The 72,089-nt window shown below is 35.4% G+C and overlaps 2 protein-coding genes and 1 non-coding gene across 44 annotated transcripts; 2 read left to right on the top strand and 1 right to left on the bottom strand.

Moving 5' to 3' along the window:
• The first annotated feature begins 13,576 nt into the window (after nt 1-13,576).
• LOC112721782 (uncharacterized) lies at nt 13,577-20,097 on the top strand. Its single transcript, XM_025772812.2, has 7 exons — nt 13,577-14,225; nt 14,331-14,437; nt 14,627-14,773; nt 14,941-15,028; nt 18,738-19,456; nt 19,645-19,791; nt 20,002-20,097. Exons 1-7 carry the CDS (start codon nt 13,577-13,579, stop codon nt 20,095-20,097), a joined length of 1,953 nt encoding a protein of 650 aa, XP_025628597.2.
• Nucleotides 20,098-32,111: 12,014 nt separating this feature from the next.
• LOC112722579 (nucleobase-ascorbate transporter 2) lies at nt 32,112-37,896 on the top strand. 42 transcript variants are annotated; one of them, XR_011867730.1, is made up of 15 exons: nt 32,112-32,471; nt 32,546-33,077; nt 33,218-33,302; nt 34,713-34,742; nt 34,853-34,909; nt 35,385-35,444; nt 35,748-35,813; nt 35,918-35,973; nt 36,114-36,213; nt 36,325-36,400; nt 36,515-36,568; nt 36,684-36,767; nt 37,082-37,148; nt 37,539-37,565; nt 37,646-37,896. XR_011867730.1 is itself a non-coding variant. In XM_025773656.3 (14 exons), the coding sequence occupies exons 6-12, from the start codon at nt 35,413-35,415 to the stop codon at nt 36,759-36,761; spliced, it is 462 nt and encodes a 153-aa protein (XP_025629441.1). In that variant the 5' UTR covers nt 32,112-32,471; nt 32,546-33,077; nt 33,218-33,302; nt 34,713-34,742; nt 34,853-34,909; nt 35,385-35,412; the 3' UTR covers nt 36,762-36,767; nt 37,539-37,561; nt 37,646-37,896. The 42 variants fall into 42 exon arrangements, 30 of the variants coding, with proteins under 30 accessions (XP_025629441.1, XP_025629442.1, XP_072063371.1 ...); XR_011867736.1 differs by having other exon boundaries at nt 36,666-36,767; XR_011867729.1 differs by having other exon boundaries at nt 37,539-37,561; nt 37,646-37,698.
• A 32,966-nt stretch (nt 37,897-70,862) lies between these two features.
• On the bottom strand, nt 70,863-70,966 carry LOC112724955 (small nucleolar RNA R71). The gene has a single exon (XR_003164092.1). It is a non-coding gene; the product is annotated as a small nucleolar RNA R71 (small nucleolar RNA).
• Nucleotides 70,967-72,089: the final 1,123 nt, after the last annotated feature.

Below are 72,089 nucleotides of genomic sequence, written 5' to 3'. Positions count from 1 at the left end.
CTCTTCATCTGAAGAAGACGCCTGCAGAAGCTCAGAAACTCATTGAAATGGTTGCAAATAACTAATTCATGTACACTTCTGAAAGGAATCCTGCAAATAATGGGACAAATCAGAAGAAAGGAGTTCTTGAGATTGATACTCTGAATGCCATATTGGCTCAGAACAAAATATTGACTCAAAAAGTCAATATGATTTCTCAGAGTCTGTCTGGAATGCAAACAGCAACAGGCAATACCAAAGAAGCTTCATCTGAAGAAGAAGCTTATGATCCTGAGAACCCAGCAATGGAAGAGGTGAATTACATGGGAGAACCCTATAGAAGCACCTATAATTCTTCATGGAGAAATCATCCAAACCTCTCATGGAAGGATCAACAGAGGCCTCAACAACAATAATGGTGGAAGAAATAGGTTTAGCAATAGCAAGCCTTTTCCATCATCTTCTCAGCAACAGACAGAGAATTCTAAGCAGAGCCACTCTGACTTAGCAACTGTAGTCTCTGATCTAATTAAAACCACTCAAAGTTTTATGACTGAAACAAGGTCCTCCATTAGAAATTTGGAGGCACAAGTGGGTCAGCTGAGTAAGAAAGTTACTGAACTCCCTCCTAGTACTCTTCCAAGCAATACAGAAGAGAATCCAAAAGGAGAGTGCAAGGCCATCAACATGACCCACATGGCCGAACCTGGAGAGGAGGAAGAGGCAGTGATCTCCACTGAGGAAGACCTCAATGGATGTCCACTAGCCTCCAAGGAGTTTCCTAATGAGGAACCATGGGAATTTGAGGCTCCCACTGAGACCATAGAGATTCCATTGAATTTACTTTTGCCGTTCATAAGCTCTAATGAGTATTCTTCCTCTGAAGAGGATGAAGATGTTACTGAAGAACAAGTTGTTAAGTACCTTGGAGCAATCATGAAGCTAAATGCCAAGTTATTTGGTGATGATACTTGGGAGGATGAACCCCCCTTGCTCACCAAAGAACTGGATGACTTGACTAGGCAGAGATTACCTCAAAAGAGACAGGATCCTGGAAAGTTCTCAATACCTTGTACCATAGGCACCATGACCTTTGAGAAGGCTCTATGTGACCAAGGGTCAAGCATAAACCTCATGCCTCTCTCTGTAATGGAGAAGCCAGGAATCCTTGAGGTACAAGCTACAAGAATCTCACTAGAGATGGCAGACAATTCAAGAAAATAGGCTTATGGACTTGTAGAGGATGTCCTGGTAAAGGTTGAAGGCCACTACATCCCTGCTGATTTCATAATCCTAGACACTGGGAAGTGTATGGATGAATCCATCATCCTTGGCAGACCCTTCCTAGCCACAGCAAGAGCTGTGATTGATGTTGACAGAGGAGAATTGGTCCTTCAAGTGAATGAGGACTCCCTTGTATTTAAAGCTCAAGGATCTCCCTTTGTAACCATGGAGAGGAAGCATGAAAAGCTTCTCTCAATACAGAGTCAAACAAAATCCCCACATTCAAACTCTAAGTTTGGTGTTGGGAGGCCACAACCAAACTCTAAGTTTGGTGTTGAGAGGCCATCATCATGCTCTGAGTATCTGTGAGGCTCCATGAGAGCCCACTGTCAAGCTATTGACATTAAAGAAGCGCTTGTTGGGAGGCAACCCAATTTTACTTATCTATGTTAAATTTCTATTTTCCATTGTTATTTTATGTTTTCTATAGGTTGATGATCATGTGAAGTCACAAAAACAATTGAAAAAGCAAAAACAAACTGAAAAACAGAATGAAAAATAGCACACCCTGGAGGAGAAGCCTACTGGCGTTTAAACGCCAGTAAGGGCAGCAGAATGGGCGATAAACGCCCAGTCTGGCACCATTCTGGGTGTTTAATGCCAGAAATGGGCACCAGACTGGCGTTTAACGCCAGAAAGGGGCAAGAAGCTGACGTTAAACGCCAGAAATGGGTAGCAACCTGGCGTTTAACGCCAGGATTAGCAGCAGAGGGCATTTTGCACGCCTAATTGGTGCAGGGATGAGAAATCGTTGACACCTCAGGATCTGTGGACCCCACAGGATCCCCACCAACCTCAACTCACTCTCTCTCTTCTTCACACCTTTTCATAATACTCTTCCCCAAATACCCTTCACCAATCACCTCAATACCTCTTCCCCAAAAACCCCTCACCTATCAAATCCTACCCTCTTCTCCATAATCCCTTCACCAATCCACATCCATCCATCATAAACCCCACCTACCTCACACTTCAAATTCAAACCACTTTCCCTCCCAAACCCACCCATATAGGGGTGGCAACGGGGTGGGTAGGGGCGGGTTTTTGCTCTACCCGACCCCACCCCGCTTGACAAAAAACCCGCACAAAACCTGCCCCGCCCTCCGCGGGTAGTAAAATATTAAACCCTAGCCCGCCCCGCCCCTACCCGCCCCTATAATTATTAAATCCAACAAATAAAATAAAATTTTAAAAATTATATAACCACCGTTTACATACATAACATAAATTAAAGTAAAAATTTATATATGATATAATATTATTAATCATTTTATTAATTATTTTATATATGTTACATATATTATATATTAAAAATATATATATTTATATATATATTATATATACCGGGGCGGGTAGGGGCGGGTTTAACCTAAACCCGACCCCGCCCCGCCCCGCCCAAGAACCCGCCCCGTTAAAACCCGCCCCCGTGCGGGGGCGGGTAATTACCCGCCCCGAGCGGGTAGGGGCGGGGTGGGTACCCGCGGGTTCGGGTAGTGTTGCCACCCCTACACCCATACATGGCCGAACTCTACCCTCTCTCCACTCCTATATAAACCCATCTTCACTCCTTCATTTTTACACATCTTAAATACTACTTCACCCCCTTGGCCGAATACTACCCCCTCCATCTCCTCTATTTCTTCTTCTTCTACTCTCTTCTTTCTTCTTTTGCTCGAGGACGAGCAAAGCTTCTAAGTTTGGTGTGGTAAAAGCATTGCTTTTTATTTTTCCATAACCATTTATGGCACCAAAGGCCGGAGAAACCTCTAGAAAGAGGAAAGGGAAGGCAAAAGCTTCCACCTCCGAGTTATAGGAGATGGAGAGATTCATCTCAAGGGTGCATTAAGACCACTTCTATGAAGTTGTGGCCAAGAAAAAAGTAATTCCCGAGGTCCCTTTCAAGCTCAAAAAGGGTGAATATCCGGAGATCCGACATGAGATTCGAAGAAGAGGTTGGGAAGTTCTCACCAACCCCATTCAACAAGTCAGAATCTTAATGGTTCAAGAGTTCTATGCCAATGCATGGATCACCAAGAACCATGATCAAAGTGTGAACCCGGACCCAAAGAACTGGCTTACAATGGTTTGGGGGAAATACTTAGATTTCAGTCCGGAAAATGTAAGGTTGGCATTCAACTTGCCAATGATGCAAGGAGATGCACACCCCTACACTAGAAGGGTCAACTTTGATCAAAGGTTGGACCAAGTCCTCATAGACATTTGTGAAGAGGGCGCTCAATGGAAAAGAGATTCAAGAGGGAAGCCGGTCCAACTAAGAAGGCATGACCTCAAGCCCGTGGCTAGGGGATGGTTGGAGTTCATCCAACGCTCAATCATTCCCACTAGCAACCGGTCTGAAGTTACTATAGACCGGGCTATCATGATCCATAGCATCATGATTGGAGAGGAAGTAGAAGTTCATGAGGTTATATCCCTAGAACTCTACAAGGTGGCGGACAAGTCTTCTACTTTGGCAAGGTTAGCCTTCCCTCATCTCATTTGTCATCTCTGCAAATCAGATGGAATTGACATAGAGGAAGACATCCTCATTAATGAGGACAAGCCCATTACTAAGAAAAGGATGGAGCAAACAAGAGATCTCACTCATGGACAAGAACATGAGGAAATTCCTCATCATGAAATCCCTGAGATGCCTCAAGGGATGCATTTTCCTCCACAAAACTATTGGGAGCAAATTAACACCTCCCTAGGAGAATTAAGTTCTAATATGGGACAACTAAGGGTGGAGCACCAAGAGCATTCCATCCTCCTTCATGAAATGAGAGAAGATCAAAGAGTCATGAAAGAGGAGCAACAAAGGCAAGGAAGAGACATTGAGGAGCTCAAGCACTCCATAAGATCTTCAAGAGGAAGAACTAGCCGCCATCACTAAGGTGGACCCGTTCTTTAATTTCCTTGTTCTTTATTTTCTGTTTTTCGAATTTTTATGCTTTATGTTTATCTATGTATGTGTTTTTATTACATGATCATTAGTGTCTTAGAGTCTATGTCTAAAAGTTATGAATGTCTTATGAATCCATCACCTTTCTTAAATAAAAAGTGTTTTTAATTGCAAAAAGAAAAAGAAGTACATGAATTTTGAATTTTAAAATAGTTTAATTATTTTGATGTGGTGGCAATACTTTTTGTTCTTCTGAATGAATGCTTGAACAACGCATATTTTTGAATTTGTTGTTTATGAATGTTAAAATTGTTGGCTCTTGAAAGAATGATGGAAAAAGGAGAAATGTTATTGATGATCTGAAAAATCATAAAAATGATTCTTGAAGCAAGAAAAAACAGTGAATAAAAAAAAGAGAAAAAAAAAGAGAAGAAAAGCAAGCAGAAAAAGCCAATAGCCCTTTAAACCAAAAGGCAAGGGTAAAATAAAAAGGATCCAAGGCTTTGAGCATCAGTGGATAGGAGGGCCCACAGGAATAAAATCCTGCCCTAAGCGGCTAAACCAAGTTGTCCCTAACCATGTGCTTGTGGCGTGAAGGTGTCAAGTGAAAACTTGAGACTAAGCGGTTAAAGTCGTGGTCCAAAGCAAAAAGAGTATGCTTAAGAGCTCTGGACACCTCTAATGGGGACTCTAGCAAAGCTGAGTCACAATCTGAAAAGGTTCACCCAGTTATGTATCTGTGGCATTTATGTATCCGGTGGTAATACTGGAAAATAAAATGCTTAGGGTCACGGCCAAGACTTATAAAGTAGCTGTGTTCAAGAATCAACATACTAAATTAGGAGAATCAATAACACTATCTGAATTCTGAGTTCCTATAGATGCTAATCATTCTGAACTTCAAAGGATAAAGTAAGATGCCAAAACTGTTCAGAAGCAAAAAGCTAATAGCCCCGCTCATCTAATTAAGACTGATCTTCATAGATGTTTTCGAAATTCATTGTATATTCTATTCTTTTTATCCTACTTGATTTTTAGTTGCTTGGGGACAAGCAACAATTTAAGTTTGGTGTTGTGATGAGCGGATAATTTATACGCTTTTTGGCATTGTTTTTAGTATGTTTTTAGTATGTTTTAGTTAGTTTTTATTATGTTTTTATTAGTTTTTAAATAAAAATCACATTTCTGGACTTTACTATGAGTTTGTGTGTTTTTCTGTGATTTCAGGTATTTTCTGGCTGAAATTGAGGGACCTGAGCAAAAATCTTATTCAGAGGCTGAAAAAGGACTGCAGATGCTGTTGGATTCTGACCTCCTTACACTCGAAGTGGATTTTATGGAGCTACAGAAGCCCAATTGGCGCGCTCTCAATTGAGTTGGAAAGTAGACATCCTAGGCTTTTCATCAATATATAATAGTTCATACTTTGCCCGAGATTTGATGGCCCAAACCGGCATTCCAAGTCAGCATAGAAATTCTGGCGTCAAAACGCCAGAACTGGCATAAAAGCTGGAGTTAAACGCCCAAACTGGCACAAAAGCTGGCGTTTAACTCCAAGAAAAGTCTCTACATGTGAAAGCTTCAATGCTTAGCCCAAGCACACACCAAGTGGGCCCGGAAGAAGATTTATGCATTAATTACTTATTTCTGTAAACCCTAGGCTACTAGTTCTCTATAAATAGGACCTTTTGCTATTGTATTTTCATCTTGGTTCTTCTGGTTCCCTCTCTGAGGCCAAAGCCAATGATCACCATTATCACTTTTGTATTTTCAACGGTGAAGTTTCTACACACCATAGATTAAGGTGTGGAGCTCTGCTGTTCCTCATGAATTAATGCAATGGATCATATTCCAACATGATCGAGAACCAACAGCTGATTAGCCGTGCGGTGACAGCGCATTTGAACTATTTTCACTGAGAGGATGGGAGGTAGCCATTGACAACGGTGAAACCCAACATAAGCTTGCCATGGAAGGGAGTATGAATGATTGGAAGAAGGCACTAGGAAAGCAGAGGTTCAGAAGGAACAAAGCATCTTCATACGCTTATCTAAAATTCCTACCAATGAACTACATAAGTATCTCTATCTTATTTTATGTTTTATTCATCTTTTAATTATCAATTCTCCATAACCATTTGAATCTGCCTAACTGAGATTTACAAGATGACCATAGCTTGCTTCAAGCCGACAATCTCCGTGGGATCGACCCTTACTCGCGTAAGGTTTATTACTTGGACGACCCAGTGCACTTTCTGGTTAGTTGTGCGGAGTTGTAACAAGGAGTTGAGATTACAATTGTGTGTACCAAGCTGTTGGCGCCATTGATGATCACAATTTCGTGCACCAACAGCATTAGCTACGATCTTAACATCATGGAGAACATGAACGATGAGCTCATTTCCAATAGATGCAATGGTGACGTCGGCACCAGAGTGCCGTAGCACATCGATAGTGATGACGGCCTCCATAGGCTCGGTGCCATTGACAATCGAAACTAAGACCTAGCAATTTCAAGTTTAAATAGCACATGAGTAAGTAAATGGAGTAAGTATAAGGCTTTATTTGGATTGTTATAATTATTTTGTTAGCTTTTGAGAGGTTGAAGCCATTATAGGGAAAGCTAAGAGTGAGAAGCAAACGTAATTTTTGGGATGGATTGAAGAGAGTTTAAGAGTAAAGTTAGTGAGGGGGTGAGGGAGCAATCATAAGTGATGCAAGATCGAGGAATGAGAGGTACAAAACATCGTTGGAGGGAATGAGAGTGGTGGTAGGTGCTATGGTAGTAGAAGTGGAGGAAGAGGGGAGGAGATCGGAGGGGATAATATGGTGCAGCAAGATGTAGTGGAGGGTGAGAAGAAGAAGGAGAGGGAGAGGTGGTGGAGGGTGGGGGAAGAAGAGGGAGAGAGGGATGAGAAAGAGGATGATGATGATGTGGGGTGAGTGATGATGCCACATGGCAGTGGTGGTGCCACATCAGCAATCCGGCTGTTGTATCATAAGTAATCAAACACCAATCCCTTGATAACTCAATTTTTCTTAACTTAATAAACCATCAATTCCTTGATTAATTAATTATGAAAAGAGGTGAAGTATGTTCACTGATTTAAAAACCACACAATTCATAAGAATTAAACCTAGTTGATTCGATGTCACTTATCAAGTCTAGTTTCAAAACTTAAAAAATTGTGAGAAGGAGTTTTCAACATTAATTCCAAAAACCAAGTTTTTCAAGATGACAATCAGAATTCAATTCAGATTATTACTATTTTCCAATATATTCAAATCCTTGTGATGAAGAACAAAAACTCTAAAACATCAATGCATTAATCAAAAGTAAAAGAGCTATAACATTAGTCCATTAGAATCAACAGAGCTCCTAACCTTAACCAAGGAGATTAGTGACTCATGCTAAGCTTCAAAATAAAAAACAATGTATGAAAATTGGCCAAAAGGTCCTCCGTCAATGTTTTTAAGAACCTTTTATACTAAATCCTAAAACAAAACCTAAAACCTCAAATTCTAATTAAAATCTAGCAAAATCAAATCATATCTTCCGCAATTAATCTTTAACTCTCCTTGTGATCCAAAGCTTAGTGATTCAATTCTTCAGCATGCAATGTGTGCTTGGAGTGATAAGTGATTTGCTTGTAGGCTTTTGGGCTTTGGGCATGTGGCATGGCTACTTATTGGTGTGTTGCACACTATCAATTTTTCAAGCCCTGGGAGGAGCTCCTTGGGTGTATGGCACACCCACTCCTTGGCGTATTTCACACCAACTTTTAGCGATCCCCTGGGAAGGTCTATCTTGGGTTTGTGGCACGCCCACTCCATGGCGTATTGCACGCCAACTTTTAGAATTGGAAGAGGCTTCAAAGGCGTGCAGAAACGACATGCCGTTGTTGATTGGCGTGTGACGCGCCACATACTGTAAGTGTCTACCCTGGGTGTGACACACCCTCCTCTTGGCATGTTGCACGCCACCAGGAAGCTTCATCTAGGGATGCCTTCCTTGGGCATATGGCACACCCAACCTTGGCGTGTTGCATGCCCATTTTATGCCTTGAAGTACGTTGAATTTGAGCCTCTGGAAAGTTGGACCAACATGCCATGCGCTTGCAGTGGTGTGTGGCATGCCAGCTTTTGGTTTGGTTCTGGAAAGCTTGTCTTGGGAGTGTGGCACGCCCTCTTGCTGGCGTGTTGCACGCCACTTTAAATATTAGTCCTAGGTGGCTTACTTTGGGCATGTGGCACGCCTTCTTGCTGGCGTGTTGCACGCCCCCTTCAATATTGGTCCTGGGAGGCTCACCTTGGGTGTGTGGCATGCCCTCTTGCTGGTGTGTTGCATGCTAGTTTCAACATTCAATCCTAGGAAGCTTGTCGAAGGCGTGTGGCACGCCCTTGCCTTAGCGTGTTGCATGCCACCTTCAATCATCAATCCTGAGAGGTCTCGTTGGGCGTGTGGCACGCCCTTGTCCTAGCACGTTACATGCCACGAATTTGTGAACTTTGGGGACACTGGAAAGTTGGCCCAGCATGCCACGCCCTTGGATTGGTGTGTGGCATGCCAACTTTCCTTGTTTCGACCATAAGGGTGTGTGGCACGCCCATTACTCTTCTACCTGGAGGTGCTTTCCTTGTTGGCTCTCTTTGCTTCCCTTTTGCTGTGATTCACCTACAATTATTTAGAAATCAAAGCACTCAAAGTACCAATTTAATAACATATAAAATCACATAATTATCAAGAAAAAGTTATAAATTCTCTCTAAGAAATACCAAAGAAAAGTACTTAAGATGCTCATGCATCACAACACTAAACTTGAGATTTTGCTTGTCCTTAAGCAAACAAAGAATCATGCATTTAATATTAAAGAGTTTAAACTTAAAATTCAATGGTGAAAGGTAACAATTCAAATGGTTTTGGTTAGCCTTTTCACTTATTCACAATTCAACACAAATGGTTATGATCTTTCAAGGCATCTATCCTGATTATATTATAGAATCTTTCCTTGAAGCACCACCTTGAAGCAAGCTTATTTTCTTTTCTTTCACAGTTTATTTCTTTTATGGGGTGCTTTGTACCTTGAGCTTATCTTTGACTCTAACTGCCTTGTCTTCAAGTTTTGCTTGATACATAAGCACCACAAGCACTTGACTGGGAGGCTCTTTGAGCTTATGTTTCTTTTATTTTTTCCAGTCAGTGGTGCTCAGAGCCTTGGACTTTTCTTTCTTGGGGGTGTTTTGCACCTTGAGTTTAGCTGTGACTTCTAAATGCTTTGTTTTCAAGCTTTACTTGATACATAAGCACCACAAGTACTTGACTAAGAGGCTCTTTGAGCTTATGTTTCTTTTCAACATTCCTAGTTAGTGGTACTCAGAGCCTTTGGCTTCTCTTTCAACCCCTTTTTGTTAAGTGTTATTCATTATATTTTGTTTCTTTAAGACTTTGTCAATTATAAGGATCCCATAATAGTCCTCTAGGTTAAAACCTCAAGTAATTTTGCTCAGTTTGTGTTGAACATCTTACTTAGTTTGGCCTTCCAAACTTAACTGGTCATGCTCTTTTTGCTCAATCCTTTTTTCTTTTCATTTCATTCTTAGTACATGATCTTTGCTTGCTTTATGTAGCAAGCATAATTACATTGGTGGATGGTGACGAACAAGATGTAATAAGTAGTTGAAAGAAAGAAATCACAAATGCATCAAATAATAATAATAATAATAATAATAATAATAATAATAATAATAATAATAATAATAATAATAACACACGCAAACAATAAAAAGGAAAAAAGCACATATAGCAAATAGAACAGAACTCAACCACCTTAATTGTCATTGCCATCATCTCCATCATATTTCTCATCGTCCTCATCTTCTTCATCATCCTCATCATCATTATCTTGGTATGGTTCTCTGGCTTTCCATATCCCTCAAAGCTGCTGAAAATGCTAGATTAGTGTCATCCCCTAATGTAAGAGAAAATGCTCATATCTCAATTTTCAATTTTATCCAATTCTTAAAGTGTCATCCCCTAATATTATTTTCTCTTATTTTTTTATATTATTGTAGGTATTAAAAGTAGAAGGCTTGTACAATTCGAAGAGGAAGAAGATGAACATGTTGAACCAAATATTATATATGCTAGAGAAAATGTTCATCCCTTAAATGATGAAAATGGTAACTATCTCCTTTTTTAGCATACTTGATCTATTGCAGTTATTGCCTCTTTTATTAAGTTTCTAATTCTTTTACTTTGAAATTATCATGACTCCAGAAAAAAACATCTTCCAAGTCATTCTAGGTCAACATCTTCTAAAGGCATGAGTCAACAAGAACATATAGCTCAAAGTTCATCTATTCAAAATGAATTTCATAGTCATAGCGTATCAGATGTTGATTTTCTTAATGATGAAGAGGTAGATGTGGTTACTATTTCTAGAAAGAAGTGGAACACCACATGGTCTGTTATTCTTGTAGGTATATTATTTTTTCTTAATAGATATAAATTATTATTTTGTTGGTAGACATATAAATTATTATTTATAATAGAAATATTTTTTATAATAATTAATAAAAGAAAGCTTTGATGTTAGAGATTATGACAATTTAATATAGTCACTAAATACAGAAAAAAAAGTTGTCACAAGAATTAGTAATTTTGTGATGGTTTCAAATCGAAAAACTGTCACTAAAAAGTTGTCCGAGAAACTAATAACTTAGTGACGGTTGTAAATCATCGCTAAAAATTTCATGGCTGCTTATAACAGTCACGCAATATAAGAAAAAAAATGTCATAGGATTTAGTATTTTAATAACAGTTTCAAAACGTCGCGAAATACAACATAAAAAATACTTTAACAAGTGTTATAACTTATTAACGATTTTATACTTCAAAAATCATCACAAAATCAGCAATACTTTTTACCAACGGTGGTCCAAAACTATCACTGTCAACCGCCGATGCTAAAATCTATGATGCTTTTTTTAACCATAGTGAAAATATTTATTGACGGTTAAAACCGTCGCCAAGCATTAAAAAAGGTCGCAAAAATGCTGTTTTGATATATAATTATTCTTTGATTTAATTGCTTGTTTGACAATAATGATGTTTTTTTATCGTTTAAGAACTGTTAGGAACAATTATAATTCCATATAAATAAATAAAAATTTAATTACAATAATAATTTCTATCTCTTTACTAGGAAAAATCTTAACATATGTTGAAAGTATTTGAGAACCAAAATAAAAAACCAAAAACAGCCAGAACTTACTTTATTTATCATTCATTAATTGTAGCAATAATTAAAAATACAAAATAAAATAAGTTCTGACTTTTTTTTGTCTTCCTAACATTACATCGAACATATACATTGCCCAAAGAAAAAAAATACATCTTTTAAAGGTCCCCATTGTACATACAATTGATTTTTTTCGTGTAATTTAACTTCTTTCCAAATCAACTCCTCTTCATGTGCTACATGCAGTGCATTATCTCTTATCATAGTGGTATATATGCAAAATTTTAAAATATAAAAGTAAATACAACAAAAAGAAAGAAAAAAAATATATTGAAATAAATTGTATCACTTTTCTCCTTCTAAATAATACTCCCATTTATCTATTTAGAAAATAAATATTCTCTTTTTCTCAAGAATTAAAATAGCATACATTTCAATTTATTTTGCTAAAAATACTATTAAAAACCATTATAATTATATATGTAAGTTGTAATAGTTATTTGGTTTATTTAAATAACAATAATAATAATATATAATTTAAAATATATATTTATTATTAGTGTAATAAATTTTATTTGTTTTAATGTAATAAAATATTAAAAGCAAATAAAAATTTATTACAATAATAATAATAATAATAATATATTTCGTATTATTATTTAAATTAATCAAATAGTTTTCACTTATAATAGGAGTTAAAATAGGCAATAATTAAGTAAGAAAAAATATACAATAGTTAAGTTAAAATATGTATATTTTAGTGCAAAAATTTTACAGATCAAAATTCTAGACAGTCAAGTCTTTTTTTTTAACTAAGTTCAACCAAGTCAAATTTATATACGAGCGTTTATGTAATCGTTATCGTTTTCGTTCTCGTTGTTCTTCGTCCTCCTCCTCCTCCTTCACCTTCGTTATCATTATCATCATCATCATCATCATCATCATTATCATCATCACCATCTCCTTCTTTACCACCACCGCCTCTGATCCTCCTCCTTCCTCCTCTTCCTCCTCTTTTTTTTTTTCTCTTCCTCCTCTTCCTTTATTATCATCACTATCGTCGTCATCATCTTCTTCTTATTAGTTCAATATCATACAATTAGTTTAATAATAACAAAAGTGATATATAAATTTTCGATTAATGACACAAAAAATCTATTAAAAATTGTTTAGACTTTTTAATTAGTAAAAGTAAGTGCTTCTTTTAGATGTCCCATTAGAGGAAATTGTACTTTATAAAGCTCCAAACAAAATAAATAAAAATTCTATTAAAGTTATTTGTAACTTAAGAAAATTTTTTTTATCATAAATAAAAAAATTTAAATTTCACATTATGGTTTTGCTGAACTATTGCCATATAAAAGCAATACTCTAAGTACTGAGTTAAGTAAATCATTTTTTACAAAAAAAAAAGAAAGAAAATAGAAAGAGGGTATCCATCTATCAGATTAATAGATTATAAAAGGAATATTAAATATACGCAATACTAAGACAGTATCGTACTTAATTTACTAAATAATTTGTATACTTTATTAAGTCTTTTAATTTTCAAATTGTGTTAGTTTGAACTATAACATAAATTCATGTGGATTTATTTTTGGTCAAAATATCAAAAGAGTCGCATAAGAAGAGGATAAGGTTAAAAAACAATTTGACAAAATCTAAAAAAATATCTTATTAACTAAACAATTTTGCAACTAAGATGAATTCACAGTTGAGCTGGAATTAAGTTGTCACTTAATGTATACTAAAAAAATAAAAAATATTGTTACATTAATTGGGAACTAATAACAAACAAGGTTTCTTAACAAATGGCACACATAGTTAGAAAGTCCACCAAAATAGGCATCTAACATTGAAAATTCAACAAAATTGGTATTAGATTCTGCTATAAAAGCAGTATACATAAATTAATTTCATATCAATAAAAATTCACCTTCCATTGTTTTTTCAAATATAAAAAATTGAATCTCCAACAAGGTACTTGTCTTTTTGACATGTTATGTGAATTTTAACTTCATATGTCTTATTCAAGCTCCACATGGTTTAATATTTTATTTGTCTTCCTTAACATGTTTTCCTAATTTATAAACATATGATTGATATTACCATAGATTAACATATAAACATATGATTGATGATCATATAAATATGACGATTTGCAGGAAAACATGAAGTTTATACCTGAAGTGTTATTACTATCATTAACAATTATACTGTTGGAATCAAGCATCATATTCGCACGACAATATAAGAATTCAAATCATATCAAGACGGCTACTTTTTATAGTGAGCAATTTGTATTGGAACCAGGAAAGGTTACGATAACAGATTTATTCGATATTGAGTTTCCAAGAGGACACATCGGAATCAAGAATTTTCAAGCCGAGTTAGTTGATGAACATCGGAATTCTTTGCCATTATATGAAGCTTACCTGCACCATTATTTTGTTTTAAGATATTTTGAAAATGTTACTATGTCACGTCAGGCTAATCAAAGTCAGCCCATATACGGTAAGTATTTTAGAAGAAATGATGGAGTATGCCAGGGTAGTGTTAATTCATATTCCTGGGGGCTTGGAGTTGATGCACGAAAAACTAGCTTAGAACTAACAGATCCATTTAGAATAGAAGTAGGTACGCACCCTGAGAATGTCCCAATGGAGTATAATGAAGAGAAATGGTTATTCGATATCATGGTTATTGACATACGTGGTACAGAAGACAAAAAAGGTTGCACCGAATGCAGATGTGACCATTATAATGTCAAAAGTGAAGACTTTGTAAGCAAAACTGGTATTGATGGGAAACCAATGTCTGGTGATTATAAAGGAGGAATTTTTTGTTGTGAAAAGACTTCTCAATGCAAATTACAAAAAGGATATAATAACAAATAACAGAGAAAAGCTTCCCTTAAATATACAGTAACATGGGTTGATTGGGATCAATACCAAGTGCCTATTAAGTTTTACATACTTGATGTTACTGATCAAGTGACATATAATGGCTCCGAACCAATTCATAATTGTATGGTAAGTGACAAGTATATTTCATTTCAATTGAATGCTAAAATGCATGATTCATGTATTTCACATGGTGACATAATTTATCATAGGTAATTAGATTAGCCAAAAATTATTTTTTATGAAATGAAGTGAGTATTAATCTCTTTTTTAGTTATACAATAAATTATCGATAAAATTTTTTTAATTTTTTTGCAGGTAGAGTATTCTATCACTCCACAAAATACTGACATTGGGCATTATCATATTAAAAAGACAAAGATCCCAATGAAAAAGGGTGGTAATCTAATCTACTCTACAGTTCATGTGCATCCAGGAATCGTTAATGCAACTTTATATGGGGAGGTAATTATCAATATTTCATATATAGTCTTTACAACTACGTATAAATTATTTTGTTAGCTGACCATTCTATATTTGTTTATTAAGTAATATTATTTCTTAATTTTCCATCTTCTTAAGAAGTAAAATATTTTAAAATATATTTGTCCTTATTTTTTTCTTTTCTTCAGAATGGAAAGGTATTATGTGCGGTTCAACCAACATACGGCACAGGAGAAGAGCCAGGAAATGAAAAAGGCTATGTTGTTGGAATGTCTGGTTGTTATCCAAAACCAGGCTCTATCAAGATTCAGGATGGAGAAATATTAACTGTTGAATTCATACATGAAAACAAATATAATACTGGACTTATGGGACATTTCTACGTGTATTTAGCAGAAGAATTACCATAGTTGTCAGAACCGAACCGGTAATCGAACTGGTCAGATTTCTGGGTCATTGTTACTGGGTTAACCGGTGGGTCACTGGTTGAACCGGTTAACCCGGTGTAATTAAATAATTATATAAATTTTAATTATTTTTTCTTTATTATAAGTACTTTTATTTTGTTTTTATAAAAATAATTATCATTTTTAAATTTTAATATTTTATTAATTAGTTTATATTTATTGTATTATTATATTATTATAGGTGAAAACTCACTTGCAATTATTTTCATGTGAAGTTGATATTTAAAAACAGTTAGATGATTTCACAAGTTTGACTAAATATCATCTAACGATTTTCAACTATCAACTTCATATGAAGACAACTGCATATGAGTTTTTACCTATTATTATATACTATAAGTATTTATTGAAAAATAATATTAATAGTAGATATCATATAATCATGAAAAAAATAAATTGTGATTAATAATTTTTTTTGTTTATCTTTTTAATTTATATATATTTAAAAAATTTTATAGTTAAATAAAATATAATTAATTTAAAAATGAGTGACTTTAAAATTAAAATAAATTGAATATAAGTAAAATAAAAGATTGCTATATGTATTATAATTTGTATATATATTGGTAACAAGCATTGCCAGCTTGGTGGTAAGAGTGTCCTTGCTGTCGAAACCCATGTCAAGCATTTTCAAAAAAATTTTAGAAATCACAAGCCTTGACACTTGGCAGCGCTAGAGCATATGGAGAATGGTGGACTTTGTAAAGCCCGTAAAATTAGCAGATAATTTTTCAATAAATTAAATATTAATAAAATAAATTTAAAATATAAATTTTATAGTTTAATAAGATAGAACGAATTATAATATAAATTTTGACACTAATTTTAAAAAGTTGGCCCAAGATTGGGTCAAACGGGCCAAACTGGTCAAACTGAGCCCAAATCGGGCCCGTGGGCCCAACCAACTCATTAAATGAAATGAGCTTAAGCTCATTCTCCTCCCCATTCATGCAAACATGCTAGGTTTCAGCAAGAAAGGGGGGAGGAACACTTTCCATTTACAAACCCTCACTCAAACCTTTGATTCCACATGACTTCTCGCCCAAGCTCCGATCGCCGCACCGTTTAAGGTCTTGGGAATGTAGAGGCAATCCTAGAATGCCGACACTCTGATTATAAAACTTAAAGGACTAAAATAGAAACTAAGAATTAAGGTGATTCTCTAAGGCTTTCTAAACTTAACCAATTCTTTAAATCTAACTAAAACTTAACTAGAACCCTAAATCTCTCCGCCTTCCCTCCATTCCTCCATCTCCGGTGAAATTACAAAAACAAACAAACAAACAATAGCAAACACAGGGAGAATATAAGTAATACAGATAGCAAATATAACAAATAGCATATTATACTCACTTAGAAAATCCCAATTAATGCACAAGCAAGCAATTTTTTAGGACTTTAATACTCCCTTTTATCTATTTAAAAAATATATATTCTCTTTTTCTCAAGGATTAAAATAACATACATTTCAATTTATTTTCCTAAAAGTACCTATTAATAACCATTATCATTATATATGTAACTTGTAATAGTTATTTGGTTTATTTAAATAACAATAATAATATATAATTTAAAATATATATTTATTATTAGTGTAATAAATTGTACTTGTTTTAATATTTTATCACATAACATAAAATATTTTAAGTCATTATAAAAATATTAATTTAAAGTTTTTATATATTCATGATTACTAATAAAATATTAAAAATAAATAAATTTATTACATTAGTCATGAAATATATATAAAAAATTGAATTAAATTTTTTTGTAATGAGTTAAATATTTAATAGCATGTAATAAAATATTAAAAGCAAATAAACATTTATTACAATAATAATAATAATATATTTCATATTATTATTTAAATTAATCAAGTAGTTTTCACTTATAATAGGAGTTAAAATAAGCAATAATTAAGTAAGAAAAAATATGCAATAGTTAAGTTAAAATATTATATTTTAGTGCGAAAATTTTACAGATCAAAATCCTAGACAGTCAAGTCTTTTTTTTAACTAAGTTCAACCAAGTCAAATTTATATACGAGCGTTTATGTTATCGTTATCGTTTTCGTTCTCATTGTTCTTCGTCCTCATCCTCCTCCTGCTTCACCTTTATTATCATTATCATGATCATGATCATCAACATTATCATCATCACCATCTCCTCCTTTACCACCACCTCCTCCGATCCTCTTTCTTCCTCCTCTTCCTCCTCTTTTTTTTTCTTCCTCCTCTTCCTTCATTATCATCACTATCGTCGTCATCATCTTCTTCTTATTAGTTCAATATCATACAATTAGTTTAATAATAACAAAAATGATATATAAATTTTCGATTAATGACACAAAAAATCTATTAAAAATTGTTTAGAATTTTTAATTAGTAAAAGTAAAACCTGCTTTTTTTAGATGCCCTATTGGAGGAAATTGTACTTCATAAAGCTCCAAACAAAATAAATAAAAATTCTATTAAAGTTATTTGTAACTTAAGAAAATTTTTTTTATCATAAATAAAAAAATTTAAATTTCACATTATAATTTTGCTGAACTATTGCCGTATAAAAGCAATGCTCTAAGTACTGAGTTAAGTAGGCCATTTTTTACAAAAAAAAAAAAGAAAGAAAATAGAAAGAGGGTATCCATCTATCAAATTAATAGATTATAAAAGAAGTATTAAATATACGAAATACCAAGACAGTATCGTATTTAATTTTCTAAATAATTTGTATACTTTATTAAGTCTTTTATTTTAAAATTTTGTGTTAGTTTGAACTATAACATAAATTCATGTGGATTTATTTTGTGCCAAAATATCAAATGAGTCGCATAAGAAGAGGATAAGGTTAAAAAACAAATTTGACAAAATCTAAAAAAATATTTTATTATCTAAACAATTTTGCAACTAAGATGAATTCATAGTTGAGTTGGAATTAAGTTGTCACCTAATGTATACAAAAAAAATAAAAACTATTGTTACATTAATTGGAACTAATAACAAACAATGTTTCTTAACAAATGGAACACATAGTTAGAAAGCCCACCAAAATAGGCATCTAATATTGAAAATTCAACAAAATTGTCATTAGATTCTGCTATAAAAGCAGTAGACATACAAAAATTTCATATCAATACAAATTCACCTTCCATTGTTTTTTCAAATATCAAAAATTGAATCTCCAACAAGGTACTTGTCTTTTTGACATGTTATGTGAATCTCAACTTCATATGTCTTATTCAAGCTCCACATGGTTTAATATTTTATTTGTCTTCCTTAACATGTTTTCCTAATTTATAAATATATTATTGATATTTCCATAGATTAACATATAAACATATGATTGATGGTCATATAAATATGACAATTTGCAAGAAAACATGAAGTTTATACCTGAAGTGTTATTACTATCATTAACAATTATACTGTTGCAATCAAACATCATATACGCACGACAATATGAGAATTCAAATCATATCAAGACGGCTACTTTTTATAGTGAGCAATTTGTATTGGAACCAGGAAAGGTTACGATAACAGATTTATTCGATATTGAGTTTCCAAGAGGACACATCGGAATCAAGAATTTTCAAGCCGAGTTAGTTGATGAACATCAGAATTCTTTGCCATTATATGAAGCTTACCTGCACCATTATTTTGTTTTAAGATATTTTGAAAATGTCACCATGTCACGTCAGGCTAATCAAAGTCAGCCCATATACGGTAAGTATTTTAGAAGAAATGATGGAGTATGCCAGGGTAGTGTTAATTCATATTCCTGGGGGCTTGGAGTTGATGCACGAAAAACTAGCTTAGAACTACCAGATCCATTTAGAATAGAAGTAGGTACGCACCCTGAGAATGTCCCAAAGGAGTATAATGAAGAAAAATGGTTATTCGATATCATGGTTATTGACACACGTGGTACAGAAGACAAAAAAGGTTGCACCGAATGCAGATGTGACCATTATAATGTCAAAAGTGAAGACTTTGTAAGCAAAACCGGTATTGATGGGAAACCAATGTCTGGTGATTATAAAGGAGGAATTTTTTGTTGTGAAAAGACTTCTCAATGCAAATTACAAAAAGGATATAATAACAAACAACAGAGAAAAGCTTTCCTTAAATATACAATAACATGGGTTGATTGGGATCAATACCAAGTGCCTATTAAGTTTTACATACTTGATGTTACTGATCAAGTGACATATAATGGCTCCGAACCAATTCATAATTGTATGGTAAGTGACAAGTATATTTCATTTCACTTGAACGCTAAAATGCATGATTCATGTATTTCACATGGTGACATAATTTATCATAGGTAATTAGATTAGCCAAAAATTATTTTTTATGAAATGAAGTGAGTATTAATCTCTTTTTTAGTTATATAATAAATGATCGATAAAAACTTTTTAATTTTTTACAGGTAGAGTATTCTATCACTCCACAAAATACTGACATTGGGCATTATCATATTAAAAAGACAAAGATCCCAATGAAAAAGGGTGGTAATCTAATCTACTCTACAGTTCATGTGCATCCAGGAATCGTTAATGCAACTTTATATGGGGAGGTAATTATCAATATTTCATATATAGTCTTTACAACTACGTATAAATTATTTTGTTAGCTGACCATTCTATATTTGTTTATTAAGTAATATTATTTCTTAATTTTTCATCTTCTTAAGAAGTAAAATATTTTAAAATATATTTGTCCTTATTTTTTTCTTTTCTTCAGAATGGAAAGGTATTATGTGCGGTTCAACCAACATACGGCACAGGAGAAGAGCCAGGAAATGAAAAAGGCTATGTTGTTGGAATGTCTGGTTGTTATCCAAAACCAGGCTCTATCAAGATTCAGGATGGAGAAATATTAACTGTTGAATTCATACATGAAAACAAATATAATACTGGACTTATGGGACATTTCTACGTGTATTTAGCAGAAGAATTACCATAGTTGTCAGAACCGAACCGGTGATCGAACCGGTCAGGTTACTGGGTCACTGGATTACTGGGTTAATCAGTGGGTCACTGGTCGAACCGGTTCACCCGGTGTAATTAAATAATTATATAAATTTTAATTATTTTTTCTTTATTATAAGTACTTTTATTTTGTTTTTATAAAAATAATTATCATTTTTAAATTTTAATATTTTATTAATTAGTTTATATTTATTGTATTATTATATTATTATAGGTGAAAACTCACATGCAGTTATTTTCATGTGAAGTTGATATTTAAAAACAGTTAGATGATTTGACAAGTTTGACTAAATATCATCTAATGATTTTCAACTATCAACTTCATACGAAGACAACTGCATGTGAGTTTTTATCTATTATTATATACTATAAGTATTTATTGAAAAATAATAATAATAGATATCATATAATCTTGAAAAAAAATAAATTGTGATTAATAAATTTTTTTGTTTATCTTTTTAATTTATATATATTTAATAAATTTTATAGTTAAATAAAATATAATTGATTTAAAAATGAGTGACTTTAAAATTAAAATAAATTGAATATAAGTAAAATAAAAGATTGCTATATGTATTATAATTTGTATATATATTGGTAACAAGCATTGCCAGCTTGGTGGTAAGAGTGTCCTTGCTGTTGAAACCCATGTCAAGCATTTTGAAAAAAATTTTAGAAATCACAAGCCTTGACACTTGGCAGCGCTAGAGCATATGGAGAATGGTGGACTTTGTAAACCCCGTAAAATTAGCAGATAATTAGTCAATTAATTAAATATTAATAAAAAATTAAAAATGTTAATTTTATAGTTTAATAAGATAGAACGAATTAAAATAAGAATTTTGACACTAATTTTAAAAAAATTGGCCTAAGATTGGGCCAAACGGGCCAAACTAGTCAAACTGAGCCCAAATCGGGCCCGTGGGCCCAACTAAATCATTAAATAAAATGAGTTGAAGCTCATTCTCCTCCCCATTCATTCAAACATGCTGGTTTCAGCAAGAAAGGGGGGAGGAACACTTTCCATTTACAAACCCTCACTCAAACCTTTGATTCTGCATAACTTCTCGCTCCGAGTTCTGATTGCCGCACCGTTTAAGATCCTGGGAATGCCAGAGGCAATCCTAGAATACTGACACTCTGATTATAAAACTTAAAGGACTAAAACAGAAACCAAGAATCAGGGTGATTCTCTAAAGCTTTCTAAACTTAACCAATTCCTTAAATCTAACTAAAACTTAACTAGAACCCTAAATCTCTCTGCCTTCCCTCCGTTCCTCCATCTCCGGTGAAATTACAAAGACAAACAAACAGACAATGGCAAACACAGGTATAATACAAGTAATACAGATAGCAAATATAACAAATAGCATATTATAATCACTTAGGAAATCCCAATTAATGCACAAGCAAGCAAATTTTTAGGATTTTGATACTTCTTTATTAGCCTTCTTCTCTTCATACCTGTAAAAACATAAAAGAAATAAGAGAAAACCATATTATTTAAAACAAAGAATAACAATCATATATAGGTTCACACTTTATTAGTCTTCTTTTCTTCAATGTGTTTTACACAACCATATTCTCATTCTGTCCACGTCGTTTTGGGAAAAAAATTGCTAATTTGCCCTGCAACAATATTGTTTGGATTGAATCCTAATTACCAAATTTATATATCCTACATATATAACTTACAATAATTTACTCATAGTAATAACCAAATTAATACACAATCCTAATATACCATGATATCTATTCTTACGCATACTCACGCACAAGTTCTTATATGTATGATTGAATGTGTTTTGAAGGTAGAGAAAAGCCTTCAAAGTCATCCACAAGCAGTTAGAGTAATTCATACTCGCTAATATGGAATTCAAGTCGATAATTCTAATTTGGCTATGAATTTTAACCCCACAATGCAAAGGATTTAATCCTATTAGTTCTGGTCTGCTGCTATGAGTAGATTATTGTTGCTCAAGAGATTGTTAGTTGATGTTGACATTCCCTTGGAGGAGTTGATCATGGATCTACTCACCAAACTTTGGAAAGGGGACCATTACTGGGTTTGCCACTTGTGTTCCCACACAATGATAGTTCATCTTGGTTTCAATGCCTTGCTTGAAGTTACCGAGTACAACACGTTGATTTTCTTGTTCATGCATGATATGATTAATGAGTTTCCCTTAGTTCAATTGTTCTATCTTAAGTTTCTCAATGGATGTAGTATTTAAGAGGGGATAGAGATGAAACTTGAGGAATAGAGGATTGTGCTTCTTGAGTTGGTTGAGATGAAGGAGGTTGTTGAGCTTCCCTTCTTCTTGGTGGCCTTGGCCTTCGCATATGTGGATTGAGCATCACCCTTTCCATGCTGTTAGATGTAATTGAGTGGTCCACCTTGATTGGCTCATCTTCATCAAACTCAACCCCAGCTTGTTCACAGAGTCCATGTATAAGGATTGGGAATCCAGGCCTTGTTTTTTTTAATATACTCTCAGCTATGCGTTGGATATTAGGGGGAATGATTTCCTCCACATTTACCTCTTCTCCTGTCATGATATAGTAGATTAGAATGACTCTTTCTTTAGTCACTTCGGAGTTGTTGGAAGAGGGAATGATGGACCTCCTCACAAACTCAAACAAACCTCTTGAAGCCAGAAAAAGATCACTTCTTTTCAACTAGTTTGAGTTTCCTTCGGCATCATTTTTTTATTGGACCCCCAGTATGCAAATATTATTTACGACATCATCGTATCTTGGACAGGTACTTAGTCTCTTCTCATAGCTCATTATGGATCTCCCAGTTTTAAAACTCTTCGGATCGCATCGGGTCCGAAGTCCACGGGGAAGGTTCTAGTTATTCATCCATTGCGGCGTTTTCATAGAACTCTTGGACTAGCAAGAACCCCACTTTGATAGATAGGTTGCATAGAGTTGCCCACTTTCACCTTTGGATTTGTCTATAGATGTCTGGGTAGAGCCTTCTTTTTATCTCAAATCCCACCTCAGGTATCACTATCTGTCCACCAAAGAATTGATGCTCATGGAAGGGAGAGCGGAACCTTTTCTCGTCATGTTGAGGTTTGGTGGGTGCCTTGCCCTTTTTTTCCTTGATAAGGAGGCATCAGATTTGGGAGCCATAGAATGAGTAAATATGAATGAAGTGGAATCGCAATACCAAACTTAGAAAGTTGCTTGTCCTCAAGCAAGAATAAGAATGTAAGAAGGGAGGGAAAAGACGAAGAGAGGGTGAGGTGAGGAAGAATGATAGCTTGTGAAGGTGAAGAAGGTTATGAAATAAAGAAAAGAAAAAGAAGTGGGGGTGATGCCTCGATTGGTAAAAGAAGTGGGGAATGAGTAAGGTGTAACGACCCAATTTCAGTATGTCTAGATCATATTGGAAACTGAGTGCTATCAACTTGTCTTCCTAATTATTATCTATTATTTACTATATGAGCCTGATTCATTGTTAAAAGTGTAGTTATTTTGTGAGGTACTTTTTTTTTTTAAAAACATTTGGATTAATAAACGGCATCATTCATAATCAATTCACAAATAATAATAGATAAAATAGTGATAAACAACCACACTTATATACATCTCAAGCAGTTAATAACATTCAGTTATCCAGCCTTTATTAGAATATAGATCTTAGTTAGAACACCCCTAGAAATAGCTAGATAATATATATACACAACATCCTAGGCACTAACCTATTCAAAAATTCCCTTAGCTGGCGTTCAAGCTAGCCTAGACTCTATACTCAACAAATCCCTCTAAACTACAAAAGCGAGTGAAGTACGTTCTAGGTCTTCAAAACTCGGGTTAGGTTGAACATCATCAAAAGGTAGATTATCCTCTACTACTTCCCTACACGATCATACTTCGTCCTGGGACAACTCACTGGCACTCCATTAAGTAACTACCTATCAGGAACCTTGGACAAAGAATCTGAGTTAAAGCGTGAATAGATGGGGTGTAGACATTGATTGGTCTTACGATATATATATAAACAGAGAAAAAAGTTTGCCCTAGACTTAGAAGACTACCTAGAGCGGAATCCTCTTTGTGGAATGATCATCAGTAGATTATGAAAAGGTACTCCTGCTTCCATCTGAAGGGGGGAGAAAGAGAGAAGGGGTAAGAACTGGGAAGTTCTTAGTAGAGTCAGATTAATTAGTCATGTTAATTGCTTTCATCGTGCTTATCAATCAGTAATATATTTTACAGTAAACAGAAGAAAACATAGAGAATAGATAAATAGAAAAAACTAAGAAATAGAATATAATTAGAGAAACACAAGATAATAGCAGACAGTAAACACAAAAAATAGAATACAAACAGAAAAAGCATGGATTCATACAACAATCATAACAGCAAGAATGCACAACCAAGTATGATGCATGTCTGTCCTATGCAGGCCATGAGCTCACGTGTCCGTTTACACCCTGCAGCCCGACATTACTTAGGAACTAGTCATAAATATGGTTTCCTATTGCATCCTTCGTGTATACGTGTCGGTGGTCAAGAATATTACTCCTTCATTACAACTGACATTCGGCGCAAAGCTCAACACCATAATATATGCACAAGAGAAACAGCGATCCTCAGTTCGTGGGCGTCCCCGAGATTAACACACAACAAAACAGTTATCCTTAGTTTGTATAGGCTATCCCTGAGATCAACACACAACAATTCGTGGGTTATACCCGCATTTAAAACAATTAAGAGTTCGTAGGTTTCTCCGAGACCAATGATCATTCAATTCGTGGATGCATCCCATAAAAAATAATCAATTTTCTATTTTCTGTTCTTTGCTTTCACAAGACAATTCTTCTTTCTTCGATCTTGTTTAACTTTTACTTTGCGACTTATTTCAGTTTTCGGTATGAATAGTCATCCTGTCCCAAGCATAAATTCATTAAGTCTATACTAAACTAGTTTAACTTTTCATATTTTGCATAACCCTAAATGCAATGTCAAGTACTAACTATGTTACTTCTAATTTATTTTCCTAAGTGATTTTCATCTTTACTTTAGAATTTTACTTTCTTTTTCTTTAACTTTTATCTTTTCTTTAACATTTTATCTTTCTTTCATTCTTGCCTCACTAACATTTTCTTACCACTCCCTAGATATTTTATGAAGGTAATTATGAGATTCTGGGTTTAAAGTTATCTTCCTAAGAGTTTTAGAAAAAAATGACTTTTACCATTATTTTATTATTTTTATAATAAAATAATAATATTTAATATTTATTATTAAATATTTTTAATAATATTTTATTCATAATTTTCGAAAATTATATTTTGATCCCCAAAATTTTACAAAAGTTATATTTTGACCCTTTTAACTTTCATATTTATACTTTAGCCCCCTAAACTTTTAGTATTTATACTTTCTCCCCCAAAACATATTAATATTTACACTTTGACCCCAAAATGGATCAAAGCCCATGTTCTTCATGTTCTTGAGGACATTTAAAGTGTTATTCGTGTTATTCGTAAATTCTTCAAATTCTTTCTTCAATTCTAACCCGTTTTTCAATCTTTTCAGTAACTGATTTTTATCATAATTCAAATTAAATTAGCAGCTACTAAAACTCCATGATTTTTACTCGATTTCAACGCTAATTCATCCCCAATTTAAGGCCTAGGGTTCGGTTTTCTAGCTATACCCTAGAACATCATTCATAGCTTGAATATCATCAAATTTCATAAAATTTTTATCAAATTTTCAACAAGAATCACTCATATGAACAATCAATTTCAAGCATAACCAAACCATACAACAATTACACAACTCAAACACAATTAATCAAGATTAATTTCACCAAACTCTACCTTAGTTTGCTACCCCAAATCTCGGTTGCACCTAGTGAGCTTCCGAATTCACTTTTTCCTCCTAAATCCAATTAAGAACAACTTTAAACTTCAACAACTCCAACTGGCCAAACCTTAGCAGCAGGTTAGAAAGGATTTCTCATTTCAAACTTGCTGAAAATTTAAGTTTTTTTGGCCCACAAGTCAAGTTAAGCAAGAGATCTATGGAAGAACATCAAGAAAACACATGTTTATGCATGGTTCCTTGAAACCGAAGCAAAGAATGAGGGAGAGAAGCCATCTCACCTGATTTTGATCCAAGAAAAATCACATGATTTTGAAGAGGAAGAAGAGAGGATTACTTTAATCAGTTTGAAATTTTTATTTGAGTTTTAGTTTGGAAGAAATCAAGATTTGAAGATCAAAGTGTCATGAAGTTTCTCTCTTTTCTTTCTCTCTTATTTTTGGCCATTCAAGGAGGAAATGAACCATCTTGGAGTGTCTTGGGGGTGGGAAAAAAACGTGCTTGATGATGATTGGTTGATTAGGGAGGTTAGTAAAAAATATCTCAAGTGTATAATTACTAAAGTTAGATGTATTAGAACACACTTAACAACATATCTAGATATTAATATTTGAGCTACTAGTATAGATGACACTAGTAACATAATAATCATGAGAATAGAAGATATATGATGAGGCATTAGCATTGCTAAAGTCATCAGAGAGTATTGGTGTTAACCTGCACCAGTAGACTGTGAGCCCGGTTAAACTTATCTCCTGTTTTTAACTAAATCAAATCAAATAATATTCTAATATTATTCAAGCAACTCTAATATTAATATAATAATAATATTATATTATTATTTCTCTTCTCTCACGAATCGAGTCCTGCTCGTCAAACTGAGACTAACTATGGAAACCAGAAACTGAAATTCTTAACCAAAGTGGGTCAAAAACTAAGTTCTTCGCGACTATGCCGTCAAACTTAACTCAGAAGAGGTTCTTGCTTAGTGATGACATAATGATGATGTAGATTGAGGTGCTTGATGATACAACAGAGGTGAGGTGCACGAATCAATAGAGCTTCTAACCTTAATCAAGGAGATTAGTGATTCATGCTAAACTTCAAAATAAAAAATAATGTATGAAAAACGGCCAAAAGGTCCTCAGTCAAAGTTTTTACGAACCTTTTATACTAAATTCTAAAACAAAACCTAAAAATCAAATTCAAATTAAAATCCAACGAAATCAAATCATATCTTCCACAACTAGTCTTCAACTCTCCTTGTGATTCAGATCTAAAACTTAGTGATTCAATCCTTCGGCATGAAATATGGGCTTTGAGTGATAAGTGATTTGCTTGTCGGCTTTTGGGCTTTGGGCGTGTGACATGCCTACTCATTGGCATGTTGCATGCCATCAATTTTCAAGTCCTGGGAGCAGCTCCTTATTGGGCGTGTTACACGCTAACTTTTAGCATTGGATGAGATTTCGAAGGCGTGTAGAAACGGCACGCTGTTGTTGATTAGCATGTGACACGCCAGAAAATGCTCAATCCTAGAAGTTTTTACCCTGGTATGTGACACGCCCTCCTCTTGGCATGTTGCACGCCACCATGAAACTCCATCTGTGGATGCCTTTCTAGGGCATGTGCCACTCCCAACCTTAGCGTGTTGCACACCCATTTTGTGCCTTGAAGTGCCTTGAATTTGAGTCTCTAAAAGGCCCAGTGTGCCATGTCCTTGTAGTGGCATGTAGCACGCCAGTTTTTGGTTTGGTTATGGGAAGCTTGTCCTGGGTGTGTGGCACGCCCTCTTGTTGGTGTGTTGCGCGCCACTTTCAATATTAGTTCTGGGAGGCTCACTTTAGGTGTGTGGCATGCCCTCTTGCTGGCGTGTTGCATGCCACCTTCAATATTGGTCCTGAGAGACTCACCTTGGGCGTGTGGCATGCCCTCTTGCTGGCGTGTGCACGTCAGTTTCAACATTCAATACTGGGAAGCTTGTCAAAGGCATGTGGTACACCCTTGTCTTGACGTGTTGCACACCACCTTCAATCATCAATCTTGGGAGGTCTCCTTGGGCTTGTTGTACGCCATTATTCTGACGTGTTGCACGCTATGAATTTGTGAACTTTGGGGCCTCTGAAAAATTGGCCCAACATGCCACACCTTTGGACTGATGCGTGGCATGCCAACTTTCCTTGTTTCGACCATAAGGGCGTGTAGCGCGCTCATCACTCTTCTTCTTGGAAGTGTTTTTTTGTTGGCCCTCTTTGTTTATATTTTGCTTTTTTTTTTTTTTGCTATGATTTACTTATAATTATCAAGAAATCAAAACACTTAAAATATCAATTGAATAATATATAAAAACATATAATTATTAAATAAAAATTATCAATTCTGTCTAAGAAAAAAAAAGATAATACTTAATATGCTCATGCACCATCCATCAAACACATTGCTGGCTTGTGTTGCATGTAACAAACTGACAATGCTGTCTCAATGTGCAGTGCAAGTACTGTCTGATTGCCGCAGTCCCCATGCATGCATTGCATGATAAGTCAAAAAAATTTACTAACATGTTTCCAATGGCAAAAGTGTGTGCCAATAAACCCGCTTTTTATTTGTGACGCGGGAGAAAAGTGCGTGTTTTACTTTACTATATTATAAAAATAAAGAATGTATTACAAAATAAGAAATGTTAGTAGCTATCAAAATTTATTATTTTTGAGTATTATTTAATTATTAATTTATTTTTTTTAATTTATTTTTTTAGTTTAATAATTTAATAATATATTTTATTCTATATTTTTAAATATTAATGATTAACTAATAATAAAAAATAATAAATTTTAATATTTTTTAATATTTTTCTTATAAAATTATGAAAGAAGATTAAAAAAAATTGATGGTTAAATTTAGATACCAAAATTTGAAAATCAGATTTGTATTTATAATTTTTTATTTTTAAAAATAAAGAATCCAAGACTCATATTCGTATTTATAAAATTTTCTATTATTTTAAAATCACAAATTTGACCTTTTAATTTGTATACTAATAATATTCCATCATGAAACTTGACTTTCAAATTTCTTATCTATACATTAGAAAAAACACACTCAACTTACCTATAATAGGGGATAATACATTATATTTGTCCATTTCTAAAAAAATTAGCCACTAAAATTGCCATGGTGTCTCAAGGTTTTTAAAACTCTTTTACTAATTAGTAATATAAATTTAATTTTGACGCATTATCAGTGTAAAATAATTTTATACGTGTATCTAATTACATAACGTTACATCAGTAAAAATAACTATATTTTATATTGACTACGTGAATGGTCATTCAAAAAAACGAATATAATTGCACGATTGTATAAAATATTTTATACTATTAATGTATCAAAATTAAACTGTTAGTAATATTAGTTTAGTTATATATGTGTACTGATGTGTGTTAGTATATATAGTTCGTTATATTTTTTTGTCAATTTATTATATTATATATATGATAAAATAATATTTTAAAATTTATTTTGATCAAATTTTAATTTCCTTTATAATATTTGAAATATCTTAAATAAATTTAATATTATTCTACAATTAAATATGTACTTAACATGATTAGTTCATATATATAGTGAAAATATTATTAATTAAATATTTTTTAAAATATGTGTGAATATTTTAATATTGTGATTGTAGATGTAAAAGAAAAACGAATAATATTTATGTTATAAGTGTGAAGGATAATATTGTAATTGAAGATAAGAAAAGAGAGTAGTGTAATCAAGCAGTTAGTTAGTTAGAGATGTTTTCTTTACCCTATATATATATATATATATATATATATATATATATATATATATATATATATATATATATATATATATATATATATAACTGTTTTGGCACTAGAGAGCTAAGCTTATTAGTTCTCTTCATTTTGATCAATGCAATCTTAAGTAGTTCAGTCTTATATTCTCTTCACTCTTCTTTCTATGAGTTTTACTCTTTCTGCTAGTTGGAAGTTGCAACGTTTCTGATCTTGCTGCTCACGCTACTGTTTAAGAACTCGTTCAATAAGAAACTATGATTTTTTACTTGAGGAATAAGTATGTTGATAATGAGATCAATATAGTGACAATATATATGGATTGAAATTACTAAGTAATCACATTGTCATTATATATGTTATTACTAAAGGTGCTACGTATTTTATTTGGATTTAATGATTGAAAAGAAAATGTTTGAAGTGTTAAAAACGAAATTAAGACCATCTAAATGTTTTGGATTAAAAAAATATTTTATACTATATTATATGATAATTAAATATGGATTATAATGGTGTTTTGGAATCTGGATGTGAGGTCTAAACGTCTTTAATTGAAAATTTTAACTTATTTGTTGATATGGAAGTTTTTTTGACGTCTCCACCTAGACAATGATTAAAAGTAGTTGTAAAAGACTATGATACTTAAGTTACTAAGAGTTTAAGCAGATTTAAATCAGCTTAATGTGAGTTGGATTGAGAAAAATATATGAGTATTAGAATACTTATAAAGTTGCATATTGGATATGATTTAGTCATTCTTTGAAGATAATTTCATATGGTAGTGGGTAGTTATTTTCTTTCAAAATGGAAAGTGACCCCATGTCAGAGGTCGTTTTCACCTTAGTGTCATATCCATGTAGATGAGACCACACTATTTGGGCTAGTTGTCGTTGGGTCGAATTATAAATGATGGTCCTGTTTGAGGATGAATTTTACGGTGTAGAAAGAGGATTGGTTTCTACACCCGTAAATTTATATATGTTGGTTGAAAGAGAGTTTGACAAGTATCTCAAGAAGAGATAAATTCTGTGTTTATCGTATGCTGGTTTAGAAAAACTTTTTTATTGTACAAGTAAGGGTTAAGTACTTTTTTCGTTCCTAACATCTTGGGTTAAAATTAAAATCGTCCCCAACCTTTTTTCGTTATTAATATCATCCTCCACGTTTAAAAACGCTTTAAAATCATCCTTTCCTTAATTCTTGGACCAAAATACCCTTCATCATCATCATCCTCCTCCTCACCTTCCTCATCCCACCACCTCCACTGCCACCAACATTGCCGGCGAGAAGAAGAAGAGGAAGAAGAAGGCTTCGCCGTGAAAAAAACGACCCAGCGACAGCAGTGGCAACCCGCAACCCCTTCCTCCTTCGCATCACTTCTCTCTCTTTCTTCTCCGATGAACCAGCGGCGGTAGCACCTCCTTCGCATCGCTTCTCTCTCTCTCTCTCTCTCTTCTCCGATGAACCAGCAACCTAACGGCAGCAGCAACCCGTCCCTCCCTCTCTTCGCATCGCTTCTCTCTCTCTTCTCCGATGAACCAGCGGCGGCAACGCCTCCTTCACATTGCTTCTCTCTCTCTCTCTCTCCGATGAACCAGCGGCAGCAGCGACGACCCTGCAGCAGTAACGGCGGCCCTACAGCAGCAACCCATCTCTCCTTTCTTCGTATCGCTTTTCTCTCTTTCTCTTCTCTGATGAACTAGCGGTGATCCAACGATGACCTTGTAGTGCCAATGGCAACCCAGTGGCAGCGGCAACCCAGCGGCAGCCCCTCCTTTGTTATGGTGGTAGTGGATATGGTGGAGGTGGTGGGAGTGAGGAATGTGAGGAGAAGGATGACGGTGATGAAGGGTATTTTAGTCCAAAAATTTGAAAAAGGATTATTTTAAAGTGTTTTTAAACGTTGAAGATAATTTTAATAACAAAAAAAGGTCGGAGAGGATTTTGATTTTGACCCAAGACATTAGGGACGAAAAAAGTACTTAACCCTACAAGTAATTAAGTGAGTAATTATCCATATCGTGACTAATTGTAGTTAGTTAATTATGGACATTGGTATGAGTTGAATTTTTTTGCATTATTGTGTAAAAAGTAGCAAATTAGTTAGTGGATCAGCCTAAGTTGGTATAATCTTTACCCTAATTTTTACTCTTGTTCTATCACTCACTACAAAAAAGGAGGTTAAAATGGCATTTATAATACGGCGGTTCTTTAAAACTGTCATAATATTTAGATATTCCGGCGTTTTTTGTTTCTGCCATAATTAATTTTTGGATTTGTGGCGGTTTTGGTAATTCTGGCGGTTTTGAACCGCCGTTGGCATGTAGGTATAAAAGAAGAGTCCCTAAATTTCAGAAACCCTTAGTTGAAACCCTACGCGTGTGATGTTGTTGCTCTTGGATGGCCTATGCGACAATCTCCGATCCTATTCCGTTCTCCGACGATCTTCTTCGGTGACATCTCCTCCGGGATCTCCTTCGGCGACATCTCCTAAAGCTGCGATATCCTCCGGTGACGTCTCCTCCAGCTTCCTCTCCTTGTCGTCCTCTGTGTCTTCTCCGCCAAAATCGTCAACGCCTAATTCCTCTGCGACGATCCAGGTAAGCTTCCTTTCCTTCCTTCTTTCCTTCCTTTCCTCTTCTTTGCTTCCTCTGTGATGAGTCTCTCTTTTTAGGCCGTTTGCGAGGATTCATCGCGAGTGGAGAAGTCAGTTCCGCAGTTTGCACTGTTGACGACGTTCCTCCACAATTTGTGTTCTGCCGCTCTCGCTGCGCCGCCGCCGCCACCGCCGTTTCTCCATTCCTCTGCTTCATGCCTTTGCCGCCGTCCCTCACTCTTCCAAAGGTTATGTTAGGGATTGTATTTTCCATTTCGGTTTTCAGCCATGTGTAATATTAAAGTGTTAGGATTCTTGATGAATAATAACTTAATGAATAATAAACTAAACTAGGTTGATGAATGTAAACTGTAATTGCATTAGTTTAGAAATACATTTGTAATGTGCTGTTGCATTATTAAAATCTATCATTGAAGACTATTTTTGTAGACTTTATCCTATTTGTCAAAATGATTAGATCTAGCTTTTCAATGTTGATGGCTTGTTTATTTCTTCCTTTTCTTGTTTGTGTATGAAGATATGAAGGTGGCCACCATGCTTGTGGATCCTGCTGGATTGTCAAGCTTACTACCTCTGCCTTGAAAATTATGTCAGTTCTCAAACCTCAAATTAGTCTAACAATTAATAGCTTATTGTTCAAATGTTTAATTAAGAGAATGACACTTTTAATAAATTGATCATTTAAACCTCACTATTTCATTAAAGAATTTGAACTTTGATCCATCTCAGGGTGCTTCAAAGGGGGCTAATTTGAAAAGCTCTTACTGAACCTGGGGTTAAGCATGCGTTGATTGCAATACAAGTGCTTCAGCAGGTAGTGTGTATATATATATATATATATATATATATATATATATATATATATATATGCTTCACCATGAAATTCTAAACATGCATCTCCAAATGGGGTTCTATATGACACTCCTCAAATTCGTGGATTAGATGGAGCATGCATCATTGATGCTGTCACTTGGATTTGTTTTTAAATTTTTGTTTCACATTTTGTTAGAATTGCACTTATGTCTTTTTGGAATATGTTACCAGTAATTTTTCGTGCCTAACTGCAGCCAATGAATGATTGTTTAACAAGATTCATAATTCAATTAGTCCTTCCGGATTTTAGATTCCATGATCTGTTCAATTTTAAGTAAAAGCATCAATGTTCATAGCATTGTCAAGCTTACCATCATTTTCAGATACCAAAATGATGCAGCACCTGTTTAATATAAAAAGAAGGTTTTGCACGCAGCTAGCGCACTCTTTTTATTTTGCTTATTCTTTATGGAAATTTGTTTGTAGTTTGGTTTTGGAAAAGAGGCTCACAAACAACCCTTTAATAATGTATTGTATAATTGTATGAGAATTCCTTAAAGAGATAAATCTTTGAAACATCACCTTCATTTGGCAGAGTATTGTAGTGTTTCCAAGTAGCCCCAATTTGAGATTTCAATAATGTAAATGAAGGTTGTTTCGCAACTAGCTAGTTGTAGCCTTTTATTTTCTACAGTAGAAACTACATATACATGGTACTCTAAATAATGTTGTGTTATAAGGAAGCAATCAGTGTCTGTCTTTTGGTTGATTGATTGTATGAATAATTGAATATGTTTTTTTTGTTATGGCTCCAAATTTTCTTTCACTTCGTTGTAAATTTTCTCCAGTTTGAGCTACTTATAATTGGTCACTAGTTTTGCCTGTTAAAACACAAGGAAAAGGGACAAGCAAAGCAAGTAGTTAGAATCTTAATTTAGGACTTCAAATTACGATTTTCAATAAATCAATTTTTTTTGTTCTTTTTACAATTAGTACTATATTATAGTTAGTACTAAGTATTATTGATATCTCAACATTTAGAGGATTAACCCTTTCTGAGACAGGAAGTTAGGGAACGTTGGGAATGTAAGATGCTAATAATCTCAGATTTTTTAGAGATATATTTGTTCAAGCATCCCTTCTCTGCTTTTAACACACCTCTCTCTCTCTCTCTCTTTCTCTCTCTCTCTCTCTCTCTCTATCTCTCAATATATACATTATGTGGTTTCTCTTTCTTGTTTTGGTTCTTTTTTAATTTTATTTTCTAGGGCACCTTGCATTTAATTATGGTGACTTGAAAAAAAGAGTTCTCGTTTAGTTTGTATTTGGATAAACTTATTTTGCTGTCAAAAGTCAAAACAATTATAGCTTCAATGTTCTAATTATATGACTAATTTTGTATTGATATCAGGTGCAAGCATTTGAAATTGAATTAAAATGGGTATGGAAGAATTCCTTAATCACATTTATCTTCAATTTTATAAAACTAATTGCTGCAGTTGTTTACATTCAAACTTTAACTAGTGTTTCATGGTTATGACTTGTTAACAGAGTTTCTGTGGAGCTGACAATTCTTCTACATTGACTATTAATCAAGGATTTCGCTAAGTAAGTAATTATATATATGTATGTAGGTATTTGGTTCTTGTTTTGTCTTCAGATGAGATGGTTGGTGATTGTTGTATCTTTTCTTTGGATGGTTATTACATTAAAGTTAAGGATCTTCTCTTGTATCATATATAAACTATGGTTTGATTATGCTATATCTTATTCCTTCCCTTGTGGCTTGAGAATAATATATTTGCTTTATTTATTTCCTTGACTCTTTTTACTTTATAGGAAAAAATTAATTTGCATATACACAACTACTTGAGAAGGAAAAATGCACAATATAAAAGTATATAGACTAGTTATGCCAAAAGTACTACTTTTAGGAAATTTGCATTGGTAGTATTTCATGCCTTTGCAACTAGTATTATGTATAAGAACAAAACTGAAGTTAATTGTGAATTCGTCTTTGGTTGAGATTGATATTGCTACCAACCACTTAATGAAATCTGAGATAATGTGTTGGTTAGTTTAGGTTGCTTAAGAGATTGGACTTTCCAGAAATGAAGTTCAGCTTATACTTATGGGCTATGAGGTATGTGAAATGCTATTTTTCTGCACCTCTTTACTATAAAAAGTTTGATTGCATACTTGCAAGACATGAAAATTGAAATAGCACACTGGATTTGCAAATATGCATTTAGTTCTTATATTCATGGATATGTTCCTGATTTTATTTTATATCTTGTTTAGAATACAGTAGAAGCTCCTGGTAATCTAGAGATTTTGCTTTAATTGAGAAGGAAAAGGTGTCGATGAAGGATAAGATTTCAATGTAGTACTCCAAGTTTATCATTATTTTACTTTAACTGACTAAGGTTTTTCTTTATTAATCCAGCCTCCTTGCTGCTCTGCTGGTGAAGGATCTTGTGTTTCAAATGGAGCATGCGAAGATTGCACAACGGTAATTGTACAAATAACCTGGAAGCCCAACTAGTTTAATTAATAAAATTCTTCCCATGCTTGTTTTAACATGTTCTTTTCATTTCTTTTGGTTTTCCATGGCAGGGATATCCTTAAATGGTGCAACGGAATTGTAGGTTTAGGTTTTTCTTTAAGAATTGGTTAGTGTTATTTTCTTTAAGAATTCTATTTTGTTGTCTGCTCTCAACTTTGTCATAGTTAATGTTCTTAACAGAACCAGAACTTAGTTAGTTGATTGATAGGCAAACTTCCAAGTAATTGCTTTTCCATTTGTTTGTAGAGATTCTTAGCACAATGAGAGCAGTCCAAGGTTCACTAATAGTAGCATCATGCATACAAATAATTTTGGGATTTAGTCAAATATGGGCCATTTGTTCCAGGTATGCTTTTTTTTATTTTGTTGAAATGTATGTTACACTTTTTGAAGTCAAAGAGAGAAACTTGGATTGGAGAATACGCCAAATAATTATTGTGCTTTCCTTTGCATTCAGGTTTTTCAGTCGACTTGGAATGGTTCCAGTAATTGCATTAGTTGGTTTTGAACTATTTGACAGAGGGTTCCTTGAGGTACATATAACACCAGCCCCACTTACTGCATTATTAATAGTGAAATTCACAATTATTTTCTCATCACTAATATGGTTTTAGTATACTATTCTGAATCTAAATCATTTGTGTTAGGTTGGGAGCTGGGTCGAAATTTCCATGCTAATACTGTTTATAGCCTTATCTCAGGTACAATTTAGGCAATAATGGATTAGGATTCTCTTATGTCTATCTTTCTTAAGGCATATTAATTTTGGCATGTTTCTTAGTATTATTGTATAATTAGGTAGCTGTTATTGTATAGGACAAGGGAATAACAAGACAAATCCCATCCAAAACCAAAAGAAGCACTCATGATTACGTAGGTCTAGTCAATATATAGCTGCAGGTATATACATCTTTTACATGAATTGAACCATCATTCATGCAGAATATATATAATCATCACCATTAAGACTTTTCAGTTTTCCCTACTCCCTACTTGGCACGCTAATAATGTCTTTACCTAATTTTTAATGATTTACTTTGGGCTTCAAATAATTCACATGCAATACGGATATGAAAGTGGGCTTGGGAATTTTTGAGAGAGGTCTATAAAAGAGAAGAGGCCCAATAATAAAAAATATAATGTAATATCTTTATTAAAATTGAAATATTTAACGCCAAAAGTTACCAAAATTTAACTATCTTCCTTTTTTTTAGCTGCCAACTTATCCTGCTAGCATGTTTCTTAGTAATGCTAATGGAACAGTTTCGCAATAGCATCAAGGTGAAAAATTGTGTACAAATCATTATAGCAACAATTTCTTCTTCCTTTTGTGGTTGTTGTTTGTAAAGTTTCAATAAAGAATCGTTCAATTGCTGCCATATTTCTTCATTTTATTTAAAGCATATACTTGCACTAAATTATTTGTCTAAAAGAAATGAATGAGAGACTATATATTTTAATTGCTGCCATATATTTATTTATTTAATTCAATTGCTTTCATATACTTACAGAAATTATATTTCTTCTACTTTCTTGTGAGAGAGACTATATTTGCATCACTCACTTCCCTAAAAATAAGAAAAATTACGTAGTGTGTTGTGTTCTTATTACTGTAAAATTTTTTAGCAAGCACTATTTTATTTGATAATTCTATTTTGTTCTTTTTAACAGGCACAAAAGGAAGAACTTCCAGAGCAAGTTTTGTGCTGCTTAAGATTGAACAAAATTGATTTTTTCTTGCATTTCTTGTGCTCATAATAATTATATTTTTGTTGTAGGAATTGGATCAGGAGAGTGAGATTCCATCACCAGAAGAGTTAGGAAGTAGATCTTCTGGAGCAAGCAACAAGGAAGCATGACCTTGCTTGATATGTTAAGACGTATATTAAAGATTATATGTTAAGACGTATTATTGAAAAATGTTACTTTGATAATTTGTTTTTGGATTATGACATTTCAATTATGACTTGGATTATGACTTTTGAATCATGTAAGAATTAATAAAAATCATCTTATGATGTTTGATTTATGGCTATGCCTTTTGGTTATTATGAGATTTTTAAGTGAGTTTCGAAAATATCACTTTAAATTGGTGGTTTCAATCTTACTTTAAAAAACATAAAATTGTCATCATAATTAAGTACAAACGGCAGTTAGAAACTCCCATTTTTAATGAAAACGATGCCATTATACGCTGGTAAAAACGGTGGTTAAAAATTGCCATTTTAAACGAAAATGATGTCATTATAACCTGGTAAAAATGGTGGTTATAATGGTAAAAACGGTGGTTAGAAACCGCCATTTTAAACAGAAAGGATGCCACAATATCCTGGTAAAAACGGCGGTTATAGCTGCCATTTTAACAATTCAAAAACCGCCATTTTATGCGGAAATAATGGCGGTTATAAACCGCCATTTTAACCCTAAAAAAACCGCCGTAATAACCAGAATGGCGCCTAGAATAACGGCGTTTCTTGGAGGCGCCATTTTTGGTAATAATGGTTCTAACCGCCGTAATTTTCAAAAATAACCGCCGTTTTAACCCTATTTTTTTGTAATGACTGTTATAATTATTACCAAAAACATTGTTATCAGAATTTTATATATATATTGCTGGCATCAAATTCAATTGAGAAAGTCATATCAAACAAAAAATTAAACAAAATAAAATAATATAGAAATATGGAATAATTAAATTAGCCTGACAGATTATGATTCACTTACAACATAAAAGAATAATAAGGTATATATATATATATATATTAAGAAAATATTAAAAATAAGATGCTACAATGATTATTTCTAAAAGTTGCATATCTTAGTTGAATATATTAATAATAATTTGTTATAAAAATTTATGATTATATATAGAGCAAGTTACTCAAATAAAATGTTTGAAAATTAATATTATCAGAATATAATTTTTAAACATTACAGATGTAAATATAACTATTATATTTTTATGGAAATCGCGAGAGGAGTATAGTGGATTCTGGATTACATGTAAACTGCTACAGGGTATAGCAGTTTACGTTGGGATGCGTGATGAGGAGAAACCGCTACATCCTGTAGCGGTTTCTGAATGAAGTTCGCAATGAAGAAATCGCGGCACTCCTATAGTGGTTTCTTCACAAATCGCACACCTAGAAAACCGTGTGAGGCTATAGCAGTTTCTGTTTGATTAGAAATGCCTATAAATACCAAGCAGGAGGTAATGGTGTAGTAGAAGATTGTCATTTTCACAAATTCATAAATGTATAGTGAGGAGAGTTTTTTAGTCCTAGTCCATTACTTTAAAAAAATTCAAAAAAGGAAAAGTTACGGCATTAAGTTTACTGATAGAGAACCGGTGAGTATTTTTATCCAGTCAACAGATACGTTGTCAGAGCTAAAAATGAGTATATTGCAGAAGGCGGGGTTGTGTGGGACAAAGTGGGTGAAGAAGTTGTTCTACAAGATTTCTATTGCGGTTGTTTCAACTGGTATGAACTATGAAACCTTTGTGATAGGGTCAGACGAAGATATGTAGGTTTTATTTCATTGTCGGCGAAGTTTTCCGGAAGTGAGAATACACGAGCAGTGTGCCAAGTTGGAAGATGGTGTCAACAGTTCTGGTACATCAGTGCCGAATCCTCAGTCGACTATGGTGGGGGGATGCTTCTACCTCGAAGCCTGTCGTTGCACTTACTTGTCTGTTGGCTGATCCTCCATTTGTTGCAGTTGGGATAGCTAGGACACCCGTATGATTCCGAATATTTTAGATGAGGGTGAATCGGATCAGGTTGAAAATGCGATGCAAGAGGATGATTCAGACGAAGAGCCTGCTCACATCATGGGGGATAGTGATGAGGATACTCTGTGTTGATTGTAAAGGATTATAGCATCCAGTCGTGGAGTTGAGTACAGGGTGATAGAGTAAGATCATCTCAAGTATCATGGGAGATGCAAGGAGTTCAGTAAATGTTGCACGTGGTTGATTCACATCACGCTTCGGCAATGAAAGAGTACTTGGGAGGTTAGATGGCACAACATGCCTCACACTTGCTTGGCTACATCGATTTCGAGCGATCACCGACAGTTTGATCATCATGTTATTTGTGCGAGGATCTTTCTGTTGGTTAGAGTCGATACAATGGTTATGATAAAGGTGTTGTAGGAAGCTACTGAAGCAACCTATGGATTCAGGCTTAGTTACAGGAAGGTCTGGATGGCGAAACAGAAGGCAGTTGCACAGATCTACGGAAATTGGGAAGAGTTGTATGCCGAGTTGCCCTATTGGATCCTTGGTGTGCAATCTGATGCATGAGCATCTTTCCTATCTTTTCCTAGTGAATTTGCATTTGAATTTGTAAGTTTAATCATGATTTAAATACTTTTTAGCCACTATGAATGCTACTTTGAATTGTATGCAATTTGATTTATTTCAAGTAGCATTTTGGACGAATTTGACAGAGTTTACGTGAAAAAATGGAGCCACCATAAACCCAAAGAGGTGGTGCCAAACTTGGAGATTCCAAGTTTGGCACTAGAAGCGCTATAATCTCCCATTTAATTCGGCCTCAGTAAAGCCAAACTTGAAATTTTTCAAGTTTGGCGCCATGATAAACCACTATTTTATGGTTTATCTTGTGCTCAATTGAGTAGATTTTATCAATCTTTCATACACTTGTTCATACAAAATGCATGTTTTACATTCTCCTTCTTGATTTTGTGCTATGATTGAAAACATGCTTCTTTGGCCTTATATTTGCTAATATTAATCTTCTCTTATTACCATTCGATGCTTTGATATGTGCGTTAAGTGATTTCAGAGATTACAAGGCAGGAATGACTCAGAGGATGGAAAGGAAGCATGCAAAAGTGGAAGGAATACAAGAAGTTGAAGGAATTGCTAAGCTGTCCAGCCTGACCTCCTCGCACTCAAACAGTCATAACTTGAGCTATAGAAGTCCAAATGATGCGGTTCCAGTTGCATTGGAAAGCTAATGTCTGGGGCTTCGATTTGATATATAATTTGCCATAGTGGCCGTACAGATAGATGACGCGAAGGCGTGCTCCACGCGGACGGGTCGCAGTGACGAAAATCAGCGTGACAGATTTCGTCCCCAGCGAATTCTGGGCTATTTCTGACCCAGTTCTCAGTCCAGAAAATACATATTAGAGGCTATAAAGTGGGAGAATGCATCCAAATATAATCATACTTTCATAATTCACACTTTTAGGTTTTAGATGTAGTTTTAGAGAGAGAGAGAGGTTCTCTCATTTCTCTTAGGATTTAGGATTAGGATTTCTCTTATTTTAGGATTGCTTCTACAATCACAGGTTCAAAGTTCCTTTAATTTATTTTCTACTTTTATTTATTCCAATGCTTTTACTTGTTAATGTTCCTAAATTGGCTTATGAACCTTTTCATGTTAAGATTTGAATATTCTATTTAATATTGTTTGAGATATTTCAGACTTATGATTGCTTTCTTTAATTTATGTATCCAAATTATTTTCATTCAAGTAGATTTTCTTCCCTTTTGGCTTTGGTTAATTAATTGGAGACACTTGAGTTATCAAACTCCTTGTTGATTGAAAATTGGAATTCTTTACTGATTGATTTGAATTCCAATAACTCTAGTCTTTTCTTAGGAATTGACTAGGACCTGAGGAATCAAATTGATTCATCCACTTAACTTACCTTCATAGTTAGAGGTTAACTAAAGTGGGAGTAGAATCCAATTCTCATCACACCTGATAAGAATAACTAGGATAAGACCTCAATTTCTCATACCTTGCCAAGAGATTTTATTATTATTAATTTATTTTTCTTGTCATTTAAATTACTTGTTCCCTATTTCAAAAACCCAAAAATATACTGTTTTACATAACCAATAATAAATCATACCTCCCTGCAATTCCTTGAAAAGACGACCCGAGGTTTGAATACTTCGGTTATAAATTTTATTGGGTTTTGTTACTTGTGACAACCAAACTTTTGTAAGAAAGGAATTCTTGTCGATCTAGAAGCTATACTTACAACGCGAATTTATTTGTGAAAATTCTAGATCGCGCGAGAATTTCGTTCTTCAAAATGGCGCCGTTGCCGGAGAGTTGCAACTGTGTGTCTTATTATTAGTTATTGTAAATATTTTCTTTTGCTTGTTTATTTCTTTTTATTTTTCACTTTTAATTTTTATTATTTACTATGAATTCTCACCCCTATCGCTTTGAGTTTGGTTCTAACAATGTTGTTGTAAGGAATGGAAACTATAATGAAAATAGGCATCAAGGTTTGAAAAATCAAAGATGGGAGGAGTCACAAGGATTTGATCAACCCTCTAGGCAACAACCCCCTCCAATGCGCGATAACCAGCAAGTCCCACCATATGCTTACGAACCACCTCCTCAACACAACTCTGGACCACCATACTCACAAGCACCTTACCACCAAACACCCCCATATGACCCTAACCCACATCCACCACACCAACCACCATATGAACCACACCCAGAACCACCACCTCAATATTCACCATCTCCATTGGATAACAACACACTCATCTCTAATATCATTGGTCTCACCTCTACACTCTAAAATCTTATATCCCGCATGGACCAACCCTCTACCTCCAATATTCAACCCTCAAGCTTCAGTGCGCTTCCTTTTCAACCACATAATAATCTTCCCATCCCATCACCACCCTCCATAGAAGAGCACCCACATCCATCAATCCAAGAGCAAGATGATCCCAGTTATGCTATTGATATGGAACAAGAAAGAAGGAATCATCTTCGTGAATCCATACTTCATAAGAAGCTAGAGGAGGCCCTACAGATGAAGGTAGTGGAGACCCTTGAAGTCGAAGGAGTGATTGAAGAATTAGTGAAGGAAGACAACAAGGAGGAGTCTGATTTTGTCATAGAGCAAGAGGAGGCTCAAAATGTGGAGATAGGAAAGACCCTTGAAGATGAAGGAATAGTTGAAATGAGTTATCATAGAAAGAAAATCATCAAGGATGAGTATGATTTTATACTATAACAACTGGACAAAGCAGTAATTATTGAAGAAGAAGAAGTGGTTGAAGATCTAGGAGATGCAGAACCTCCATGGGAAAGTCCAGTCATAGAACCTCCTTCAAAGATGTTTGAAATTGGTGTTGAGGAGGGTGTACAACCTCCAAGGCATATCATGGCTAAAGACTTTGAAGAGGTTGATCAAGAGATGGAGATTAAAGAAGAAGAAGCACAACCTCCCATGCCCTTGGTGAGTAATGAAGAAGATATTGAATTGGAAGAAAGCTACCAAGAGGAAGATGTTGAAATTGAAGAAGCTTGCATAGAGATGGAAGTTGTCAAAGAAGAGCCCAAGGGAGTGGAGCTTGAAATCACCTTGCCAAAACAATTGGAGACCTTTCCCCCAAAGACATTACCATCCAATACAACATTCAAGTGGGTAAAATACTTATCCTTAACCTTTGCTTTCTCACTTGAATATGGGCTACTTGAAACAGATGGTCAGCTTAGAGCTATTTGTGGCTTTAAGAGTAAGAGGGAGATGGTTAGTGGTTGGCAACACAATCCTAGGTTCATTGTGGTAGGAAGCTCACGGCTAAATTATCATGGTTGGAAGAATACTAAATTGTATGGGTCTAGGAAGCTGTTTGGATGCCTTAGTGAGAATTCAGATTGCTTACCACCCGGATGGAATCATGATGATCAACTTGAAGACGGGTGTAGAAACAAGATTTGGGATCCGAGAATATATGAGGATCGACTTTGGGAGCTCAAAGCTTGTGAAGAACTCCATCAAAGCTTGGAGAATCTACCTGGTATTGATAAAGCTTATTGGAAGTCCAAGCATTGGTGGAAGTTTCAGGATGAGTTCAAGCACAAGCCACCATGACAAGGAGCTCGCCAGATGTCCAACTTAAGGACTATAACTAAAAGTGCTAGGTGGGAGATAACCCACCATGGTATATTCTTTCCTTTTTTCCTAGTTTATTTTATTTTAATTTTATTAGTGTCGTTCATAATGTTTGCATTAGCATTTACATACTGTATTATGCATTTTGCATAAAAATAAATAAATAAATAAATAAATAAATAAATAAAAAGCACGCACACGACGCGGCAGCGTCGCTGACGCGTCCGCGTCACTTGTTCGTTATGAAGAAAAGAAAGTTGAACAGAAAGTCACGCGAAAGCGTGGCTGGAGGCGCGCCTTAGGCATAATCAAGCCCACGCGACCGCGTCAATGACGCGGCCGCGTCGTTTGCGAAATAGCCTCCCATCGCGTCCGCGTCACCCACGCGAACGCGTGGTCCTGCAAAATCGACGTAAAGAGGTATATGGCAGTAAGTTGTGATGGAGTAGGGCTGGGATGATGCTAGAAGCACAAGCCCTATCACGCAAACGCCTGCCCCATGCGTTCGCGTCGTTTTTCAAAATATAGCCATTCACGCGATCGCGTCAACCACGCGAACGCGTCACCCAAATTTTTTGGCAAAATGCATTTAAAACAGAGAGTTGTGCGAACGCGAGGCTGCACTCACGCCAATAGCACAAATCAAGTCACGCGTACGCGTCACCCACGCTTACGCGTCACTTGAAAATATCACAAAACACGCGAACGCGTGACCCACGTGTTCGCGTCGCCTGCGCCGCACAACTTATCCAGATCAGTGCCAATTATCTTATCTTTTCTTTTCTAATCCTAGTTTCTTCTATCTTTTCTTCTTTCTTCTTTCTTCTTTCTTTCTTACTTACTTCTTCTTCATCTCTTTAACCTCTCATCCCTGAGTGAGTAGCTAACTCAAATATTCGATTTTAGGATATAAGAGTCTTCGCACCGAGAAAATCTTTTGTGAATCTCGTTATCTCCACGGTTAAGGGCAGAATCACACCTTGGGGATTCACTTCCATTCTATTTTATTTAATTTATTTGCATACTTTCATCCATTGCATTTTAATTTTGCGCATATTTTTATTTTCTTTTCTAAATTTATTATTTTACCATTGGTGTTAAATTTTCTTATTCAACTGTTACATCTTTTCTTGAATTATTTTGGTGCTTAGTGACTTGCTTTACACTGTTAGGTAATATTTTATACTGTCTTTCATTATCTACTCTTCCCCTTTGTTGCAAATTTTTTGCAACATTGATATGCCATTTGCTTCCACTGTTTTCTCAATTGCATGTTGTAGCTACCATGTAATTGTGATCCTCATTATTTGGCATTAACCCAGCCATATTTTATTTGTTTTCTATTTTTATTCCTGGGTTACTTTTCTTCTTTTTCCTCTTCTTTCAGGATGGCCACCAAGGAAGGGAAACGAAAAAGCTATACATGGGCAATAAACAAGTTGCATCTGCAAATTGTTTGGAAAAAAATATCAGTTGGAGCCACCTATCCACCTGCACATCTCAGCATGCACCGAGGACGGTGCAATCTTTAAGTATGGGGAGGTTGATACCGATCTCCATGGGTTAGTTATTTTCTTCTCAACAGCAATGTCTTATTTTCTTTATTAGTTTATTGTTGCATCTGCATATTTGATTACATGTTTTCTTGATTTTACGCATTTAGTTACTACTTGGTTGAAGTAATATTTTCTTTTTCAAGAAATTTTTATAGTATTTCACTAATTTAAATTGAAAATTTTTTTTTGTTAAAACTTGTTTGAAGTTGTATTTGGAACATAGTTTAAAAAGCTAACAACACACAACCTGTGAGATTTTGAGCTTATTTATATGGTTACATTATTTAACCATAAATTTTTATTCTTGTGTGTTTTCTTCCTTGTAATCTTTGCTTTGTTCCATTCTATATGTCCACTATTTAGTGTATTTACATGCTTGCATATGATTGAGGCCATTACTTATTTAGCTCACTTATCCCAAATAAGCCTACCCTTTCAATCACCTTTGTTAGCCACTTTGAGCCTTTTAAATCCTATTTGTTCTATATTTTACCACATTACTAGCCTTAAGCGGAAAAACAATTAAATATCCCAATTGAATCTTTGGTTAGCTTAAGATAGAAATTGTGTGTTAATTAAGTATGGGAGAATTGTGGAACAAGGGTTAATAAGGGAATGTGTCGTGACAAAATAATGAGAATTTGGGTACCTACTCATGTGAAACTAAAAATAAAAAATAAAAAAATCCATGTGCATTGATAAGCTACGTTTATTTCCTTAGTTTTAATATATAAAAAAAATGAAAAAAAAAAGAGAAAAATCCAAAAATATTCAATAAATAAGTAAATAAATAAGGGGACAAAATTACTCCAATGCAAGGTTAAGTTAATAAAAAGATCAATGCATATGTGATAAAATTAAAATAAAGGTTGATGCATGAGTATGTAATGCAAAAGTGGGAATTTTGGGTAGCTAGGCATGAATTTAAAAGTATATAGAGTGTGTGTATAGGTGAGAGCTTCGGTTAATCAAAGATTCATATTATAACTCACTTGGCCATACATATATCCTCACCCTTACCTTAGCCCTATTACAACCTTGAAAAAACCTCATGAATTTTGCATTGGTACACTAAATTTTTGTTGATTGGATAGATGAAGAACAAAGTTTAGAAAGCATGACTAGAGAAGAGTAGAGTGATTAACCCTAGACACTTGAGAGATTAGAGTGATATACACTACCAGTGAGGGTTCAATGCTTGATTCTATGTTCCCTGCTTTTATGAGTTATCTTCTTACAAGTTTACTTGGTTTTACTGTATAATTTGAATTAGTGAAATCTGATTTATGTTTGTCTTGAAGAGCTTATTTACTTTTAACCAAGTAGGTAGAAACATTTTGCATGTAGTTGCATTCATATAGATAGGTTGCATTTCATACATTCTACCATTCCTCTTCACTCCCTTATAGCTTCTCTTGAGCTTAGCATGAGGACACGCTAATGTTTAAGTGTGAGGAGGTTGATAAACCACTATTTTATGGTTTATCTTGTGCTCAGTTGAGTGGATTTTATCAATCTTTCATACACTTGTTCATACAAAATGCATGTTTTACATTCTCCTTCCGGATTTTGTGCTATGATTGAAAATATGCTTCTTTGACCTTATATTTGCTAATATTAATCTTTTCTTATTACCATTCGATGCCTTGATATGTGCGTTAAGTGATTTAAGAGATTACAGGGCAGGAATGACTCAGAGGATGGAAAGGAAGCATGCAAAAGTGGAAGGAATACAAGAAGTTGAAGGAATTGCTAAGCTATCCAGCCTGACCTCCTCGCACTCAAACGGTCATAACTTGAGCTATAGAAGTCCAAATGATGCGGTTCCAGTTGAATTGGAAAGCTAACGTCTGGGGCTTCGATTTGATATATAATTTGCTATAGTGGCCGTACATTTAGGCGATGTGAACGCATGCTCCACGCGGACGCATCGCAGTGACGAAAATCAGCGTGGCAGATTTCGCCCCCAGCGAATTCTGGGCTGTTTCTGACCCAGTTCTCGGCCCAGAAAACACATATTAGAGGCTATAAAGTGGGAGAATGCATTCAAACATAATCATACTTTCATAATTCACACTTTTAGGTTTTAGATGTAGTTTTAGAGAGAGAGAGAGAGAGAGAGAGGTTCTCTCATTTCTCTTTGGATTTAGGATTAGGATTTCTCTTATTTTAGGATTGCTTCTACAATCACAGGTTCAAAGTTCCTTTAATTTATTTTCTACTTTTATTTATTCCAATGCTTTTACTTGTTAATGTTCCTAAATTGGCTTATGAACCTTTCATGTTAAGATTTGAATATTCTATTTAATATTGTTTGAGATATTTCAGACTTATGATTGCTTTCTTTAATTTATGTATCCAAATTATTTTTATTCAAGTAGATTTTCTTTTCTTTTGGCTTTGGTTAATTAATTGGAGACACTTGAGTTATCAAACTCCTTGTTGATTGAAAATTGGAATTCTTTGCTGATTGATTTGAATTCCAATAACTCTAGTCTTTTCTTAGGAATTGACTAGGACATGAGGAATCAAATTGATTCATTCACTTAACTTACCTTCATAGTTAGAGGTTAACTAAAGTGGGAGTAGAATCCAATTCTCATCACACCTGATAAGGATAACTAGGATAGGACCTCAATTTCTCATACCTTGCCAAGAGATTTTGTTATTATTAATTTATTTTTCTTGTCATTTAAATTACTTGTTCCCTATTTCAAAAACCCAAAAATATACTGTTTTACATAACCAATAATAAATCATACCTCCCTGCAATTCCTTGAGAAGACGATCCGAGGTTTGAATACTTCGGTTATAAATTTTATTGGGTTTTGTTACTTGTGACAACCAAACTTTTGTAAGAAAGGAATTCTTGTCGGTCTAGAAGCTATACTTACAACGCGAATTTATTTGTGAAAATTCTAGATCGCGCGAGAATTTCGTTAATCATGCCACACTCACGCGACTCAAGAATCACTACATCAAGTCAAACTTGGAATGTTCCAAGTTTGGCTTCATGATCACTCACCTCCAGGAATTTCATGGCGTTGAAGTGAAGTCAAACTTGGGAACATGATCACCGTAATTGCTAGATTTTATACGGGCATGGTGGCGCCAAACTTGGCCCAGTCCAAGTTTGGCACCACAACTAATCCTAAGGTGGTCCCTATTCGTCCAAGGAGCAGCACGAGATCAATTTTATTTATTTTGATTAAAATTTATTTTATTTTACAATAGAAAAAAGATATTATTTAGTTTTAGAAAATATATTTTACATTAATTAGGTTTAGATATAAAAGGGAAAAGATTCAGTCATTTGGGCTCTCTTCTCTTTTACACACTTTTACCGTTTTTAGAATCGTTGTTTTCTCTTTGAGCCATGAGCAACTAAACCTCCACTGTTAAGTTTACGAGATCTGTTTATTTCTATGGATTGAAATTATTGCTTTTCTATTTTAATTAATGTATTGATTCAATTTCAAGGATTACTTTCGTACTTAATTTTATGAATCTGGGTGGAGTGGAAGTATGTCCCTTATTCTAGATGCGTTCTTGTGACCCTTGGAAGAGGTCTCTCACCTGAACACAGCTTGAAAGTAAATTTTACCTAAATTACTAATTACATGAACTAATTGGGATATGTGACATATAATCCTGTTAGCTTTGGGTAATTAGGGTTTTTGTGGTACATAAACTAGAATTGAACTTAACCCTCTAAACAAAATCAAGTGTCAAAGGAATTGGCGGTTGATGAAAGTTAGAGGATACTAAAAAGGTTTAAGGAATTAGGGTTTAGTCACTTATAGTTTGCCATGAATTGAATCTTGCATGATTAAAATAGTTGATAAGAAATAGAAATCCGGAAGATAAACAACTCTGAAACCTTAAATATTTTCTCATACATTCTTCACATCAATTTACTGTTTGCCTTTAATTCTCTGAATTTACCGTTTAATGTTTTACAACACTAAAAAACTATTTCTGCTTGTCTAACTAAGTAAATCACTCAACCATTTTTGTTTAGTCTATCAATCCTCGTGGAATCGATCCTCACTCACCTAAGGTATTACTTGGTATGACTTGGTGCACTTGCCAGTTAGTTTGTGGACTTTATAAATTTTGCACCAAGTTTTTGGTGCCGTTGCTGGGGATTGACTGTGATTGATAACTATTAGTTGTTTGATTGCTTAGATTAGGCATTTTAGCTTTAATTTTATTTAATTCTGCCCTTTAATCTTTGAAATATTTAGCTACTATTTTTTCTTAATTTCTGAAATTAAATTTGATGTTGTTACCTGGTAGGGGTGGCAAATGGGCCTAAACCCGTTGGGCTGGCCCGTGTAACCCATCAAAAAAGGCGAGGTGGGCTGGAAAATTGGGACCGCCAAATAGCAAAAGCCCGCTTAACCCGCACCGCTTAAACCGCGGGCTTTGGCGGGGCGGGACGGGCTTCCCCGCCGAGCTTAGTTTTTTTTTGCAAGGGATATTTTTACAATTTTTTTTTGCCAAAACCCAACTTCCCCCAACCCAACTTACAAGAGAATGAAGATGAAAATTGAGTGTTTTGAATTATGTTTATTTTGTTTTAGAGACAATATTTATAATTATATTTTGAATTGTGTTTATTTTGCTTTGGAAACAATATTTATAATTATTTTTGGATGAAAACTTGGTTTATAATTATGTTTATTAGATATTTATAATTACAAAGATTTTAATGTTTGTGAATATTAAAATTATAATTTGTTTATATTTTTAGAAATTATAATAGTTAAAAGTAAAAAACAGAAGAGATTTTTTTATACTTTTATATATATTATTTAATAGTTAAAAGTAAAAAAAAAGAGGATATTTGGCGGGCTGGGATTTTGGGACCGCCTCACTAGGCGGGGCGGGGCAGGGCGGGCCAGCCCGCCAAAGGGTGGGCTTCTGGCGGGGCGGGCTTCCCCGCTTGCCACCCCTATTACCTGGTTATTTTTATTTTAATTTTCCTATTCATTTTTTTTAAAAAAATTCAAAATTTGCACTCTAATTTTATTTATAATTTTCAAAAATTTTCTGCTTTAATTACTTAGTTGTTCTATTTTATTTCTTTTACACAGGTTATCTCACTGGGAATTCTCTGCACTCTGACGTAGAGATTCCCATTTTTCTTATTTTCTGTTATTTATGAACAGGAACAAAGAACCTCTTATAGATTTTGATCCTAAAACTGAAAGGACTTTGAGGCGGCACTTGCAACAAGCTAGACTTTACAAGGCTAGTGAAAATCTTAGTGAGACCTTGATGAGGGAAATCGATTTCACACAAACTAACCGGCAAGTGTACCGGGTCGCATCAAGTAGTAAAACTCACAAAAGTGAGGTCGATCCCATAGGGATTGATGGATCAAGCAATTTTAGTTAGGTGATGAATTTAGTTAAGCAGACAGTTGATGATTTGAGTGAAATTTGATTAACAGAAAGTAAATTGCAAGAACCTAGAGTGCAGAATGTAAATTGGCAGAAAAGTAAATAGCAGGAAGCTTAAATGAATGAAACTTAAAGTGCAAGAAATTAAAAGAGCTGAAACTTAAATTGCAAGAAAGGTAAATAATTGAATCTTAAATTGCAGGAAAGTAGAAGTGCCGAAACTTAAATGACAAGGAAACTTAAATTGCATGAATTATAAAGGGAATTTGGGTTGCAGGAAATTAAAACAGCAATGGACAATTCAATTTGAAATGAAATCAGAGAAATCTAAACTGCAGAAAATCAAAGTAAATGATTCATCAGGGATTGGAGATATCCTAATCCTTCATGAATTAATGGGTCTCAACTCCTTTCTCAATCATATGAGTAGATCTATGGTGGATTGAAATTGATTGGATCCCAATTCCTTGGCAATCCAATTCTATCTAATCACAATCAATCTTGCCAATTCCTTGATCTAATTGTCATGAGAAGAGTTAGAGCACATTCTCTCATCCATAAGCCACACTAACTCTCAGGATCTCAATTCCTCCCAAATAGTGTTGATCAAGAGAGTAGTGAAGGATAGAGCTCCAATTCTAATGCAAGTGATTTCCCTTCCGAGGCTCACACAAGCATTCACTGAATTAAACCCCCTTCCGGAGTGAGTAATTCAAAATCAAAATAGAAGATATCCTATAGCTACCCAAGCGAATTGAGAAGAAGAAGAATTTTATTGATTCTTTGGAATTACAATAGAGCTCCTCTCCCTAATGAATTTGGGAGTTAGTTCATCATTGCTCTAATATAAAATAGAAAACAGAAGAATTACAGAAAAGAAAAATACAAAGAATGCAGAATTCTCCAATTGGGGTCTCTGCCCCACTGGCCTTCCAATCTGCCAGCCAGCCTCTTTTACAAATCAAATTCTCATTTATTTATATACATTTCCAATTCAGTCTTCCAGTACTTGGATTGGGCATTTCTGGTCTTTGTTGAGGTAAGTCAGAGTGGGTCTTCAGCTGGTAAGGCGGTGATGCTTCCCAGGAGAACGTAGCGCTTTCAAAGAGAACGGAGCACTCAGGCATCGACGCGTATACGTCTCTCACGCGTGCACGTCATTCTTCACTTTTACACTACCGATGCGTACGCGTTACCTATGTGTGCGCGTCGCTTCTCTTTATAGCCCATGTCACACGTACACACCTCTTACGTGTATGCGTCCCTTGTAGCGCTCTCCAAACGAGTGTAGCGCCCTTGCAATGCGTACGCGTGAATTGCAAAACATCACTTCCACACTGTAGCTTCATTCATGCGTGCGCGTTCTTGTTCCCAAAATGTCACATCCACGCGTACGCGTCGATGGCTAAACTTTAAATCCCAATTTCGCGCTTTGTCGCAGGCGCTCGTTTGAAGAACGTAGCGCTCTTTTTTGTAACGAGCGTAGATCACACCCACGTGTACGCGTCATGCACGCGTACGCATGGATATTCCAAAAAGCTTCACCGACGCGTAAGTGTCCTGTACGCGTGCGCGTCGCTAGAGAGCGTAGCGTTCTTTGAAATTGAGCGTGGCGCTGCCCTGCATCTTTCCTTGCCTCTTTTCATCTGTTAGCAATCAAACATATGCACTCAAAGCCTTGCCAAAATCATAAGATTTGCATCATTTCATAAAAATAAATAAATCTTGCATAAATATCATGATAATGCATAAAATTAATAATGTTTGATTGAATCAAGATAATTATGAAATTCTTATTCAAACACTTACTTATTGCCTAAGAAATGCATGAAAACTAAGTAAAACTGACTGAAAAAGGCTTGTGAAACTAGCCTAAGATGACTTGTCATCACAACACCAAACTTAAATCTTTCTTATCCCCAAGCAAGCACTAAAACATGAGGAGATTGAATGAAAACAGAGAGAGGTATAAGCCCTTTATTGGAAGACATTTAATACTGGTTAATGGGGTTTTCATGCATGGTGCCCTAGTAATTTTTATTCTGTGGCTAAGGTATCAACACTCCTTTGGATCTTACTTGAATTACAAAAAAATGAGACTTGTTATTGCTTGGTCCTTAGTTTTTCTGGTTTTTTCTTTTGATTGAGCTTTATTGCTTGCTGAGGCTAAATGCTATGTGTTAAGGCAGCTCTTTAGAGTAAGCTTTCAGCCAACATTCCCGCCCCAGTTGGTTCAAGATGCTAGGTGTTGAAACACCCCTAAGGGCTTACTTGCTCAAGCCTCTCCTTAGCACACACACATCACAGGCATTTAGCTTGTTTTGTTCTTTGGAAATTGATGCCCAGCACCTCTTTTGGTTGCTAAATGCTTTGTCTCAAAGTAGCTCTTGATGGTGGACTTTCGGTTGGCAATCTCGGGTTAGTTAACCCAAGTTTCCGGGTGATGAAGCACCCCTTAGCACCTAGTTATCCAAGATTATCTTTGTACAAGAACATCACAGGCATATATCCAAATCTCAAGCCATTGGTGCCTAACCTTGTTTATTTCTTTTTGTTTCTTTCTCTTGCCTTTTCTTTCTTTTAATATGGACCTCTTTCATTTGTCAAGTTTCATGGAATGTAACTCAAGTTCATATCTCAAAGTTATGCCAAACTCTAGCCTTAATTATAAATCAACTAATGAACCAGCACATACCACCACATAATCTTATTCTGTCTCATATCAAACCAGACCTTTACTCTTTCACTTTTTCACAATAATTTTTCTTTTATTCAAGAAAATGGGACAAAGCATACATTCAAGCATGATGGAAGTGAAGCAAACACTTAGACTAGCACTTTTATTGACAATTAAAAAGACAGTAAACAAACAGAATGCATACAACTTAAACTAATCAACAAGGGTACATTTAGACTTCCAACTAATGCATTTCAAATCAGAGGGAATTAAGTGACAATACAACCTATTGGTGATGTCTTCTAGTTTTTCCTTTGTCCTCATCATCCATAGCTTTTGTATCCTTCTTTGTGTCTTTGGATGATGATGCATAAATTTTCCAAGAGGTTGATTGAATTCCTGCAGAGTTATTGGAAGTTGCTTGTTCCCCAAGCACTTGAAAAATAGTTAGCATGCATGTATGCTTGTGATTCTCTGAACTTAAGTTGGTGTGGGAATACCAAACTTAGTTTCTTGCCTACTTCTATATGCAGCAGAGTTAATACATGCATGACACCTCAAGTACTTTTATTAAGAAAGTAAACTATGAACTAGAAAAACAAACTAGGAACTGGAAACTAAACAACTGTTGAGTAGTTTCCCTGATTGTTTGGAGCTGTTAACTAGTCATGCTGAGGGTGCAATGTGTTCTTAATGAAATCTGTGGTGGAACACCAAACTTAGCTCCTTGTACTGTAGAGAAATCTACTAAACTTTCTTATTGAAACAGTAAAGGAAAAGAAAACTACCTTTAGTTGGGTTGCCTCCCAACAAGCGCTTCTTTAGTGTCACTAGCTTGACATCTTGTCCTTTGATCATGGAGTCTGAAAATCATAGTGCCTTAACTTTTTCTCCTCTTACTGTGAATTTCCTTTCGGTCTCCTCTTTGATGATCTCTAGGTGTTCATGTGAAATCACAGTGTAGTACTCAGACAATTGTGGAGACACCTTCATTGGTTGGGTATTTAACACCACTTTATCCCCTGGTGAGAAACCTTCAGTGGAGATCTTCTTGTTTTTCCACCCTCTTGGCCTCTTCTTCTTTTCTTTCTCAGAAGATAATTCATGCCTTGGTGGTTCTTTATCTGGGGGCTTCTTGTTGGGGATCTCATCTGGCGGTTTTAGATCTAGTTCCTCCTTGACTTCTTTGGTCTGTTGCACCATTTCTACTTCTTTTAAGCATGAGTTTAGAAGCCTTGGAGTTAACTCCTTAAATGCCCCCTTTAAACTATGATCTCTGGCCTTGTCCTTCATGCCTTTTTCTTCTTGAATGGGCTCATGTAGAGTCTTGAAGACATGAATGCTAGGTACTCATCATACACTCTTAGCAACAATTCTCCTTTTTCAACATCTATCAATGCTCTGCTCGTAGCTAGGAAAGGCCTCCTCAGGATGATGGGAGTGTTAGGGTCCTCTTCCATATCTAGGATGACAAAGTCAGCTGGGAAAAAGAATTTTTCCACTTTTACCAGCACATTCTCCATAACTCCCAGTGCTTGCTTAATGGATTTGTCAGCCATTTGAAGAGCTATTCGAGTGGAATTCAGCTCAAGAATTTGAAGTTTCCTCATGAGAGATAGAGGCATCAAGTTTATGCTTGCACCAAGGTCACAAAATGATTTCTCAATAGTTATGTTTTCTATGGTGCAGGGTATATAAAAGCGTCTAGGATCATCTTTCTTCTCTGGTAAACCTCTTTGGAGAATAGCACTACACTCTATTTTCATCTCAATAATCTATCCTTCCTTTAAGGATCTTTTCTTTATTAGCACTTCTTTCATAAATTTGGCATATAATGGCATCTTTTCAAGTGCTTCTAAGAAAGGGATATTGATGCTAAGTGTCTTGAATATGTCTAGGAATTCTGAATATTGCTTATCCTCGTTCTCTTTCTTGAACCTTTGAGGGTATGAAAGTTTGGGGACATATGGCTTCACCCCTTCATTCTTCTCTTGTAGCTGTGGTTTAAGGATGTTCTTGTCTCCCTTTGAGCTTTGTGCATTATTGGTTTTTTGATCCTCTTCACCTCTCTTCTTTGTCTCTTCTTGTAGAACTTCTCTATTGTGTTCTTCCTGAATGATGGCTTCTTTTTTCATAGTCTTCCCACTTTCCACTGTGATTGCTTTGTACTCCTCCCATTTTGTAGCTTTTCCTTTGTCTCTTGGGTTGTCTTCAGTGGCACAAGGGAAGGCTGTTGCTTGCTTATCACCTATCTCTGTGATTTGTTTAGCCATTTGTTCCATTTGTCTCTCAAGATTTCTGATTGAAGCTTCTTGGTTACTAACAACCAATATCTTTACTCTTTTGAGAGGAATCCTGTGAATTCTGGGGCTCCTCAGAGGAAAGTAGTCATGGAAGTTGATACTTTAGATGCTATTCTTGCACAGAACAAAGCCACGTCTCAACAGATTAATATGCTTTCTCAACACTTAAGTGGGATGTAAGTTTCAGCTGTCAGTGCTCAGAATCTCCCTCAAGAGGCTCCATATGACATAAATGGTGGCTTTAATCAAGGTGAGAATTATGATGCTCAATTTTCTCCTGAACAAGTCAACTATATGGGGAATGCTCCTTAAAACCCCAATAATGATCCATATGCTAAGATCTTTAATTCGGGATGGAAAAATCACCCAAACTTTGGGTGGAGAGAGAAACCTCAGAGGCCACAGAATTTCAACAATTCTCAGAGCGGTTTCCATTAGAATAATTTCAATAACCGCCAGTTTCAGTCATCTCAACAAGCAACTCCTCAGCCTCAGAAGACTACTAATTTAGAATCTCTAGTAACAAGCTTTATACAGGAAACCAGAATATCAATCAAGAACTTGGAGGTTCAGATGGGTTAAATAGCCACAAAAGTTGTTGAAATTGATCAAAGGACCACTAATAGCCTTCCTGGTGACACAATTCCAAATCCAAGAGAGGAGTGCAAGGCCATCACCGTGATAAGTGGACAAGTGGCAAGTTTGGAAGCACAGGTTATTGAGGAGCCAGTTGAAAAAGAAGTTCTGGAGGAGAAAAAAGGAGGAGGTTGAACATGCCCCCACCTAGGCGTGCAGACAATCCTTTTCCAGTCACTCTTGACACACATCCGACATTACCTAAAGCTCATGAGTACAAGCCTAAGATGCCATATCCTCAGAGACTTCAAAAGGAGACCAAAGACAAGTAGTTTTCAAAGTTCTTGCAAGTTTTCAGAAAGTTACAAATTAATATTCCTTTTGCTGAGGTTTTGGAGCAAATGCCTCTCTATGTTAAATTCATGAACGAGTTATTGTCAAAGAAGAAGCCTTTAAAGGGAGATGAGACAGTAGTCCTGACTAAGAAATGTAGTGTCATAATTTAGAATAACTTGCCAAGGAAGATGCCAGATCTAGGGAGCTTTCAAATTCCATGTACCATTAGGAGCACTATCTTCGAGAAAGCCCTATGTGATCTGGGTGCAAGCATAAATCTAATGCCCTTGTTTGTGATGAAGAAGTTGCAAATCCAAGAGGAACAACCCACAAGGATAGCATTACAAATGGCAGACAAATCTCTAAGGCCTGCATATGGATTAGTGGAGAATATCTTGGTCAAAGTGGGTGAGTTCTTCCTCCCAACAGATTTTGTAATTATTGACATGGGAGAGGATGAAAATGCCTCCATAATCCTAGGAAGACTATTCTTAGCCATTGGGAGAGCTCTAATTAATGTAAAAGTGGGTGAATTAGGGCTTAGAGTACATGATGAGCAACTGGTATTTCATGTCTTCAAAGATATGCATTCATCATGTGAAGAGGAGAGATGCATGCAGACTAAGCTTATTGATCCAAACTTTCAAAAATCCCCTGATAATGCACAATAGGATCTGCATCTCAAACCTCCCTTGGTGACAATCAACAAAATTCTCCCTGACATCAAATCTAAGTTTGGTGTTGGGAATGCATCATCCACCAAGGAAGAGGGTCCTAAAATGAAAGTACCCAGAGGATGGAGAAACAAAAAGATCCCCACTGAAGGTTTCTCCCCAGGAATGAAGGTGGTGTTGACTAGTAATCCAGTGTTGACTTATACAATAAACAGAATCCTCTCTCTTGAGCATATTGAGCTACTTCATGGGGACACAGGGAGAAGATTCACAGTGAGAGGGGAGGAGTTGAAGCACTATGACCAAACTCCACCTTATCAGAACTAACTGTCAAGCAAATGACGGTAAAGAAGCACTTGTTGGGAGGCAACCCAATCATAGTATCCTTTAATTTCAAGCTCAGTTTATTACTTTTATTTTATTTTATTCATTTATATTTATCTCTTAATGATAATTCTATAGTTTTCCTTTGTTTTACATGTACTTTGGTCAAGCATAATATTAAAAACAGGACCAGGGACAATCAGAAGGAATTTCAGGCACCAAACTTGGCCCCCCTGAAGTTTGACTTCAAGAAATGAAAGAAAAAAAAAATCAAGGGTGGCGCTTTTTGTTTATCTTATCATCAATGGCACCAAAGGGAGGTGAATCATCTTCATGGAGGAGCATAGCCTAAGGAATGAGATGACCACCAGGATAACTGAGGTGGTTGAGTTCTTTTCATTCTATTCTCCCTTCCGCTATTATTATGTTATATTCTTGTTTTCTGCTATTTTGTTTGAGTGTCTGCAAGATCTTTAGTAATTTCAATTCCTAGGTTCTAGTTTAATTCTGTTGTTTGTTTTTGGTTTGAAAAAAAAGATGCTTCATGTACCGCTCACTGAGCTTGAATCTAAAAAGAAAGAGAAAAGAAGTGATGTATTACATGAGAAATTGAGTTATGTTTAAGAGTAGTCTTATTTACTTAAATGTGGTGGTATTATCTATGATTCTAAATGTATGATATGAACAGTGCATATTTGAATTTGAATCAAAGGATGTTGATGCATGAAGAACAGGAATTTAGAGAACTATTATAAATTCTCTGAATTTAACAAAATCTTAATCCTTGAAGCAAAAGAAATAGCAAAAAGAAAATAAAGAAAAGCAAGACCCAAGGCTTTGAGCATCAAGGCTAGGAAGGTCAAACATGATTAAAAGTTCAAAGAGTTATTTTTCTAACCATATTCTTGTGGTGTGAATGTGTCAAGTAACCCTTGAGACAGAGAACTAAGAGTCGAGATCAAGTGCGTTTAACGGAGTATGCCAAAGGCTTTGAGCACCACTATTTGAGAGTAATTAAAAGAAAAAATCATAACTCAAGAGAGTTCCCCAGTTAAGTGCTTGTGGTGTTTTTGTATTAAGTAACACTTGAGACAAAATATTTAAAGTCACGGCTAGGCTCAAGGTGCAAAGCACCAAAGAAAAGAGAATGAAAGAAAATTTACTGTGTTCAAGGATTAATCCGAAGTAAAAAGGGTAGAGAATTCATAATATTATCTGGATTCTAATTCCGAATGACAGTGACATTCCTAAAGATTCAAGGGATAGTGAGATGCCAAAAGTATTCACAGTTTCAATGTTATAAACCCCACTTTGAGAAAAGACAGGAGCTTAATTGAGCAATCACTCCTCACGCAACTTCACATCCTAAGTTTATATTAGCTTTGGTTGCTTGAGGATAAGTAACAATTCAAATTTGGTGTTGTGATACGTGAGCATTTTTCCTATCTTTTCCTAGTGAATTTGCATTTGAATTCATAAGTTTAATCAAGATTTAAATACTTTTTAGCCACTATGAATGCTACTTTGAATTGTGTGTAATTTGGTTTATTTCAGGTAGTATTTTGGATGAATTTGACAAAGTTTACGTGAAGAATTGGAGCCACCACAAACCCAAGGAGGTGGCGCCAAACTTGGAGAATCCAATTTTGGCGCCAGGAGCGCTATAATCTCCCATTGCATTCGGCCTCAGTGAAGCCAAACTTGGAATTTTCTAAGTTTGGCGCCACACTCACGCGACTTAAGAATCACTACATCAAGTCAAACTTGAAATGTTCCAAGTTTGGCTTCATGATCACTTACCTCCAGGAATTTCATGGCGTTGAAGTGAAGTCAAACTTGGAATTTCCCAAGTTTGACTTCATGATCACCGTAATTGCTAGATTTTATACTGGCATGGTGGCGCCAAACTTAGCCCAACCCAAGTTTGGCACCACAACTAATCCTAAGGTGGTCCCCATTCATCCAAGGAGCAGCACGAGATCAATTTTATTTATTTTGATTAAACTTTGTTTTATTTTACAATAGAAAAAGATATTATTTAGCTTTAGAAAATATATTTTACATTAATTAGGTTTAGATATAAAAGGGAAAAGATTCAGTCCTTCGGGCTCTCTTCTCTTTTACACACTTTTACAGTTTTTAGAATCGTTGTTTTCTCTCTGAGTCATGAGCAACGAAACCTCCACTGTTAAGTTTACGAGATCTGTTTATTTCTATGGATTGAAATTATTGCTTTTCTTTTTTAATTAATGTATTGATTCAATTTCAAGGATTACTTTCGTACTTAATTTTATGAATCTGGGTGGAACGGAAGTATTTCCCTTATTCTAGATGCGTTCTTGTGACCCTTGGAAGAGGTCTCTCACCTAAACACAGCTTGAAAGTAAATTTCTCCTAAATTGCTAATTACATGAACTGATTGGGATACGTGACATATAATTCTGTTAGCTTTGGGTAAGTAGGGGTTTTGTGGTACATAAACTAGAATTGAACTTAACCCTCTAATCGGAATCAAGTGAACAAGGAATTGGCGGTTGATAAAAGTTAGAGGAGACTAAAAAGGTCTAAGAAATTAGGGTTTAGTCACTTATAGTTTCCATTTTATACGCTTTTTGGCATCATTTTCATATAGTTTTTATTATGTTTTCATAGGTTTTAGTGATAAATCCACATTTTGGGATTCTACTTTGAGTTTGTATGTTTTATAATGATTTTAGGTATTTTCAGGCTGAAATTGAGGAGTCTTGGCAAAGTCCGGTTCAGAGGCAAGGAAAGCGTAGTAGATGCTGTCAGATTCTGACCTCCATGCACTCAAACGAGCATTTCTGGAGCTACAAAAGTCCAAATGATGCATTCTCAATGGCGTTGGAAAGATAACTTCCAGAGCTTCCCAGTAATATATAATGGTTTATAAATTTCTTCAAAGGAGCCTGCCCATTCGGCGTTGAACGCCAAGGAGCTACCCCATAACTGGCATTCAATGCCCCAAAGGAGCCCCAAAGCTAGTGTTGAACGCCAACCACCTCCTAGTGGGCGTTAAATGCCCAACACAAGCACAAGGCAGCACCAATCACTCCCCTTATGGGCATTCAATGCCCATTCCTCAAGTGGACGCCAAGCTCAGCCTAAGAACTCAACCAAAGTGGGCCCAAGGATGGATTTTCGCACCTTTAGCCTATTCTATCATACTTTTTGTACTTCTTAGTTACTAGGTTATTATAAATAGGAGAAGATCACCCTTGTTTAGGATCTTCTTCCCCCACTTTTAATTTCGAACATTATTGTACAGTATGAGTAACTGAACCTCCTAGGTTAAGGTTAGGAGCTCTACTGATTCTTATGGATTAATAATATCACTATTCTATTTCAATCTATGCTTGATTCCATTCTAAGATGTATCTTCATTCTTCATCCTAATGAATTGGGAGTGTAACCTGACCGTCATCCCTATTCTACATGGGTTCTTGCGAGTCCTTGATGAGATAGTATTGAACCACAAGCTTGAGTATACATCACTTAGGTACGGGGCGATTAGGGCCTTTGTGGTATAGGCGAGAATAGTGAGGCAACATTCTCTGATCCGGAAGATCCGACCTTGTCTGTGGCGTTTTGAGTAGGATCACCAAGGGAATGGACTGTAGGAGCTTCACCCCCGTTCAGATTGGATGACCACTGACCTGGTGTTTGATCTGAAGTAGAGGGGATTAATGACCACTGACCTGGCATTAATCACTTATTGCCTGCCATGGAATGAATCATCAGAAGTTGAAGTAGACAGTGAGAAAAGTTGATCCAGAAGGAGGAAGCATCTCTGAAGCCTCAACCATTCTCTTATCACTAATTTCACACCAATCCAGTAACACTTTATTTATTCTGTATTTATGCGTTTTCACAACTATTATATTTTCTATCTGCCTGACTAAGATCTACAAGATAGCCATTGCTTGCTCAATCCGACAATCTCTGTGGGATCGACCCTCACTCACCTGAGATATTACTTGGACGACCTGGTGCACTTGCCAGTCTATCTGTGCGAAACTTGCAGAGTTCAATTTCACGCACCAATAAACAGCTTCGAAACCTTAAATGTTTTCTCATACATTCTTCATATCAATTTACTGTTTGCCTTTAATTCTCTGAATTTACCATTTAATTCTTCACAACACTAAAACACTATTTTTTTACTTGTCTGACTAAGTAAATCACTCAACTATTATTGCTTGGTCCATCAATCCTCGTGGGATCGACCCTTACTCTCGTGAGGTATTACTTGGTACGACCCGGTGCACTTGCCGGTTAGTCTGTTTATCTTATCGCCAATGGCACCAAAGGGAGGTGAATCATCTTCACGGAGGAGCACAGCCTAAGGAATAAGATGACCACTAGGATAACTGAGGTGGTTGAGTTCCTTTCATTCTATTCCCCCTTTCACTATTATTATGTTATATTCCTGTTTTCTGCTATTTTGTTTGTGTGTCTTGATGCCAAGGCATCTTAGGCTAGTTTCACTAGCAATTTTCTGTTATTTTTAGTTGTTTTATGCATTTTCTTGAGCCTTAAGTAATCATTTGGGCCAAATAGTCATGCTTGTCTTAAATCATTCAAACATGAAGATTTTGATGCAAATTCCATGAGTTTTTAGTTATATTCCTTGAATGCTATGAATGAAAGATTTCTCATGAAATTTTGCAAGACTTTGATGCAGTTGTTTGGATGATTTCAGGGAAGAAGAGGCTAGGCAAGGAAGCAACAAAATCAATAAAGGAAGCTTGAATATCACATGTGGAGTTTAAGTTCCAGTTTAAGCTTAAACTGGAGCTTAAACGCCAAAACCATGAGAGCTAAGGAAATGCTGAAAGTGGCGTTTAACCTCCAGTTTAACCTTAAACTGGAAGTTAAACGCCAGAATTAGAAATGCACCAGGGAGCATTTCCACGTTTAAGCTCCAGTTTAACCTTAAACTGGAGCTTAAACGTGTTCGACTATTTTTTCTCCTCCAGGGTTGCTTTCTCATTTCCACGTTTAAGCTTCAGTTTAACCTTAAACTGAAGCTTAAACGTGCTCGAGCTTGTGCCTCCAGGGAGTGCCAGCGTTTAAGCTCCAGTTTAAGCTTAAACTGGAGCTTAAACGTGTTATATGGAACAGCTTGACCATGCCTTCTTCAAACATAAATAACTTGAGCTACAAAACTCCAAATGAGGTGATTCAAAATTCATTGGAAAGAAGACATCTAGAGCTTTCCAAGCATATATGGCATGCATGGTGGATACTAAAAATTGAGGGAGAAAACAGCCCCGTAATGTGCATAGAAGAGCATAGTACCAACATGCAATCAGGCCAGCTGACCTCTTCACCTTCCATGGAGTATAACTCGAGTTGTAGAACTCCAAATGAGGTGCTTCCAGTTGCGTTAGAAAGCTGACATCCATAGCTTTCCAACGAGGTATAATAGTCTATATTTGGCATCAAATTGGCAAGGTTGACAAGAGAACAAAGTGACGACTCAAGAAAGGGGGGTGCAACGTTTGAGTGTAGTTTAATGGATCATTATCCTTTTTGGATCAATTATGTCACTCTACCCTTCAAGCAAGCAAGGCCCATCAACAACACCAAATCAAGGCCACAAGAATCATCTAGAATAGTTTATTTTCATTTGATTGTAATTTGCTTTGAATTTCATTTTCATTTTGTAATTTAGGGAGCCTATTTAAAGGCCTTAGTTTCTGCATTTGAGACACGGGGAGGATTGAAGGGGAATCCAGCCCCTGAGGGGGAAAACTTTTCTACACACAGAGAACTTTGGATCATTTTCTTTTAGTTTTGTAATTGAATTCAGAGCTATGACTCACTAAACCCCTTTCATTGGGTTAGGGAGCTCTATTGTAATTCAATGAATCAATAATAGTTTTATCTTCTTCTTCAATCTTTTCTCTTGAATTTTGTTAGAAAGCTTCTCGATCTAATTCCATTGGGTAGTTGTCTTGGGAAAGAAACTACCCATAATTGGAATCCTTCGGAACCTTGGGAAAGGAATGGAGGATTCATGCTAGAGAAGCTTTCTCACAGTGAATTGGATTGGGGTTTGGATGGATATTGTGACATGTAATCCTACCAAATTGTGGTTCATGAAACTGTGTGGTATAATCAGTGATCGAGCATCATCTCTTCTTATGAACATTTAAACCAAGGGATTGAGAATTTGTTCGTTTTTAGAGAGAATTGGTGGGCCAAGGGATTGGGATCCAATCATATAAGATTGCCAAGCAAAATTCAATGAATGCATTGGTTGAGGAAGGAATAAAAATGTTTTGATTCGGAGATCTCAATATCTCCTAACACCCAATGAATTCCCCATTTCTGATCTACCACTTTCTCTTTACATTCTGCAATTAAATTCATGCAATCACCCCATCCCTTTTAATTTCAGCAATTTAGCTTCTCGCTCTTTAATTCATGCAATTTTACATTCCGCAATTCTCATCTAAATCTTGATTCCGCTCAACTAGAACATACTTCTAATCCGAATTGCTCACTCAACCAATCCTTGTGGGATTCGACCTCACTCTATTGTGAGTTTTTACTTGACGATAACCGGTGCACTTGCCGGAAGGAATTTTGCCGATCGTGCAATTTCCTAAATCGTAGCATAACAAGTTTATGCAACATCATGTCTGCATGATCTTTAGTAATTTCAATTCCTAGATTCCAGTTTAATTCTGTTATTTTTAATTCTGTTGTTTATTTTTAGTTTGAAAAAAAAGATGCCTAATGTACCGCTCACTGAGCTTGAATCTAAAAAGAAAAAGAAAAGAACAGATGTATTGCATGAGAAATTGAGTTATGTTTAAGAGTAGTCTTATTTACTTAAATGTGGTGGTATTATCTATGATTCTGAATGCATGATATGAACAGTGCATATTTGAATTTGAGTCAAAGGATATTGATGCATGAAGAACAGAAATTTAGAGAACTATTATGAATTCTCTGAATTTAACAAAAGCTTAATCCTTGAAGCAAAAGAAATAGCAAAAAGAAAATAAAGAAAAGCAAGATCCAAGACTCTGAGCATCAATGGCTAGGAAGGTCAAACATGATTAAAAGCTCAAAGAGTTGTTTTCCTAGCCATATGCTTGTGGTGTGAATGTGTCAAGTAACCCTTGAGACAGAGCACTAAGAGTTGAGATGAAGTGCATTTAACAGAGTATGCCAAAGGCTTTGAGCACCACTGTCTGGGAGTAATTAAAAGAAAAAGTCATAACTCAAGAGAGTTCCCTAGTTAAGTGCTTGTGGTGTTTTTGTGTGAAGTAACACTTGAGACAAAATATTTAAAGTCACGGCTAGGCTCAAGGTGCAAAGCACCAAAGAAAAGAGAATGAAAGAAAATTTGATGTGTTCAAGGATTCATCCAAAGTAAAAAGGGCAGAGAATTCATAATATTATCTGGATTCTAATTTTGAATGACAATGACATTCCTAAAGATTCAAGTGATAGTGAGATGCCAAAACTATTCACAGTTTCAATGTTAGAAACCCCACTTTGAGAAAAGAGAGGAGCTTAATTGAGTACTCACTCCTCATGCAAATTCACATCCTAAGTTTATATTAGCTTTGATTGCTTGAGCACAAGCAACAATTCAGGTTTGGTGTTGTGACGCGTGAGCATCTTTCCTATCTTTTCCTAGTAAATTTGCATTTAAATTTGTAAGTTTAATCAAGATTTAAATACTTTTTAGCCACTATGAATGCTACTTTGAATTGTGTGCAATTTGGTTTATTTTAGGTAGCATTTTGGACGAATTTGACAGAGTTTACGTGAAGAAACGGAGCCACCACAAACCCAAGGAGGTGGCGCCAAACTTGGAGAATCCAAGTTTGGCACTAGGAGCACTATAATCTCCCATTGCATTCAGTCTCAGTGAAGCCAAACTTGGAATTTTCCAATTTTGGCACCACACTCACGCGACTCAAGAATCACTGCATCAAGGCAAACTTGGAATGTTCCAAGTTTGGCTTCATGATCACTCACCTCCAGGAATTTCATGGCGTTGAAGCGAAGTCAAACTTGGAATTTCCTAAGTTTGACTTCATGATCACTGTAATTGCTAGATTTTATAAGGGCATGGTGGCGCCAAACTTGGCCCAGCCTAAGTTTGTCGCCATAACTAATCCTAAGGTGGTCCCCATTCGTCCAAGGAGCAGCACGAGATCAATTTTATTTATTTTGATTAAACTTTGTTTTATTTTACAATAGAAAAAGATATTATTTAGATTTAGAAAATATATTTTTCATTAATTAGGATTAGATATAAAAGGAGAAGAGATCTTGACCTAGGGTTTCTCTTCTTCTTCCTCTCCTAATCTTCTAATTTTCATTTCACACTTTCATACTTTTCTCTACTAGGGTCTATTTTCTCTATGAGGAACTAAATCTCCACTGTTAAGGTTAGGAACTCTATTTACTTTGATGGATTAATAATTATTTGTTCTTCTACTCTTGATTAATGTTTTGATTATTGTTTAAGAATTGGTTTCGTTCTTCATCCTAAGAATTAGTGATTATTGGGAAATAATTGTAATTCAACTTGAATTTTATTTGAATCTTGGAAAGTTATATCATTAGAATCACATCTTGAAATCTATTCCTCACAACTGGATTTAACGCGATATGTGACATATAATCGTCTTATTTTTGGGTTTCTAGGTTTTGTGTGGCTCATAAACTAGTTTTGAACTTAACCCTCTAATTGGAATCAAGTGACCATGGAATTTGCAATTGATGAAGGTTAGAGGAGACTAAAAAGGTCTAAAGAATTAGGGTTTAGTCACATATAGTTTACCATGAACATAATCTTTGCATGATCAAGGTAGTTAACATTGAATATTAATCCGGAAATTTAAATATCTCTGACTCCTTAACTATTTTTATCATATTATTTTCTTAACCAGTTTTAGTTTGCTCTTATTTAATTTTCTATTTTTATGTTATTTGTTATTGAAACCCTAAATTTTGATTGTCTGACTAGAATAATCAATTGACTATTGTTGCTTGATCCATTAATCCTCGTGGGATCGACCCTCACTCACCTGAGGTATTACTTGTTACGACCCGGTGCACTTGCCGGTTAGTTTGTAGGTTATAAATTTTGCACCACAGTCCACCATGGATGGAATCATGGCATTGTTGAAGACTTCTCCGGTCCGAGTTGGTAATCAGGTTGATGAATCTACCGTGTACTTTCATCGTCTTTTTTGGTCATTTCCTCCATGCATTGAGGTATTTCAACATTGCAAGCCACTGGTCAGCATTGATGGTAGTCATTTGTATGGGAAGTACAATAGTACTTTGCTTCTGGCTATCGTGCAAGACAATAACTCGAATATCTTGCCCATTGCCTTTGCACTTGTGGAAGGAGAAAATGTGGAGTTGTGGGACTTTTTCCTATCCAACTTGCGTCAACATGTGACTCCGCAAGAAGGTATTCTAGTGATCTCTGACAGGCACAATGGCATTAAGGCTGCACTGGAGGCATCTAAGAGCGGTTGGCTACCACCTCATGCATATTAAGCATTTTGCATTCGTCAGGTTGCAGCTAATTTCTCCCTCAGTTTCAAGGGTCAGGATGCGAGACAGCTACTTGTGAATGCTGCTTATGCAAAGATTAAGACAGAGTTTGACTATTGGTTTGATATTATGAGGACTGAAAATATGGCCATATGTGATTGGAGGAACAGAATGGAGTACGATAAGTGGATCCAGCACCAGGATGGTGGCATACAGTTTGGCCAAATGACGACGAACATATCTGAGTGTGTTAATCTGAATTGAAGGGTACACGGAATCTACCCGTCACTGCATTGGTGAAGTCCACATACGGGAGGCTTGCAGAGCTATTTATGATTCGAGGACAGACAGCAGAGGCGCAATTGGGAACTGGGCACCAGTTTTGCCAGGCTCTTATGAAGGCAATGGAGTGCAACTTGAGAGATTCAAAATGCTTGATGAGCGAATATTTTATACGCTTTTTGGCATTGTTTTCCTAGTGTTTTTAGCATATTTTGTTAAGTTTTATTATGTTTTGGTAGGTTTTAATGCAAAATTCACTTTTTTTTATACTACTTTGAGCTTTTGTGTTTTTCTTATGATTTTAGGTGATTTTTGGGTGAATTTGGCAAAATCTGATTCAGAGGCAAAGAAAGGACAACAGATGCTGTCAGATCCTGACCTCCATGCATTCAAACGAACATTTATGGAGCTATAGAGATCTAATTGACGAGCACTTAATGGTGTTGGAAAGATAACTTCAAGAGCTTTCCAGACATATATAATAGTCTATACTTTGATTTGGAAATAAAAGCCCAAAACGAACATTAAACGCCCAAACTACCCCCTTTCTGGCGTTTAACGCCCCAAGAGGACAGAGCCCAGCGTTGAACATCCAAAACTAGCGTTCAACACCACAAAGGGAGCAAGGCAGCACACTCACACCCCTTAGTGGGCGTCTAACATCCACTCACTCAATTTGGACACCAAGCTCAACCCAAACACTCACCAAGTGGGCCTGGAAGTGGATTTTCACACCTTTAGCTTAGCTTATTTCATTATTGTAATTTCTAATTATTATTAGTTTCTTTTTAAGTTTAGTCATTAGTATAAATAAGGGAAGATCACCATTTTTTAGGATCTTGACCACCACATTCAAACTTTATACATTATTCTCTGTATAGTATGAGCAACTAAACCTCCTAGGTTAAGGTTAGGAGCTCTACTAATTCCTATGGATTAATGCAATTACTTTTCTAATTCAATCTATGTTTGATTCTATTCTATGCATTGCCGTTCTTCATCCTTATGAATCTCGATTCTACATGAGCTCCTTACGAGTCCTGACCCGGATAGTATTGAGCTACAGCTTGAGAATGCATCACAGGTTCCAACAAGCTATCTGGGCTAATTGGGGTATGTGACATAAAACCTCGTTAGTCAGGGGTAATTGAGGTTCCTTTGGCTCTAAGGGATAGAATCATATAGCGTAATTCCTTGATTAGGAAGATCTGACCTTGTCTGTGGCATTTTGAGTAGGATCATCAAGAGATTGAATTGCACGCGCTTCACCCTCTCCCAAATTGATCTAGCCTGTTCGAGTGTTTGGTTTGGATCTAAGGAGATTAATGACCACGACCAATGGTTTAATCACTTACAGCCTTGCCATTGAAGGAATCATTCATCATTAGAGTAGTTAGTATGACATGTTAATCCAGAAGAAGAAGCATCTCTAAAGCCTTAACTGATTTCTCACTACTGTCTTTACTTTAATTCTTTATTGCTTTTGTTATTGCTTGTCTATCTGCCTACACAAACAACAACTATCTTTCTATTTTACTCACTAAGATCTGTAGGATAACCACATCTTGCTCAATCCAGCAATCCTCGTGGGATTTGACCCTCACTCACTTGAGGTATTACTTGGACGACCTAGTGCACCTGCCAATTCAGTTCTGCAAGTCACAAGTTCACGCACCAAGTTTTTGGTACCGTTGTCGAGGATTGTTCGAGATTGATAAACTAACGGTTGTCTTGCTCCTTAGATCAGGTACTTTTTACTATTTTTCTTTTAATTGTGTTTCTTATTTTCTTTTTCAAAATTTTTCAAAAAATATTTTCATCTTTGGTTATCTTTTTCGTTTATTTGAGTCTTGTGTCAATTTTTAAGTTTAATGTCCCTTTTGTTTTTGTTTCTTTTCTTTAGTTTTTGAAAATTGTTCTTGTTTTTCTCTCTTGGTGTTCGAAATTTTCTTTGTGTTTTTCTTTGTTTAATTTCAAAATTTTTATGTTTGGTGTCTTTTAGTATTTTTCCTCTTTAATTTTCGAAAATTAAAGTCTTTAATTTTAAAATTTTTAAGTTTGGTGTCCGTCTTATGTTTGTCTTTTCTTTTTGGTTTTTAAACTTTTCGAAAAAAAACTATATAAATAACAATATTTTTTAAAATTTTTAAATTTGATTTCAAATTTTAAAATTAGTAATTTTTTCATTTAATTTTCTGGTTTACCTTTTTTGTCTTTAAATCTTTATCTTATCTTTCCCTTTAAATTTCAAAAGTTATCTTATCTTGTCTTTTTTTAATTTGAATTTTAAAATCTTTTAATTTTTTTAAAAATCTTATCTTATCTTGTTTCTCTTCCTCTAGACTTTTTCAAATTTTTAAATTTAAAATCTTTCTTTGACTTTCTCTCTTTAATTTCAAAACTTTTTAAAATCAAAACTCTTATCTTAAATTTCAAAATCTTATCTTGTTTCTCTCTTTTAACGTTCTCTTTTTCATTTTTTAATTTCAAAGACTCATTTCTAACTTTTTACTTTTTAAAATCTCAAATATTTTCAAAAATCAAATCTTTTTATTTTTAATTCGTCTTAATTAGTTACTTGTTTGTTTCATTTTAATTTTAAAAGTTTGATTCTTTCTAATTCTTCTTTCTCTCTCCTATTTTCGAAAATATTCTTCTTCTTTCACTCTCTTTTTTTTTCGAAAACTTTCTTCTTCCTTCTCTCCTTATTTTTGAAAATTTATTTTTTAAAAGACATCTTTCTTTTCTTTTCTCTTCTTCTAACTCTCTCACAAGGACCTCTGTACTCTGACATAAACACTCCTTTATCTTTCTCTTTTTGGTTTCTTTCTTCTTGTTTATGAACAGGAGTAGGGATAAAGAACCTCTCTTTGATCCGGATCCTGAACCTGAAAGGACTCTAAGAAGGCGTCTGCTACAAGCTCAGGCTAGCAGAGTAGTAAGGAATCTCACAGGAGCCCTAGAACAAGAAGCTGAAGAAACAACAATGGTAGCTAACCCAGATAATGGGGGATACGCAAGAAAGGTCTTAGGATCTTACACTGCACCCAATTCTTATTTCCTGGGCGCAGTATCTCCATTCCTGCCATTGGTGCAAACAACTTTGAGTTGAAGCCTCAACTAGTCACTCTAGTTCAACAGAACTGCCAGTTTCTTGAACTTCCACAGGAAGATCCAAACAAATTCATATCTGACTTTCTACAAATATGTGACATTGTTAAGACTAATGGAGTAAATCCAGAAGTCTACAAGCTCATGCTCTTCCCCTTTGCTGTAAGAGACAGAGCAAGGCTATGGCTGGATTCTCAGCCTAAGAAAAGCCTAGATAGTTAGGAGAAGGTGGTCAATGAATTCTTGACCAAGTTCTTTCCACCTCAGAAGCTGAGCAAGCTCAGGATAGAAGTACAAACCTTCAGACAAAAAGAGGGAGAATCCATCTATGAAGCTTGGGAAAGATACAAGCAACTGATCAGGAGATGTCCTCCTGACATGATCTCAGATTGGACCATGTTGGATATCTTCTATGATAGCCTATCTGAGATGTCTAAGATGACATTAGAGCATTCTGTAGGTGGATCACTCAACTTGAAGAAAATGCCTGAAGAGGCACAAGAGCTTATTGACATGGTTGTCAGCAACCAGTATATATACATTTCTGAGAGAAGCCCTGTGAATAATGGGGCAACTCAGAAGAGAGGTGCCCTGGAAGTAGACACCTTAGACACCATCTTGGCTCAAAACAAGCTCATGTCCCAACAAATCAATATAATCTCTCAGCACTTGAGTGGGACACAGAGCTCAGCTGCCTACTGTCCAGAAATAGCATATGAGATAGATGCCAGCGATAATGCCTGGACCACCATGGAAGAAGTGAACCATATGGAAAACTCCTCCAGAACCTCCAATAATAATCCATATTCGAATACCTTCAATCAGGGATGGAGGAACCACCCCAACTTTGGGTAGAGAGATCAGCAGAAGTCTCAACAAGGCTTCAGCAACAATCAGAATGGAATAAACCAGAATTGGTTCAACAATAAACCATTCGAACCCTCTCAGCAACAAATGGAGACACCCAAGCAGAGTCTCTCTGACTTGGCTACTATAGTCTCTAATCTCTCCAAGACCACACACAGTTTCATGACAGAAACTAGGTCCTCCATTTGAAATTTGGAGATACAGATTGGTCAATTGAGTAAGAAGATCCTAGAGATCCCATCCAACACTTTTCTAAGCAACACAGAGGTGAATCCAAAGGAAGAGTGCAAGGCCCTCACTATGGAGGTTGGGACTGAATCCAAAGAGGAGCCTGTTTTTGAGGAGCTCAAGGAAATCAGAGCTCATGAGGAGTGTGACACAGTCACCTTGCACGCCCCTTTGGTGGAAGAGGAACCTGAAGAATACACCTCTTCTGATGAGGATGAGGAGTCCAAGGAAGAGCAAATTGCTCGATTCCTAGCAATCCTCAGGAAACTGAAGGCCAACTCCTCTCATATAGAGGCGCTGGAGGAGGAAGATGAGCTTTTGGTACTCGCCAAGGAGTGTAGTGCCTTGGTCCAGAAGAAGCTCCCTCAAAAGCTCCCGGATCCTGGAAGCTTTCTGATTCCCTGTACT

This window comes from Arachis hypogaea, chromosome 11, assembly GCF_003086295.3.
Source record: "Arachis hypogaea cultivar Tifrunner chromosome 11, arahy.Tifrunner.gnm2.J5K5, whole genome shotgun sequence".
NCBI classification, from domain to species: domain Eukaryota; kingdom Viridiplantae; phylum Streptophyta; class Magnoliopsida; order Fabales; family Fabaceae; genus Arachis; species Arachis hypogaea.
This window is presented reverse-complemented; position numbering and strand designations above follow the sequence as displayed.

Coding starts and splice junctions, on each gene's coding strand:
- LOC112722579 (XM_072207255.1), top strand. CDS start 35,413: ATGAAGTTCAGCTTATACTTATGGGCTATGAG. Junction 35,445..35,747: donor TTATACTTATGGGCTATGAG/GTATGTGAAATG, acceptor TTATTAATCCAG/CCTCCTTGCTGCTCTGCTGG. Junction 36,569..37,538: donor TGTTTATAGCCTTATCTCAG/GTACAATTTAGG, acceptor TCTTTTTAACAG/GCACAAAAGGAAGAACTTCC.
- LOC112721782 (XM_025772812.2), top strand. CDS start 13,577: ATGAAGTTTATACCTGAAGTGTTATTACTATCATTAACAATTATACTG. Junction 14,774..14,940: donor ATGCAACTTTATATGGGGAG/GTAATTATCAAT, acceptor TCTTTTCTTCAG/AATGGAAAGGTATTATGTGC. Junction 19,457..19,644: donor AACCAATTCATAATTGTATG/GTAAGTGACAAG, acceptor AATTTTTTACAG/GTAGAGTATTCTATCACTCC.